Genomic DNA, 57811 nt, shown 5'->3' with positions numbered 1-57811 from the left:
CTTGAACGACTTGTAGTTCATGGATTGGTAGGTGCTCAACGCGGCAGTGATGATGTCGACCTCGCTCCGGTCGCTCCCCGCATTCCGCCCATCCTGGAGGAAATAGCCATTGAACTTGCCAATTTCATCGTTGGCTCGGTAGATGGCATTTCGCACCATTCTCTCGTTGCACTCGATTGTTCCCGGCGGCCGGTTTTCATTGTACCGGCGAGCGATGCGCCACCACAAGTGATCGCCGAATTGGTTCGTGCCAACCACCGGATCTTCGGAGATTTCCAAGTACGCCGTGAACAATTTATCCATCTCCGCCGGAGTGTACGGTGTGCGGACACCGCGAGTAGGAGGAGTTAGAGTTTGGGAGGGGGCGGTCGGCCTAGGCTCCGGTGTCCACCCGTATCGCCCTTCGGGGGCACCTTGGTCGTCGATTGGGTATGGCCGGTAGCCACCCGGAACGCCCGAACTTTGGGTTTGAGGAGGGGCTGAATATTCCGTTTCCGGACTAGGAAACAGTTGTGAACCGAACCATTCAGGGTTCCAACCGTTGGAGGACGGGGGGTCATCGCCTTGGCCGGACATTGTTATGTTGTAGGAGTGGAAGAAAGATTGAGAATGGATATGAGAGAATGAAGATGAGAATGAGAATAAAAATGGAAATTAGAGAGTGTAGATGAGAATTGTGCAGTGTGGGGTGAATTTTTGGGTGTGAAAATGAGGTATTTATAGATGAAAATGTGTATTTTTGGGGGGAAAAAATAAAAAAATTTTAAAAAATGATGGAAAACGGTAAAAACGGATATATTTTGTTGGGAAGTGGAATTTTTTTATTTTTAATCGGTTTTTTTAAATTAAAAACTGCTTTTTAATTTAAAAAAATTCAAAGGCAACGACTATACCGTTGCCCAATCGCGTGCCGCCACGTCAGCTGCTCGCTGGCTCGGACGTGCTCGATGCATCGAGCAGCGGCGCGAGCGCAGCGGCTGTGGAGCTCGTCCTTGCCAGCGGCACGGACGGACGGACCGCAACGTTGCAGATGCTCTTAAGGGATGCTTTAATTAATGTTCTCTTCCATTTTAAAAGTAAATTTAAGATGATTTATTAGTAGTACTCCCGAAAAATAGGACACTTTTATTTTCTGCACGTGTTTTTAAAAAATGATATTAAATAGTTAAAGTGGAGAGAAAGTAAAGTACGAGAGAGAATAAAGAAAAATAGGGCACTTTTATTTTTTGCACTCGTTTTTAAAAAAATGATAATAAATAGTTAAAGTGGAGGGAGTATTATTTAGTACTCCCTCCGTCACCCAAATATTGTCCCACTTTGACCCGCCACGGGTTTTAAGAAATGCAATGTAAGTTGGTTGAAAAAGTTAGTGCAATGTGAGTCCTATTTTTATATATTAGTTTTATAATAAAATATGAGTAGAAATGAGTTAGTGGAATATGAAATCCACTAACAAAAATGGTAAAAAGTGAAATATGACAAATTTTGTGAAACAGACGGAAACGGAAAAATGAGACAAAATTTCAGGGACGGAATGAGTAATTGTCATTTAAAATAAGGAGCTTTATAAAATTTTGGTCAATTTCATTAAGATCGATGTTGTTTCGAATATCACCCAAATACATTGTTTTGTGTACAAATATGACAATTAAGAAACACATGAAATTTTAGAATTTGCATAATATTTTATTCTCAAACAATATTGGAAAACTTTGTGAATGTAAGTGAATTATCCAAATTACTTATTTGCATCTTTACTCATAAGAGTACAAAACACTTAAAAGCCATATAAAACATAAATAATGGTTATCTTTTGTTGATATCTCGAGAAAAATTCACAACTACTAGTGATTAGAGTTGAGAAATATGTTACTCAAATATAGGATCCAACAAATGAAGACCAACACCATAAACAAAGCATAGCATGCAAAAGCCAGCTCTATCCGAAGGGAACTAGCGGATTCGGAGAGCGCGGCGAGGCCCTCAGCTCCTTGCAAACATTGTCCAACATGCTCAGGAAGTCCCTCACTATCACAAATATCCTCAACGGATTCGACTCATCCTTGCTCACTATCACATCCCCATGAAAATACTCTGTAATCTCCCTCACACGCACCAGCACCCTCTCCTCATCCCCCTGCACCTCCCTCAGCTTCCTCTCCCCGTCTCCGATGAACGCCCTCAGGAAGAGCCGGCTCGACCTCAGCTCCTTGCATGCTTCCTGCCACCACCAATACCAATCCATTTTTTAAAATGATCATGCTTCACTTTATATTGATTAGAAAGTAGTATGGTATAACCTCGAGTATGGAGAATGATTTCTTGAGATGGAGAAGTTCGTCTTCGAAGGTTTCCCTGTAGTGCATTGATTCGATCCTTGCAAACGCTGATGGTATCTGGATCATTGCCTTAACCGGCTTCTGCGCATGCCCCAATTCGAGTGTGTCGCCTTTGTAGTTGGCGAGCTTCGCCTCTTCTTCCTTTGTCGGCACCATCTTTAACAGTGCTTCCAAATCTTGAAGGGACAGACCTTCCCCTGTTGCAGATAAATAATGATCATATAAAAGGGAGAAATGAAGGACTTTTGGTGAACATAACATGCCTTGGATTAATGCGGCGCAAACTTGCTCTGTGGTGACGTTCAGGGCCTTGGAAAGTATGGTGATGTTGTGCAGTCTCTTAGGCTCGAGCACGTGCTTGCTTGGAGATGGAGTTTTGGCCTTGTCTTCCTCGCTCTTCATAGACACCAGTGAGCTACTTAGTAACGGCGGAGGTGGTGGTGGTGGTGGAATGTTTGAGGCAGCTGTAGGATGTGTTTCCTTAATTTCTTCGCCTACGCTAGTAGCTGAAACATTGGAGAGCCTCGTTTGCGAATCACAAAAAGAATGGAAGGATGCATTATCATCATCATCATCTGAATTTGCTTCAACATGTTCAATTTTATCATCAAATTTGTGAATTATTCTTTCGCCGAAAGAAGAGCTGGAGCAGCCGTCACGCTCATGCTTCACACACTCTGAAATCTCATGCACTGTAATAATCTCTCTACACGATGCAAACCTCTCACTCTCTCCCTCCGAATCAGGGGCGGACGCAGAAAAAATTGACGGTAAGGGCTGAACTTCACTATATATTTTTTTTCAGTCAAATATAATTATATAATATAAAAATTGCAAAAATTGTAAAAATGCATATATATTTAATACGAAGTAGTCCAAAATATATCTAATAAAAAAACATGTGACAGCTGTGGTTTTACATCTAAAGTGGTAGCAACTGAATTCTATGTGTTTTCATCCCAACGCTTTTTTTTAAAGAAGCGTTCCATCTTCTACGGTCAAGCCAAAAAATAATGATTGAAGTACAATATCCATAACTCCATAAGATACTATCAACACTCACTAACATAAACTGTATTATATACGACAATCACGAATATTAGCTTGCAACTAACCATTGTTATAATTTTTTTAGCTTGCAACTATTTTATCAAAATCTTATAAAAACAAGAGATAGAATATAAAATTAATAATTAATAACTTTAATACACTCCCTACTCACAATTTGTGTAAAATTTAAATATTAATTTCTCCAAAAATTTCAAAGACTCAAACTCTCCTTTGCAAAATTGCACCGTTTCTGTATTGCTGCGGCCGCTCTCTGTAAACTTCAAAAACTCTTCTGTTTCTCTCTCTTTAATTTTTTTAAATTCTAAAGACGTCTGTACTTTAAATTTTATACCCATTTTACTTGAATTTTAACAAAAAAAATGTGCCAACTTGAAAAGGTGATAGCACTTTTAAAGAATATGAGTACATTCTCTTTTTAAAAAGTTACTCTATAAACTAGTCAATGAATATAAATGGGGTCCATCTGACTTTTACCTTTATACTATTAATTATTTAATTTATTTGTGTATATACTTCCATCTTCCTTACTCTTCAAACACTATTTTTACGCTTTTCTTCTACAGATGCTTATTTTTTTCTTCTTTAATTTCAGCCCCTCATAGTTATTCATTCCAAGATAATTTGTTCTTTAGTGGCATTATTTGGTAAGGGCTTAAAACAATTTTTTAAATTTTTAAAAAATTTGAAAGTAGAAAATATAAAAAAAAAATTGGGTAATGGCTTCAGCCCTACCCAGTTTCTACGTGTGTCCGCCCCTGCTCCGAATCCCTGACTTTCTCATGAAATGTATTCTCGGCGGAGCACATTTTTGCGGTGGAGGAGTCAAGTTTGAGACAGTATTTATCTGGTTGGAATGCAGATTCCAACGATTTGAGGTAGAAAAGATCAGGGCCGGGATCTGTGGTTATCTTTTTCATTGAGCTCATAAACTTGGGCAAACCACTCCTCTGTTTCTTCCGCCGTCTCTTGAATTTCCGGCAGCCGAAAAACATCGCCACCGCGCACAATGCCGAGGAAACTCCGACTGATGCAAGCAAAGCAGTCATAGCTCTCTTGCCTCTCCCTCGCTCCTCCTTCTGCGCCTTGTGAGCCCGAGGGTGCGGGTGCGGGTGGCTGTGGTGCGTGCGCCGCTGTGCCACCGGAGAAGGAGCCGGAGAGCCGCGGTGGGTAATGCGGGGCCCTGGAGCCGGCGCTGGCGATGCAGGGAAATTTGCGGGATCTCCATTTGTGGGATTGAGTGGAAGAAAGAGTCTGAATTTCTGGAAGAGAAAGAGCCTTTTGGAGTGTTGATTAGGAAAACATTTGTGGACGGCATGATTGGTGTAATCGAATGAGATGAGAGTGTGGAAAGAGATGAGTAAGATAACAATGATGACGAAAATCAGGTGGAGAAGAAGAGGATGATGGCAAGTATGCCCCATTATTGAAGAAAGGTATAAAATCTACTATCTGAAATGAAATGGTGAAGAAATAGGAGATTAGTTTATGAATGTAGCAGTGGAGAAGATGAAGATGAATTGCACTAGTCTTGAATGCTACTCCAAGGAACCCCTGAGCTTTGGGACTGCTCCTTAATTTCATCCACTTCTACTAGTATTAATTCTTGTGTTTAACTTAAATAAGTGTGCTGTTATTCACCTCCTTTTTCTCCCTCTCGTCATGCTGATAATTCTATATTTCATCCAATTAACCAAAACTAACTGAAGGGGCATTCTTTGAGTGTGTTCATGTATAATCTGTGTTTATGCAATAAGCGACGGGTGATGCACTTAACGGGAGGAGATCATCGTTTGCAAATAGATTGCAAACAGAGAGTGAATTGAAGTGAAGGGGTTTCACCAAAATTAGTGGTCGTTGAACCTTAACTGTGAAATAATATAGTGTTGTTGTGGTGGGGGTATTGATTAGCTTAGAGTGAGTTCACAAGGGTTTGATAGTGCAATTTCTCCAACCTCATCAAAGATTACTTAAATGTGAAAGAGACACAAATTTGTCCATCACTCTCTCATAATGCTAATGCGAAAGAGACACCTACTTTATGAAATTAGAGGAAAGTGAAGCATTTAATTAGCTGATTTTGGGTTGATTGCTTTGAAGCGTGTAAACAAAAAGGCCTCCTCCTTCCTTCCGAAATAGTGACATGTCATAAACGAAATGGGTTGGCTTAGCCGCCACAAGCCACTCTCCGGCGGATGCTCATTGAGTCGATAGTTGGTTGAGCTGTCAAAACTGTTCCAATCAATTTGCTTGGATGGTTTCGTGGACTATATTTATATGGATTGGCGACAAGTCAACCAGATCGTATTGAGCTACAAAAGACATGCTTAGCAGCAACTGAGCACGTTGGTCTTTGCAATGCATTATTTTCATATTCTAATAGTACAATTTTAAAGAGAGTAAATTTCATAATTAGTCTTTACAAAATGACATTTGCACCTCTGCATTATGTCCCTAAATCTATGAAAGGGTGTAACAGTACCTTTCTATCTTTCATTATTAATTTATGATAATACAATTGCTGGACTTGCGTCAAATCTTATCCTCAAGAACCCTAACTCATTGCTTACTAAAATGAAATTGATCAGCCAACACTCGGGTACAACCAGAGCCTCCCCTTTAAGCATCTCGATCAATGCAATACATGTCACAAGTTCATCACAAGCTAACCATATGAAAGAGGTGAAGGGCTCTTGCAACTCAAACTCCATTCTTTAAGGATTTCCACATCACATCCAAATCAACATTGCCTCCTGAAACAACTATCCCCACATTCTTGCAGCCATCCCAACTGGGATTATTCCTGAAACTCTCCGATAGCACCGCAGCAAGGCCGATTGCTCCACTTGGCTCCACGGCCACCTTAAGAACCTCGTAACAGAGTCGCATTGCTTCTATGATCTCTCTATCCTCAACAACAATGATGCCATCCACCAAATCCCGAACAACAGGCCTGTGATTGAACGAGAGGGGTAGGAAATCATTCAACACCAAGGATTTGCAAACATTATTTCGGGATACAGCCATTTACCACGTGAAACTTCCAAGAGATGCTCGGAGGCCATCAGCTATGGTCTTCGTCTCAGGTAGAGTGATTACAGTGCCTGCCTTTTTGGATTGAGCAGCATCGTCTGCTCCCTTTGGTTCAGCTGCCAGGACTCGAACCGAGGGATTAATTGACTTGGCAGCTAATGCCACGCCTGAGATCAATCCGCCTCCTACACTCAAAAGAGTATGACATATAAGCATGTAAATAATGACAGGAAATAAATGGACTCAAGAAAGAGTAAACATACCACTTATCGGAACTATTATGGTGTCGATTTGAGGAATCTGTTCCGATAGCTCCAGATATATGGTCCCCTGTCCACTGCAAGCTGATTCTTTTAGTACAGAGGCTCTTGTTTTGTGTATTCAGCGTTAAGTCATTCTTATGCTATGCAGATGTTTTATCTTTATGCTTGCATTTTTCAACATTATCATGAACAAATGCTTATATTTATCCGTTCTGTTTATGGAGAGTATGATAGCGATAATTGATTATGTGAAACGAAACCAGAAAAATGGAAAAAATAGATGGCACTTTGACATTTATATCCCAACCAATATAAGGTTTTTGACCTTTTGTTCACGGAAGGATTCAAATTTTCATCCTAATGCACAAAAGTGTATTTTGTCCAGTTATATGAGTTTCTGAGCAACAAACAATATATATCTAGCAGCTCTAAATGATGAAGAATGTCGAGTTCATAATAGATCCAGTGTTTCAAGAAATCACCTTATGATACGGCCATCATTATACGGATGAATCAGAACAGCACCAGTATCCTTCAATACCTTCGCAGCGACCTCCTCCCTAGACTGCATCGTTGCCTCGCTCCAGATAACCTGACCACCATAACGAATGACATTCTCAACTTTGCATTTTGGGGCATTTTTGGGAATGACTATATGTGCTGGTATTCCTCGTAGTTTTGCAGCCAAAGAAAGTGCTGCAGCATGATTCCCACTAATTGTTCGTCGGTAGAATGAGGCATCAATTAGGAGCAGTAATCCAAAAAGCTAAGAACAATATATCAGTGTGTTCATAACAAACCTGCTATGCGTTATGACACCCCTAGCTGCCTCGTCATCTGTAAGAGAAAATACAGCATTGCAGGCACCTCTGAATTTGAAAGCTCCACTGATGTCACAAGAAAACAAGCTATCTCTCAATCGCATTTACAAATTAAAAACTATATAAAACATACCAACTGTCTTAATTGCAAATACGAATTCAACAAAAGGTGTTTATCTCACCCTTTCTGAAAACATTCACATTTGAAGTAAAGCTTCCTTCCAGAGAGAGCATCAAGAGTCTCTGAGGACAAGACCGGAGTTTTGTGGGCGTGAGAGCTGATGCGATCTTGAGCTGCTTTTATCGATGAGAGATCAGCAGCATACATACTACTGGATGCTTGCGCTTTTCCTTCCATTTCTCACCCTGGAATGCAGTAAACTCATCAAATTTCCAATTAATTAATAAGCTCAGAAATGTTAATAAGCATAAAAGGTACGAGTAGTTCCTTCTTAATTGGGGTGGATGTACACAAGCTTTTGCTAATTCATTCCTCCGTACAAATTCTCACATCTAATCCAATCAACATCTTACCCTAATACAGTATATCACTGCTTATTATCCTTCATTTGTTAATGTTCAGTTTATCACCTCACATAAACTCTTCAACATTTTGCTCGGGATATCACAAGTTGCTTTAAACAAAAACCAGTTTCACTACACAAGAATGATTACAGAATATAGAAATTTAGTTTTTATGAAATGAGCATAATGTAATACAGTTGAATCCGATAAGAAACTCTCTTTTGTCAGGCTCTGAGGAAACTTCTCATCAACAGGAGAACCATAAGAAAAAGCAAGAAATTGCAATTAACACGAAATATAAGCAAGAAACCCCACAAAAGAGAAGTCGAGATTCTTCGGAAAGGGTTCTTCTGTGAACATTAGTAGTATATGGGTTTCCTATATCAGCATAGCAACACCACTGAATGAAAAAGAGAAAAATGAGCGTATTACCTAGAAAATGGGAAGTGGATACATTACCTAGTCAATTTCACGAGTGCAGACTCAATCATTCAAGTGCAGCACCTGACGAAAGGTTCAATTCTACCCAAGTTTGAACAGTAACCAAACCGCTAGCGAATTCTACCTCCACATTCCATCCCTGAAATCCATTTACACCATTAATTATTTATGGATCTCGTACCACTTCAATTTTTACTATTCAAGAGTGTTACTGCTTTTTTGTTTTCAAGCATTTAAATTTAAATTAAACATGATATTAATATCCTAAAACTGATACTATTTTATTGAAAATCAAAAATTAGATAATTAAAATTCTAAAATTACAATTTATTATAGTAAGCGATAAAATAGATAATCCTACATTAACAATTTATTGTAAGTGATAAAACCAGCTGTCATCGCTAAAGAGTTATGCCACAAATTGATGCAGGAGATCGGCTAGTGGTCGCAACAATTTCTCTCTCTAATGAGATGAGACTTATTCTCCAATAACAATACTTTCATTAATTTTTCTTTATATGTTTCTCTTATTTTACTTATTGTGTATTAAAATCTGTATCCAACAAAAAATGTATGATTTTATAGGACGGATGGAGTATTAATTTTCTATTTTAAAAATCATTAAATTTCAAACGACTATAATTGAAGCCCACTCGCAAGGGGGCGAGTGGGCTTCGGCCCAACCAAAACTCGCCATGTTGGGGGAAGGGGCGCGTGGTGAGAGGGTATGCATTCTTTCCCTTTTTGCGTGAGTCCATCTGGGGGAAGCTTGCAACACGTCCCCTCCATCTCATCTCGCTTGGACAGGACATGACTTATAAATCGCATTGCAGATTTTCTAAATAATTTCAGTTTTGGTTCCAATTTAAAATCATTTTTTTTATTTAGCAAATATTTAAAATGACCTAGATCATTTTAAATTCGAATTTGTTATATTGAATCGCTAAAAATGAAGTAAATTTTTTTTGAGGTATTCTCTTGTAATAGAGTATTTTTCTGATATGGAGATATTTTGACTTTAACTCTGACTGTGTATTGTATCAAGCTAAATTGGATATTCTAATATGTTTCTAACTAATATTCTGAGGTGCATTTTGGTAAAGGGCTTCGCACTTTAGAGACCGCACCACAAGACATTCTCGTAGTTGGCTTTTTCGTGATAGATTAGATATTTCGTATATTCGTTAAGGTATTTCGGGTGATACCTAGTTTTATTACCCAAAATTTTTTAAAGTAGAATAAAGCGGGCAAATCTAAAAATAAAGTTTGCCTACTAAAAACGTAGAAAACCTTAGTTTATCATTCAATAGCCCAACAATAAACTCTTAATATGAAGTCTCAACACATGAACGCTCTTTGGACAATAAGTATCCATGAATACCGTAGCACGAGTCTTACTTAACAATGATTCCTAATTTAATCATACAACTAAAAAAAGTAAACAATCAAAAACTCCAAATTAAGGATTTAAGAGTATCGTCCGCCACTGTAGCTCCGCGGACGATGGCTAAAAAAAAGTAAATAATCAAAAACTCCAAACTAAGGATTTAAGAGTATCGTCCGCCTGATGCATAGGGCGGGCTATCGTCCGCCACTGTAGCTCCGCGGACGATGGCACATCCATCGTCCGGGGACGATGTGCCTCCGACCACGCATCGTCCGCGGTATCGTCCGCCCCATTGCGGGTCACGCGGACGATACTGCGGATGATGCAACGCATTTTGGTTATTTTTTTAATTTCTTATTTTTATCTATATATACTTCACATTTCTCATTCCATTTTCCACACATTTCTCTCACATCTCTCATCAATTCTCTTTTCCCCACACACCAATCTTTTTCTCACTCTAAAAATGAGACCCGGCGACGACTGGACTACCTTGGAGGGCATTACTCGTGCCTTGACTCGAGCCTTATTCGATTGCGTTCATGAGGCTGCGGCGGAATGCTTGGCCGAAATGGAGCGCGAGCGTGAAGCGGCGGAGCAGGTCCAAGCGGAGCAGATCCAGAGGTCGATTCGACGTTGGACCTTTGTCCGCCGCGAGCACGACTTAGCTCACCAACGTCTATTCGCAAACTTTTTTGCTGAGGAACCACGGTGGGGCCCGACGGTTTTTCACTGCGGGTTTAGAATGCGGCGAGATCTTTTTCTCAGTATTGTCCAAACGTTGGAGGCGCGTGATCCTTACTTCCAGTATCGGGAAGATGTCATCGGCAGACCCGGACTTACGCCATTGCAGAAGTGCACGGTTGCTCTCCGGCAGTTGGCCTACGGCACCACGACGGACATGTTCGACGAGTACCTTCACGTCGGGGAGACAACTGGCCGCGAGTGCCAGAAGAAATTTTATAGGGGAATTGTGGAGACTTATAGCAACACATATTTGCGAAGGCCGACTGCTGAGGATTGCCAGGCCCTAATGAAGATGCACGAGACGGTGCACGACTTTCCTGGAATGCTAGGGAGCATTGATTGTATGCACTGGGAGTGGAAGAATTGTTCGACGGCGTGGAGAGACCAATTTACTAGTGGATACAAGGGCAGCCACCCGACGGTGATCCTCGAAGCCATCGCTGACCATCGGCTCTGGATCTGGCATGCTTACTTCGGTGTGGCGGGGTCGAACAACGACATCAACGTCCTCAACTCTTCCCATCTCTTCACCGAGCAATGCAATGGCAACTGCCCGGCCATCGTGTTCACTGGAAACGGACGCCAACATCATATGGGGTACTACTTGGCCGATGGCATATACCTTAGGTGGCCTGTTTTTGTGAAGACTATTAGCTGCCCAATGGGTGACAAGAGAGTTTTATTTGCGTAAACGTGCTCCACCAATCCGACCTCTTTACCGAAGTTTTGGATGGTAAAGCGTCGGCCATCAACTTCATCGCCAACAACCGGCTTTATAAAATGGGGTTCTATCTCACCGACGTCATCTACCCGAAGTGGCCTACCTTCGTGAAGACGTGCAGCAGGCCTGCGAACCTAAAACAGGCTCTTTTTGCGCAGAAGCAGGAGGCTGCTCGCAAGGATGTGGAGGGCGTTCGGGGTTCTCCAAGCGCGCTTCAACATCATCAAAGCCCCGACTCGTACGTGGTTCATGGAGAACATGGTCGACATCATGTATACGTGCATAATCTTGCACAACATGATTGTCTAAGACGAAGGACCCGAGGCGGGAAATTGGTTCGACCCGGAATCCTCCGGAAGCTCAACCGCAAGTAGTCCGCCTCGAAGTGGAGCACATCCGTCTATACAAGAACGGTTATCTATTCGTGCAAGGACACGCGACTCTAGCGCCCACATCCAACTCCAAGAGGATCTAATTGAGCACATTTGGGCAAACTTTGGCGGATGAAATTATTAAATTGTGTACTTTTATTTTTTAGGAAATTATTAAATTATGTTTTTTTTACGAATTTTATGTTGTAAGTTTATTTTATTTAATGAAGTGTGTTTGTTTTTATTGAATTGGGTTGGAAATAAAAATAAAAAATGAAATTGAATGAATAGTAATTTAAGGAACGGTTAAGGGACATATAAGAAACGGGGGGTTGCAGGTTCCGTTCCTTAGTTAAGAAATGGAGTTAAAAAGTACAGTGGGCCCTGCAAATAGTAGTTTAAGGAACGGTATAGCAACAGCGTTGTGGATGACCTTAGTTTTATGCTGTTGAATTCGGATAATCTTCCCTCTCTTTTTCTTTTTGCTATTTTTAGTGATTTTTCTCTTTGATACCCATTTACAGAAACAGCAAGCTGATAAAATAATTCGGAAGAAAAACACAACTTAGCACATAAGCCTTTTTTTTGCAACTATTATTAGTGTTTGCTACTTTATGAAAAAGCCTTTGTTTAATAATCATATTGTACTTATTATACTACAAATTGGACTGTATGTAAAAACCATGTATGATTAACCAGAAGAAAATAAAATTAGATAATACACTGAGCGTGAAATAGATCTGTTACTAGCTAGTTTATGAGTATTTATTTAAAGTGCAACATCATATACTCTACCTGTTTCATAGAAATAGATCATATTTCATTTTTTCATTCGTCTCATATAAATAATTCATGGTTTTGTATGGAAACTCTTTTACATAAAAAATACTACTAATAATATGAGTCCATCATACACTAACATTATTTCAACAATTTTTTCAACTTCTATTTTATTTTACTAATATTTTATTTTACTAATTATGTATTAAAATTCAGTATTGTCTATAAATGACTTGTTTTAATGAGACGAAGAGAATAATTAGATAATTTTGAAGAGATGTATAGAACATATACTAGTAGATTTGTTTAATATTTTTTAATTAATTAAGATTTCGCAGCGAATGAAAATAATGATACTATAAGGTGAGAATTCAATTAAACAATTTAATATGATCACAGGTGGAGCTCACGAAATTGATGGTCGACTCGACTGGCCGACTGACCCCATCAACGGTCACTTTCAGTTTTCCTGATTTTTAAAAGGAAACGCTGTCTTCCTTTATACTTTATTCATAAACATCTTTTGCTTGCGGAGTATTTACTACTAGTACTACTATTCCCTCCTATTCCTTAAAATAGTTTGGTTCGACTTAAATTTTAAGAAATGTAATGAAAATTAGATTGAAAAGTTGGTAGGAGGGGAATATTATTTTTAAAGTATTAATTTTATAATAAAATGTGAATGTGAATAAGCTAGTGGAACGTGAAGTCTATTAAAAAAATGGTAAAAAGTGAAATGTAACAAATTTTATGGGACAGACGAAAATGAAAAACATGTGACAAAATTTGAGGGAATGATGGAGTAATTTTTATACTATAAGGCCAGTATTTAATAATAATACTAGGAGTATTTGTTCTGTGAAATTTGATTTGTACCGTATATTATAATGTATCAATAAAACAAAGAAAAAAGAGAAAATTTATTTCGCAACAAATATATCGTAGACACCTCTTTTTATTATAATGTACCTACCTCTTTTTTTCAAAATTCCATAATGTTTTAGAATGGAAAGAGGGGATGCAAAACAATGGGAATATTTACAAAATTCCAATTTTCTATTGGTAGCATAATGCAAGTTAAACTGTTAAAGGCGCTTATCTAGTTTTAATCCGTATATGTTAGTTCTAGTGAATGACCAATATTATGTATTTATTGCTTGGAAAGATTTGTCTTGAATCCGGTGTTTTATTTTTAGAAAATTAATTCAAACTCTCACAGTAAAATAAAGTGATGAGTGTTATTTTTAAATTTAAATTTAACGTAAATGATACTAAAAACAATAAATTTATATTAAAAATGAATTTGTGTTAGTTGGGGATCTCTATTATACAGAAACATGAATTCTCCTCAATTATGTTAGCCAACTTTTCTTTTAAATTGCCACATAAAAAATTTAGCTCTCTATATTTTTCCCTTCTTTCGCTCTCCCCCAGAATCCAACCCCAACGAGTTAATTAGAGAGAGAAACCCTTTTGCGACACAACAATTCCGCAAAATTCAGTGCTCAGAATCGACCGCTTTCAATTCGAAATGGCAGTCGCCTTCAAATTGCTACTAGCACTCTGCTTAATCGCATCAATTCTAATCCTGCAAGCGTCGGCAGGTGGGGACCACGACCCCTCTGCAGCGGGATGGATGATGCCGGCGGTGAGATCCGGCTGCAGGGGGACCATCGCTGAGTGTCTGGCCGACGGAGACGACGAGTTCGGTCTCGATTCGGAATCCAACAGGCGCATCTTAGCCACGAGGCGCTACATCAGCTATGGTGCTCTACAGAGGAACAACGTCCCCTGCTCGCGGCGCGGCGCATCGTACTACAATTGCCGCCCCGGCGCACAGGCCAATCCCTACCGTCGCGGCTGCAGCGCCATCACTCGCTGCCGGAGCTGAACATCAGGAAAAGCCATTTCTCCGGTGATGCTAATTATCAATTATGCCAAATTATGTATTTTTTAATATAAATTTACTACTACTTGTTTGATTTTTGGAGAGGGATTGATGGTCTGTTTTCTGTACAACTTTTTACTTCTTCTTTTATTGTGAATAATAATTCACATATACTGATTTTGTGTGTTCAATCACTAATTCTATCGCTCTAGTTTTTACTACCGTTTGAATTTGAACCGTATAATTATTTTCTGATTCACAATTCTATTTATGGAGTAAAAAAAGTACTAGCAGGACAGATCTAAATGGAAGGGGCAAAATATATTAAATTTGAGAAATTTTAAAATTTTTGCAAAATTATTAAATAAAATAGTATTATATATTAATATATTTGAGGAGGAATATTTGGCCGGCCTAGTAATAAGTTACATCCGTCCTGAGTACTAGAGTAGTACTCCCTCCGTCCCGCACTACTCGCACTTATTTCCTTTTTGAGCGTCTCAAGTTACTTGCACTCTTTCCATTTTTAGTAAAAAATTTCACCTACAGCCGTCATTTTTTACTTTCCTATACACTCATTCCTTAATCTCCGAGCCGAAAAGAAAATGAGCGAGTAGCCCGGGACGGAGGGAGTACATTTTATGGTATATTGATGTTATAAAAAATGAGATTAAACACTATTGCATACTCCTAATGAATATGAAATCATGGTGAAATGGAGAAGAAATTTAGGCACTTGATTTATGGAGAGACAGCGAGGTTCCACCTGAAATCCAGCTGGATAGTTGGGTACTAAAATACAAACTACTGACTACTTGTCATCACGTCTAGATGCGCCCCCAACTAACAATTTTCTTATTACCTTTAATTTTTTTACTAACTTTCATTATTTGATTTGTCTCCACCAAAATAATTTACTAAAATAGAAAACACCTTTAGCTTTATTTTATTCTTCATCTCTTATTTTACTTTATCTATTTAATACACAAAATAAAATTGCATAAAATTTTGTATCATTCACATAATGCGCCATCTTTCTTAGAACGGTGAGATTATTATCTTATGAATGAAACTTTAAATAAAGATTTTTTTGATTCAGAATTACTACTATTTTGCAACAACCCATAAATCGATTCTGTAACATCCAATTGAAAGTCCAATTTTCTACCCCTATATTGTTATCATCCCATGAATTGAATTATACTCCTTTCGTTCATAAAAAATAATCTCATTTATGGATGACACGAGTTTTAATGAGAAATTGATAAAACAAAAGAGATGAAAGAAAAAAGTAGGTAAACTAAGAGAGATATGCAGAAAACGTAGGTGTAATATGAGAAATAAACTTTCTATTTTTAAAAATGATACTACTATTTTTCTGTGGACATCCCAAAATAGCAAAATGTGAATATTTTTATAAACGGTGGGAGTATTACTTTCTTATATTGCTAAATGAAGCGTCTTCTAAAATTTTCAATCATCATCAAGATTTTTATTGGGACTAAAGTAAAGTATTTGTCCAATAAATTACTTTCAGTTTGTAGATTTTGTGCAAGTGATCTTCGAATATTTGTTTGTCGTATGTCTTTTGCAAATGGAGAGTTGTAAAGCTTCAACAACATTAATAATAGTAATAGCAATACTAGTAAATAATTAAAGGCAGGCATAAAGATGGAGTGAGTGAGGACAAGAAAGTGTTTAAAATTTGCTTTGCATGTTTGGTTTTTTACCCCTCTATGCCTCTGTAGCGTCTCTTTCATCATTACCATGGGCTATGAAATGGAGTATTCAAACACTACAGGGGCCATCCACAATGGGGCACCCTAAGGCGCACCCTAAAGCCCGCCTTATGCACCGCCATATCAGCATTTTATCCTCCTGCCCTTCCACCTGCACTGAGGCGCCCTAAGCATTTTACTATTGTTTTGTTATTTAATTTATATGTTTTCAAATATATAAATGCAAACTTATTAAAAAACACAACGATTAACTAAAAGAAAGACAAAAAATTCATTGATTAAAAAAAAGTTACACGAGTTAGAAAAAAAAATGACTATCCTACAAAAGCCTCAACTTCCGGCTCAACTCATCGCTCAACCTCTGAAGGCGCTCGGCTTGGGCCGGATCCGTACACTTCATAAGGGCGTTGTGCGTATCCAACAACGTCCACGCCATCGAGGCCGTTGCCAAATTCGTGTAGGCAAGTGTCGCCTGGATCGTCGCCGGGGTTGGGGTCGGGATCGGCGATGGGGGGGCAGCGGCCGAGGAGAATGTCGCCTTCGCCTTCCCCTTGTTCTTCGCAGCCTTGACGCCTATGGGACGCCGCCGGGAGGACATCGGTGTGTCGGAACTCTCTTCCTCCGTGCACGTCTGGTTGAGGTCCATCGGACGAGTGCCGCTTTCGCTGGTCGTGTAACCACCAGTGTCGGTGGTCTTCATCCTCTTCGCCGCACCGGTGTGCAGAATCCCGTCTTGGAACTTCTGCTTGTCCCTCAAGAGCGCCCAGATGTTGAAATGCTTGAAGTCGCCGTACATGGACTGGTATGACAATAACGCTCTATCGCGCACGTCGCTCAAGCTCTCGCCGCTTCCCTGATCCCTCGAGCACTTCTCGTACTCCGCCGCGAACAGGTTGACTTGCTTCTTCACCTGATCCCAGTGCTTGCGGAGCTACTCCCGTTGGCGCTTGTACACGCTCGGCGGCTTCGCCTCATTTTAGCGCTCGATGATACGCTCCCAGTACGCGAGTTGCTTCTGGTTGTTCGTGAATATCGGGTCCTCCGATATATCCACCCAACACCTCGCCAAGACGAGGGTTTCATCTGACTGATAGTTCGTACGGCCCAGGGCGTACTCTTCATTCGTTGCCGGAGGTGGCTCCTTGTGCGCGCGGTGCTTGGCCGTACGTGGCGGCAGCGGGGGCGGCGCGACGGGAAGCGGCGGGAGAGCGAGTTGGAGACGGCTCCATGTCGGAGAGACCGTACGAATCCGTACTGAAGTTCGCATCGTACTGCGCGTTGGCGTCGAACGACCGATATTCGCCAGGTTGTGTACCCGGCCACCGTGCGACATCTCCAAACATCGGGCTACTAGGACTTGAGTATCCACCAAAATCCATTTTATAGCGTAATTTGAGAGTTGAAATGTGAATCGAAAAGTTACAAATGAAAAGTGAAGCCAGGGGTATATATATAACAAAATTTTTGAATTTTAAAATTAAAATAAAAAACTAAAACGCGTTGCATCGTCCGCGTCACCCACAGTGGGCGGACGATGACGCGGATGATGCCCTATCGTCCGCGCTTCGTCTGCGGACTAAGCGTCGGGCGCGGACGACGCATCGTTCGTCGTCTGCGGTGCCACAGTGGCGGACGATAGCGCGCCCGATGCATCGGACGCGCTATCGTCCGCCCCATGGTGGGTGGCCTTTCATCTACATCGTTCAAAGTTTGATTAGTGAATAAAATGACTTTTTAGGTTACAAAAAATCGGGCGCGCTATCGTCCGCCCCATTGTGGATGGCCTTACATCTACATCGTTCAAAGTTTGATTAGTGAATAAATTGACTTTTTAGGTTTACAAAAATTACAACAAAATTCATGAAAAATAAATCAAGTTAAGTGCATCTACAAATTATGGTGTATTTTGGGAGACTCGATTTTGAGATCATTATTCAATATCTTAATGAGATGGTTCACTGCACCAGCTGCGACTACCCCTGGTCCTGGAGGTGGCTTAGGTGGAGATAAAATATTTTACTATATTTACTATCAACACATCCAATTCAAATCAATTACTACTACTATAATTTTTATTGCTTTAGAAGTTCATATGAATTTAACTACCCAATTTAAAACCCCATTTCTTGTAGATATCCAAACTGAATGCGAAACGCAATCGGTAATAAATGGAAACAGAAATTGAAGTTGAATTAGTAATTTTCAGGTGACCCAAAGGGGCAGTCATTGATTTGATTGATTGTGGGGTTTGGTTGACTTTAGGTAACATTGATATTGCACATTAGAATAAATTCAACTCCCCACTCATTAATTATGATGGTGTCTCATCGCAATATCTAATGTTTCTTAGAAGACACTCGATTAAGATTTGTAAATCGCATTTGAACCAACAAGAATTCTTTATATATATATATGGGAGTATTGTGTTCACACGAAAACTACCATGCTGAATTTGTAGTAAACGAGCTGTAACAATTGTTGACCGATCTAACATTTACATGAGGGGCATCATCAAACAAGTTTAAATTCTTTCCATTGATATACACTAATTAATTATATTTACAATTAAGAATTTGGGAACTTAATTGTATAGTACTTCTATTTTGATAATCATCGACCTCACACTTCTAGGGGTGTGCATTCGGGTTTCGGTTCGCTTTTTTGCCAAAACCGAAAAACCGAATTTAGTTCAAAATCCAAACCGAACCGAACCCGAAAAACCGAAACCGAAAAACTGAAAACCGAACTTGAAAACCCAAAAAACCCGAACAAAACCGAAAAACCCAAAAAAATAAATATAATAACATATATGTGTAATTTATTTTATTTTATATATACTAATAGAATATTTATATATAATATAAAATTAATAATACATATAATATGTACTATATAGTAGAATATATTAAAAGGATATATATATATATTATATATAATATAATATATTAAATTAATAGAATATATATAATTCGGTTTTTCGGTTTTTTTCTTCGCCCGAACTGAACCGAATCGAAAAATCGAAATTTTTGTATTTTCAAAACCGAACCGAACCGAACCGAAAAAATCAAACCGAATTTTAAAATTTCGGTTTGATTCAGTTCGGATATTCGATTTTCCGTTTTTTTTCTCACCCCTACACACTTCCAACCAGATATTTTAGAAATTGATAAGGTTTGAGACTTTGATACGGCATTTATGATTTTCACATGGGGTGCGTGCGGGGGCATATACGTCATTTATTGATGGTTTGAGGACTACCGAGGGCATAAATCTTCAAGCATAAACATTTGTTTCTCTCTCCATCTATAGAGACAAATCAAAGGATATAATTCAGAATAAATGATACTATCATTTTAAAATTAAAGTTATGATATTATATTAATGTAACTATAGATTTATATTGATATTTAACATTATCAAAGTCATGAAATTTTATTCAATCAATTTCTCGTTACTTTGCGTAATTCTGTTTACATTTTCCAGTACTCCAGTTTGCTGATCACTTTACTTTTTTCTCCTTTTTAATTACTTTCTTGGTCCTATCTAGAGTGAAGTGGTCCTTTTAGGCATAGTCTCATCTCATTAGAGAGAAAAGAAGTTTATAATATGATACATATGCAAAACATTTCTTTCAAAGTGTCACACCGTCACAACGTGCCTGGGACTTATCGACCTTAAATTAAAATATCTACGAATCTATTTTATTTAAAAACAATTTATTTATTGTTTAACCCTTTTAGGAATATACCTTGAAATTGCCGGCCATCAAGAGGAGAAGACAGCTTTCAGGAGCTGGACAAGCGACGAACCTTTACTTCTCATCCGTTCATAGCTCTTCGCATTCTTCAATAAGAATGGATCCTAGAGAAGTCAATGACCTGGTCGAGAGGCGCCTCTAGGAAGCCTGCAGGGAGATGTCACAAGCCAAAGCCCAACACAATGAGATGGCGGCACAGGCACCCAAGCCCAAGCCCAAGCCCAATTGATTGAGCAAGTAGCAATTTTGCATAGAGCTGGGTAAATATACTGAAAAAAGATATATCGTACTGAAAAATATCGAATTTTTGATATACCGAAATTTTCGGTACGATACAATACCGTATCATAAATTTTCGACACGATAATGATATGAATTTTGTTATACCGCGGTATACCGTTTTATATCGAATATTTGATATATATCGATATTATCGGTATATATCGAAAATCAATACATATTGAATTATCGATACATACCATTTATACTGATTATAATAATTATATAATTTACTTTTTAAAGATTAAAAATTTTAAAATCATAAATAAATATCCATTTAATTTATTTATATATTCAAAAAATATTTATTTGAAACCCTAAAATCATAAATGGATATCCATTTACCGTTCAGAACGGTATACCGAAGTTGACAAACACGGATTTTGCATCTTTTTAAGGGCTAGATTTGACTAGTTTTAAATGTCAATCATGCAAATTATGTTCTTAAATTGCATATATTATACATTTGGTATTTTGAATGTGTTTGTTGATAAATGATAGAAAAAGATTGAAAAAGATGCAAAAATGATAAGGTGCAGCAGCCTCTGTTCGAGTCCATTCTGCCAGCGATTTTGATGTCCAATCAGTGCTTACTACATGCCATTCTCTTCGTCTTCGAAAGAGCTTCGCGTGGATATCTTGCATGTCTCAATCGGAGTTCTGTGGAGAAAGTTATGACAATTCTACGAACATTGCGCAGTGCAGTCAAAGCTGGCGGAAATTAGGCGAAAATTCAAGAAATGGAGAAATTATTCCCCAAATCCCTCCTTTTAATCGCAGATTCGAAAATATTATATTTTCAATTAATTGGAGGATACTTTTTACCATTCTAAATCTTTTTCTAGCTTATAAATACTCATAACCTAAATTATAATCTTCATCTCAGAGCCTCCAATCCTACTCCCTCTCTATACTTTCTTCCATTCCATATTCCATACATAATTCATCCATCTTCCATTGGAGGGGAGCTCTGCAGATCTTTCTTCCATTCCATATTCCATACATAATTCATCCATCTTCCATTGGAGGGGAGCTCTGCAGATACAGACAAGAGAAGACTGAAGATTGAAGTCCAGACAAGAGAAGACTGAAGATTGAAGATTCAACCTTGGGTTTTATCAATTTCTTTCATGTCTAGTACTTTTATTATTGGGTTTACTACTTGTCTATGAGTAGTTAAACATCATTTGTAGATTTTTTGGTGAAGACTATTATGAATATGTTTTGATTTATTGAATTGAATCTTTTCCTAGCTCTTGTGATTGCTTTGCTTGTTCTTGTGCTTTTATTGTTCTTTTGCCTGGCCAACTTTAGAACTATGTCCGTCTAACTAGATTAATCGAGAGATAGCTAGTTTTACATGGTAAAAGGAACGAGTACAACACATAGGTTTATCTGCATTCGAGAGAGGGGACCCTTTGTGAGGACTTGAGTCTTAGGAACTTAAGGAGTTAGAATCTAATTTATTGGAAGGAGACTTTGATAGTTAGAGTCTAATCTACTGGATAGGTGCACTCGAGAGAGGGTTTGTCCTAGAATCGCGACTTTCCTAATAATTCTAGAGACACATGAAGGTAAAGGTTCTGTGAGATTAATCATCACTAGGTCGTAGTAGTTGGATCCTAAAACTCTACTTTCTTTAGTCTGCTTTGTTTTATTTTGTTTTTATATTTGTTTATATTTGTGTCTAGTTTATAAAACCAAAACCCAAAACTCCGTGTCTCTAGATAGTATATGACGCTTAGTATATGATAGCCAGTTGCAATCTTATTCCATGTGTTCGATATCCCGGTACTGACCTTCAGCTATACTAGTTCTACCCTGTAAACTTGCAGGTATTTTTAGTGCTAATAAATAGTGCATCAGAAGTTCAGTACGATATACCGAAATTTTGATATAGTAACGGTATAGATATTATCCATACCAAAATTTTGGTATACCAAAATCTGGTATACCGAAACTTTCGATACGGTAACGATATGAAATTCTTTCATATCGATATTTTTGATACGATAACTATACAAAATTTTCGATACGATATATCGTATCGACCCATTCCTAATTTTGATTTTGCAAGCAGATTCGAATTCGATGGCTGAGAAACGACGTCTGCTTGAGCATGTACTCGAAATCCTATTACTGAACAGAAGTCAATAACACGAAACCAATAAACTCAATATCAACGACAAAATTATTTCTTAATGACAGACTGCAAAATATAATCACACGTAAAAATATACGTAGGAATGAAAATAGAGAAATCTTGTGGGTAACAAGTGATTCCCTAATTGGAGTGAACTAGGTATAATTAAATATAATACTCCCTCCGTCCCGCACTACTCGCACTTATTTCCTTTTTGGGCGTCCCAAGTTACTTGCACTCTTTCCATTTTTAGTAAAAATTTTCACCTACAGCCGTAATTTTTGACTTTCCTATACACTCATTCCTTAATCTCCGTGCCGAAAAGGAAAGGAGCGAGTAGCCCGGGACGGAGGGAGTAATTCATAAGATTTAGGTAGGAGCCTACATGACATTGAGGTGGATGAATTTTAATTGTGCGTTAAAATGTTTAACGTATTTCGGCCACAGGAAAGAGTGAAGACCAACGAGAGACTTAGCCCTCTCAACTCCTTAACCGTCATAGCACGCGTTCTAATATTCTAGAAGTTACGTTTCCTTAGCCCCAAAGCAGTCAACGCTTTCTCTCTATATATAACTATTATTAACACTCGTGCTATGCACGAGATATAAAAGTTTAAAATTATAAATACAAAATAAATGAATATATAAAACTATAAATCATGTATAGCTATATCTTTCACCCATGTATTACATTAGTACGCACAAAAATAAAATGCATATACAAAATGCACAAATACACACAGAGTGACAAATGACAAAAAAAACACTACACAAACATCTAAATTTAAATAGACGTTTTGTTTTGTGAGAGATATATAACAAAGACACATTCAATAAAAACACGTGTAAGATAGGGAGAATCCTCTGCTGTGTTATACTATAACATAGCGGGGGTTGCTATGGTTAAACGTAACCACTATCATATGAAAAGCAGTAGGATAGTAGAATTTTAAACACGTAGTACTCTAATTCTATTTCTCTCATTGTTTTTTTCCCTATTTCTTTCTTTAATTAAATATCCGATGGGTCAATGCAACTTTTTTACATGGAATAGTCTTACTACCAATAAACTTGTAAAACTTAATAGAAATAAAAAAAATGAAAACAAATTAGAGAATGTATTGCTTCTTATTGAATGGTTGTAGAGTTTGATCTTTAAAAGAATTTAGAATCATAACATAAAGTATCTAAATTGACCAAATGCACATAGTAATAGTTTTTAAATTTTAAACTGAAAATATTGAATGACTTGGTTGATAGTATGAGATAGTAGTAGTTTTTTTCAAACTTTTTGAAAAAAGTTTCCAATATTGCAACGATGAGAATCGTGAGCAACATTGATAAGTTTAAGATTTTTTTTATCAAACTTTAATACTCCATCCATCCCATAAAAATATATTTACTTTCCATTTTCGTTCGTCACATAAAAATATCGTCATTTTTATTTATGGAAAGTTATCCCAATTTATTACCCATACACACCAAGTTATTTATAACTTATACCACCATTAAAACGTTACTTCAACTACTCTTCCCCTCCTCTCATACTTTACAAATTTTATCTTAATTTCCATAGCATATTATATGCCTATATTTTTATTGAACAAAGAGAGTAATGTACATAAATATAATATTTTAAGAAGCATAAAAGAGAATTAGGAATCAAAGTTATAAAGAACAAAATCTTATCTCATAAAAGAAATCAAAATCAAATAAATTGTAGCTTTTCATACTACCTTTAGTGTCCACAATCTTATCTAATGACGCAAATTATTTTGTCACGATCTCATCCTATGAATATCATCACCCAAACACTATCATTTTACTTAATTGAAATTTTAACATTTATTGCATATATGTACTATGCAAGTTTAGAGAATTTGTTTTTCTTTCATCCAAAATAAAACTATAATAAAATTTTATATAGTTATACTATCTTAATAATAACTTATAAAAAAAACTAAATGTCTCAATAAAAAATACTCAAATTGCAACAAATATTATAATAGTAAGTACCAAATGGATCTTTAACACTATAGGTTTTAATGACTTAGCATAACTTATGAAGTATGGTCAAAGACTAAATACATAGTAATTATTTATAATAGATAAAATAAAATTAACTCAATTAGAATTATGTATACTAAATTTAACTGTAGATATTTTTCCATAAACATTAAAAATAAATAATAAATTTTACTATTTTATATTGCATATGATAGTTTTAATATACTAAAGGGTTATAAAAAATATTTAATAAATTAATGTTAAATTTATTTATTTAATCAGTCATGTACTCGTTACTCTTGAAATTGCAACACACAATTGTCAATGACAAAAAAAATGTCTTTTAAGAAATAGGCCAACATGAGCAAACAAATACAAAAATAAATGTTTTTTCACAATCAATATATTCGTTTTTGCCAAATTTAAATTAAATACATGAAAATATACCTAAACATGAAAAAATAAACTAAGAAAAATTAAAAAATACTTGAAAATTTTATCGTCCCTCTTGAGTTGAAGTAACACCAAATTTACGATCTAATATAAAGAAAATAACGTATAGTATGCGTTCGTATTGATAAAAATGTTAAGTGTGATGCAATATTGTTCTTGGTTTGATATTGATATTAATTTAGTTTTGCTTTTTTATCATTATTATTTGGTATTTTATTAATTATTATTTGGTTTAGCCAAATTTTATTTCAATATGTGATAATATAGACTCTATTCATATAGCGAGAGACAATCTATCATCTATCAATAGATAAAAGACAAGTTTTGAAAAAAATTATATAGGGAAGATATTTGGCGGGCTGCTGTCGGCGTTGGAGAAGTCCGGCGGTGGGTTCAGGCGTGAGGGAGAAGGGAGTATACGTAAATGCGATGAGAAATAAGGATTGATAATTTTCTAGGGCTTCTTCTTTAATTAGGATTTCTCTTTTCTCTTTTTTATTACGCCCAACAATAACAATATTAACAATAATAATAATAATAATAATAATAATAATAATAATAATAATAATAATAATAATAATAATAATAATAATAATAGACCAGAACTATTTTTTTCACAAATTTCCATTTAATGATAAATTGGCACATTAATAATTTATATCTATCTATGTATTTATTTATACATATATAGAATGAGAGTTTTCATAAAAATACATGAATGGCATTATATTAATTTACATTTATATAAAAAAATTTGTTTCAATTTAAAGTCATTTTCGGCAGTTCACATACAGATATAGTTCATTTGATATGAATTGAATTATAAATATAATTCAAAACCTTGTGATTTTTAATTTTCTTATAGGCTCCATTAGGTTTATAGATGGTTCAATTTTATGATTTTTAATTTGTCCTATAAAAGGTATATAGATTTAGATGAATAGCACCTCACAACTTAAAACATTTATGATTTATCTCTCTCATGTGTATAACCTGTGTAATTCACAATATGTCATATTTTTAGTGGACGGATGGAGTAATTACTTATTTCATTAAGATTAAAATATTCAAAACATAGATATGAAGAGAATAAAGCTCATGATAGAATAAAGTTATTTATCTATAATATTAGACAAATTTAAATATTATTGATTTATGTAAAAATTAAAATATTTACTTAAATTTCATTTCAAAACCCAATGAAATGAATCTATTTAATTTTATATATGATTTTCAAACTATCCCATATTCAAAATTCATCACAATCAGTAATATAAAATGCATATAATTCTTTTAAATCTTTTAACAATTAAAAGAAACACGATTTGGGTCTCATATTCATACATAAAATTTTAGAGTAGTACTACAAAAATTTAAGAAAATACTCTTTAATTAATCTTGTAATTGAATTTTTGCATTGCCCAATAGAAATACTCCCTCTGTCCCAAGCTACTCGCACTTATTTACTTTTTGGGCGTCCCAAGTTAGTTGCACTCTTTCCATTTTTAGTAAAAAATTTCACCTACAGCCGTCATTTTTGACTTTCCTATACACTCATTCCTTAATCTCTGTGCCGAAAAGGAAAAGGGCGAGTAGCCCGGGACGGAGGGAGTATAAATCACCTGCCCAAAATATAAATATTCAACGAGAGACTTAGCCCTCTCAACGCCTTAACCGTCATAGTACGCGTTCTAATATTCTAGAAGTTTACGTTTCCTTAGCCCCAAAGCAGTCAGCGCTTTCGCTCTCTATATATAATTCTCCCTTACGCCCACTCCAAATCTTCACATCTTCTTCCTTCAAATTGATTTTTATCACTCACGCTTCTCTTAACTATTTCACTCAACCAAGCGATCATGGCCCAACAAGATTCCAACATCCTTCAACAACCCCTTCTCGTAAGCTAGTATTCAATTTTGTTTCCCCTCTGATTTTCGATTCGTTTTTAGATTGATTCGGTTGTTTTATTTTGAAGGAGACCGAGGAGGAGCAGAGGCTGCAGTACTTGGAGTTCGTGCAGGCCGCCTCTTTCCACGCGCTCTTGTACGCCGCCAAACTCTACGCTTACGCTAAGGAGAATTCTGGCCCCTTGAAGACCGGCGTCGACACCGTCGAGGGCACTGTTAAGACCGTTGTCGGCCCTGTTTATCACAAATACCAAGGCGTCCCTGTTGATGTTCTCAGATTCGTCGATCGTAAGGTATATTCTTCATCTTCATCTCTTTGATCGATTGTTGTTGCGTTATAGGGTTTGTTTCTTCTAATTTGATGGCGAATTGTATTTGAATTTGTTTGTTGGAGTGCAATTTAGGTCAAAGAAAAACAAAGTGCATGAATTGGGGATTATTAATTTGTTTACATTTCAGTCACTGGATTGAGCGTTGTGTTTATATATCTCAGTGCCAAATTAATCAACTCGGCGTTAATAGTTTAGTTCTTTTTCACTAATTTGGTTGTCAAAATCGTGCTAAATGAGTCTATGGCTTGGTTGGTTTTCAATCAATTGCATGTATTGTAAATTCTTGGCATTCAAAGGCTAACACTTGCTGGAATTGAATATATAGATGGATGAGTCGATTAGCAGAGTGCAGAGCCGTGTGCCCCCGGCCCTGAAGCAGGTGTCGACTCAGGCGTATGAGGCGGCCCAGAAGGCCCCTGATGTGGCTCGGTCAGTTGTTTCAGAGGTGAAGAACAGTGGAATGGTGGGAATTGCATCAGGATTGGCACAAACAGTGTATGCCAAGTATGAACCTGCTGCCAAGGATCTCTACACCAAATATGAGCCCATGGCCGAGCAGTATGCTTCCACCACATGGCGCTCGTTGAACCAGCTGCCACTATTCCCTCAGTTTGCGCAGGCTGTTGCTCCCACGGCCGGCTACTATACCAAGAAATACAACGAGGCCGTGCAGCAAGCGGCTGGTAAAGGGTGGCAGGTTGCATCGCATCTGCCGTTGGTGCCCACAGAGAAGATTGCCAAGGTTCTTAGCTCACATGAATCGACTGTCACTGTCGAGTGATCAATCTCTGTGTTATGGGTTGATATGAATTTCTTATAGTTTTTTCATTGGTTTCTGTTTGTATGAAGCAAATTACTATGTTGTTTTATAAGCTTGGGATTAATACAGCTTTCGATTATGAATATAATTTCCGTGATTTTACTAAACAGCTACTTTTTGCAATGAATTTGTGAGACCTCATTTTCCTCTCTTTTGTCATTGCCAATATAGTTTGTTAGATGTTTGGTCTTCAGCTAGCAATTGTTTTGTTAGTTGGGGAAACTATGTGATCAGCCGAAAGAGGCGTAGGAAGTTCCCATTCACTCCACGACACCCATAATTCACATATTCATATCATCATCTTATAGCTTTGGAATCAATAAGCAAAGCAAGATAAAGCTTTCAAGAAGAGTACATTTCTACCATTTTCAATTTTTTGAACTCCAACGCTATATTTTGTCCTTTTACATTTCACTATTATTCCATAGACTTAAACTACAGATATGATATGAATTAGTATTTTTAAAGTTAAACATATATAATTGAAATTTATAACAGGAATAAAATTTTATATCTTGAGGAATTGCAGGGGGAGTTTTTTTTTATAATCCAGGACTTTTATTTGGTGCACCGGGGTTTCTATTCCTAGGTTCTATACCGATCAAAATATCAAATCAATCCAAATTCATTAATATTTAATTATCATGTTACAGCAATATGAATTCATTATATGTACTCCCTCCGTCCGCCATTAGGAGTCTCATTCCTTGGCGGCACGAGTTTTAAGATATATTAAGAAAAGTGAGTGGAAAAAAGTTAGTGAAATAGATGTCCCACTTTTATATATTAGTTTTAAATGAAATGTGAGTGGAATTAGTTAGTTGAAGATGAGACCATATTACCATTTGTGGTAAAAGTGAACCGGGACTCCTATTTGCGAACGGACTAAAATGAAAAAAATGAGACTCCTATTCGCAGAGGGAGGGAGTAAATATTATGTATCAGGAGCTGGAACAATGAGCTAACCGTGGGTGGAAATTTTGGGCAAATTTAGTTAATTGCCACCTCATAATTAATCTAAAACATAATTTTTTATAGGGATATTGGTCTCTAAAACCATGAACTTTGCCTAAAATTTGGTATTTTCCATGAACATTGAAATTATTCTATAATATCACAAACTTTGCATTTTATTTGGTATTTCCCAAACTCATTCAAATGAGATATTTTCATCAAAATCTTATTTTACGTTGGCAATCGTGATACGTTTTATGATATTTTAAACCACTTTTTAAGTTCATACATGTAGGGTAAAAAGTCACGTTGAAAACCACGTTGATTTAATTGTGTTAAGTATGATAAAAAAAAACCTCGTAAGTTAATCAAATATAGTAACATGGGAAATACCAAACAAAGTGCAAAGTTTGTGATATTATATATTACTACTAATTTTAAAGTTCATGGGAAGTATCAAATTTTAGTCAAAGTTTTTGGTTTTATGGACCAATTTCCCTTTTTTATAAGCCATTTACATCAAATTCAACTTCATTTTTGTTTTACTCCAATTATTTACACCCGAATTCTAATTTTACATCATCTTTTAGTATATGTCTTACAAATTTTTTGCAACGACACCATATTTGGTATTGTTCCATAAAAAAACACAAAAATGGATTTGTTTGGTGTGTAGTTAGAGAAATTTTCTACGTCAAATACTCATTTTTTAGTGTATAATTGGATATGATACAATTGCAGTCGATTGTGCCACAAGATTTTGCAGCCAAATGCTTAGGTAGGGAGATAGCCAAAGACCCAAATGGTGGGAACTCGAAAAGGCACACCTCCTATAACAATGAGGCACATGCAATCATGGCCGTTATTCACTGTCCTATAAATAACACTAGAGATGGATATACAGAATAAATTATAGAGGGAACATCATTTTTGGTCCACGAACTTTGTCAAAGTATCATTTTAGGTCCGTGAACTTTGAAAATATCATTTTAGGTCTGTGAACTTTGAGTTAGTATCATTTGAGGTACTTTTTACCATTTCCAAGTTTTTTTGGACGAAAATACCCTCAATGCCTTAAAGTGTATATATTTTTAATAAATTTATCATATACTCATAATTTTTTATAAATATCTTTACAGTATATTTTTGACAAATTTTCTAAATATAATTTGACCTTAAATATTATCACTTAATTTTGTGACATGCAAGTAAAATTGCTTCTTCAATTTTTTATATTAATTTTTTAAAAAATTGAATAAAGAACTTTTCTTTAATAATAAAAAATTGAATAAAGATCTTTTCTTGCATGTCACAAAATTAAATGATAATATTGAAGGTCAAATTATATTTAGAAAATTTGTCAAAAATATATTGTAAAGATATTTATAAAAAGATCTTTATTCAATTTTTTATTATTAAAGAAAATTCTTTATTCATTTAAAAAAATTAATATAAAAATTTGAAGAAGCAATTTTACTTGCATGTCACAAAATTAAGTGATAATATTTGAGGTCAAATTATATTTAGAAAATTTGTCAAAAATATATTGTAAAGGTATTTATAAAAAAATATGAATATATGATAAATTTATTAAAAATATATACACTTTAAGGTATTGAGGGTATTTTCGTCCAAAAAAACTTGAAAATAGTAAAAAGTACCTCAAATGATACTAACTCAAAGTTCACGGACCTAAAATGACATTTTCAAAGTTCACGAACCTAAAATGATACTTTGACAAAGTTCGTGGACCAAAAATGATATTCCCTCTAAATTATAAATGGACATAACTAGGACTGGGTAAAAATACTGAAATACCGCACTTATCGTATCGAAAAAATACCGAAAATACCGGATTTTCAGTATACGTCAATTTTCGTTAAGGTATCATACCTTACCGATTTATTTCGGTACGGTAACGATATTAATTTTCATATACCGAGGTATACCGGGGTATACCGAAAATACGGTATATACCGAAAATATGGTACATACCATAATTTTCGGTATATACCGATATCAATATATGCCAAATTATATCAAGTAAATTCATACTTTTACCAAACAAATAAATATTTACATGTAGAAATCAAAGCTTGCCTTATTATAGTTGTCAGGTAATCATGTAAATATAAAATCAAATAAACTCAATTAGGAAAACTTGATATCGTTGAATCAATTGGTTTTAAACAAATATAAGATTTTAGTTAAATTAGTTGCAAACAAATATCGTTGAACGTTATGTGATTGCATGGAGTTTAATTGTTGCACTTTTTTTATTGAATATGTTTGAGTTTGATTAAACTTCATGTACGTATTTTTGAAATTTTATTTTCATTTGTGTTTGTATTTAGAATTATTTACAAAATAGTGATATTTTGGTATGTTGTATTGTAGTCCGATATACCGTAAAACTCTGGTATATCGCAAAAGTACGGTATACCGAGTTTAGATATGACATACTGAAAATAAGGTATGGTGTCGATATTGAAATTGTCATAACGAAAATAAGGTATACCGAAGTTCGGTATACCGAAAATTTTGGTAAGGTAAATGTATGATTTTTCTCATATCGAATTTTCGGTAAGGTATACGGTATGATGGTTTCGGTAAGATATACCGTACCTACCCACCCCTAGACATAACTAGTAAAATAGTAATAAAAAAAATCACCACTATAATTATTCTTACGCCTCAAATAACTAGTAATAAAAAAAATCAACCTTAGCCTTGTTTAACTAAATAATATTCAATTTATTTAAATTTGACTAATGTGTATAGAAAAAATTAAATAAATTTAAATAAAAGAAATAAAACTAAAACTAATAGGATATATAAATATACTAAATTTTAATATGTACATAAAAGTATTATATCAATCAATTGTGAATATCTTTTTTATTATTGTGATATACTAGTATTGAAAAAGAAAAGAGATGCAATTCATCAAAATATTAGAAAAGATTTTGCATTAAAAAATTTGAGGTGTAAGAATAATTATAGTGGTGATTTTTTAAGAATCAAACTAATGATATATTTTTAGGATAATAATAAATGTACATATTGTACGTACATAATTGAACTTTTTCTAATATTTTATATTAAAAATTATTTTATAAATATTAACTGATTTAAAATAAATTTCATACTAATCATTTTGCAACACTTCGAAAAAAATTGAAATTTTAATTTAAATGTTTGTATTAAGAAAAAAATAGATTTTTACTAAATATTGTATAATTAATTAGAATAGCTTGAAACCATGTCACGATTTAACATAAAATTTTTATATCACTTCTTTCTAATTGCTATATATAATACAATAAATAACAAAACTAATTTTAAATTAAATTCACTTAAATTTGAAATTTTAAAGATATTATATACATATACTACAATATATGTATATGTATCGTTTTCATATTTTTAATAGAGTATAAAATATAGGAGATGCAAATTAGTACTGGAGAGATATTGTGTATATATATTTGTGTGGCCGAGAACCGAAGAATTATTAGTATTTTTACTCGGTCCAAAGCATTTATTACGTGGCATAAAATTATTCCAATAAATTCCGAACACAAATGTGATTTCAATTTAAAGTTTAAATAGTTTTAAAAATTATATCCCTCAAAATTAATTCTGTGAGCTCTGTCTATTGATAAGGTGTAAAACACCTTGATTATATTGTCCTAATTCTTCAATTTTGAACTGGAAAAGAATACATAAAGCATTTCATTTTATTTTATTTTTATAATTAGTTATCGAAAATATTACAAGTATTCATTTGAATTTAATAGGAGTAGAAGATAACCAGAAGTAAATGATTAATTAAGCTGCGAAACGAGTAAGCATCATCTTTGCATCCTAATTAGTAGTAATTACCTAACCATTGATTATTTGCATACATAATTACATTGGTGATTTGATTTCGACGGAGAAATTCCAAAAATTCCAAAACCCTTTTGGGATCTCAGAAAAATGTCAGACGAGGAAGAAACGCAGCCCACTGATGACCAGAAAATCGAAATAGCCAAATGGTTTCTCCTCAATGCTCCCGCCGGCGAAATCCAATACATCGCCAAAGGTAATCTCAGATCAATGCTCATGCATGTCTATATACCAATTACTGTCCTACTTTTTGGCCAATTCCAAATTTAATTCTACTGCGCAGATATGAAGGCCGTTTTGCAGGATGAGACGCTGTACACCACGGCCGCCGCAGTGGCATTTCCTCTTTACAACAAATCCCACATGATCTGCCTCGATTTTCCTGATAGAAGCGGTGAGGTAACGCCCATTGTGCGATCAATTTGCCCTAATTATGTTGTCTCTGTAATTGTTAAATTATTTCGTCTGAGCCTATTTCTTTTACTTCTCTCATTATGCTCAGTTGGCATATATTTTTCGGGTTTAATATGAATTAAGAGCAGACTGTGTAAATAGGTAGAAAATTGTCTTCAGTGAATCCATAAAGAGTTTTGGAAGATTTAAGGCATTTGCTAAATTTCCCTCCACATAGTACTTTTAAGAATGAAGAATGATCATTTTCCATCTCACTGCTACAAGATTTGTGATTCACCTGTATAATTTGCATAGAACTAGAATGGACATGTGTTTTAATAGCTATTATTGCATGTTAAGAAGTTTTACATCTGTGCTGGAGAATGCTAAATTTGTAATCTTAAAGTTACTTTAGCATTGTGGTTCGTGGTGTTAAAACAGTTAAATGTTTCGAAACAGGGGGAGTTTGCACAGATAAGGTTCTCTAGCTTTTAAACAGCATTTTCAGGAAACTTGAGTCCTAATATAAATAAAAGGACATCATGTCAGATACACTTGAAACTAGGATTGAAATCTTTGTGCGTGCTCATTTTCCCTTGTCTGAGTAGGCTCTACGGTCGATATAGAATTTCCTATTCTGTTTTCACATGTTTGTACTTTCTTTATCTTTGATGTTATCAGGTTATGGTTACACCATTTAGTGAGATTGGCGAGAACGAGTATCTTGATCCTAGGACTGCTCAAGTTGCATTTGTTGACCATGTGAATCAGGTAGGTATCTTCAGTTGATTGCATGAGTATTAAGGTCATGCATTTGGTGGACTTAATCATATGTGTACATGATTAGGTTTTTCTGTCACTTTACTACTTTAGTATGGACTTTATTTTGTGACAAATGTTATACTAATTTATAGTACTACTATTTATTTTAAGGTTGCAGTACATGTAACATAGTAAAGAGTTAAAATTGGCTAAATACTTCCATCAAATTGAGTGGTACCAAAAACTGCTCAGTCCAGTAGCTAGATTGGCTTACAGCTGAAAAGTGGAGCCTAAAACTGTTCAATGAAAAATCTTATGCTCAACTCTATAAGTTTTCTCAAGTAGATGACCTGTTTTTTCTCAAATGGATGATTTGTTTTGCTGTTGTGGAGATGCATGCAATATGCGAAATTGCTAATACCTGTGAATCAAACTAAAAGCTCCTATTGAATGTATTTCACTGATATTGATACACTTGAAAGAGGAGATGATATGGTTTACAATGCTGAATGCTGGAGCTTGGATGTGGTGGGGCAGTAGTTAGAAGATATTGGGAAGAGTTGGCAGCGGTGGTTATTTGGATAGTGGAGGAGTGTTAATGCAGTAATAATGACGATGATGATGTACAATTTGGCAGAGAATGAACTCCTACTTCGATGTCATTTTTATCCATTGTTCTGCTACATAATACATCTAGGTCATATAGGTTTTATGGATTATGTGCGTATCTTCTTTTTATGTGAATGATGCTAAGAAAGCATTGAGAACCAAACTTGACCCCCTACTAGTGTGTTCTAATTCGCATATTTAATAGTCACTTATAATTCTTTCTGCCTGAGCCTTTGTTTTGGGGAACTAGGGTTAGAAGGACCATTGTTTCTATAACTGAACTTAACTCAGCAAAGCATAAAGCATGCTACGACCTTTTTGTTACTATTGTCTTTGGTGTATATGAGTTCCATCAGAACTTTTTCTGTTTTCATGTTACAGTATTCTGTGTTAATCAGGTCTGCAGACGTGCTCGGCCTGCAAATGATGAAGAACTTCCAACACCATATATTGAGGAATATCGGTATGCTCCGTGTTTTCCTGTTTTTAAATTTATTCTGGTACAGAAATGAAAAGGCTGTTGTGTTGCTCTCATTAAACTAGCATCTGGCAAAATAATCTTTTATGGCATCATTCCCAAGAGCCTGGTTTTACTGATGTTCTTTCTGCAGGTATGCCTTGGATATTGAAGTTACTAAGTATGTAAGTGAAGCATACCCGAAAGGAATCTGTTCAGTTTATTGTGTTAATGGGAAAGATGTGGAAGAACCAGGCATGGATTTTGAGCTTGTTGTGGTAATTTCTGCTGCTAGACTCAGACCTCAGAATTTCTGGTAAGTTCTGTTATTAGTACTGCAATGTACTCACATATGATACATTCCTATCTGCCTTGGTGAATCATCATGATGAGTGGAGATAGTCTGCGACTCTGCGTAATTCCATATACTATATAGTATATACATCTACTAGTCGAAGGAAGATATTTGGAGATATATATTCTGAATCATGTTCTGGCAATTAATTTTAAGCTCTAATCTTATCTGGGCAACCGTGACAACTTTTGAAAATGAAAAAAGCTTGATCTACCCACTGGAACTAATTCACAAAGCTTGATCTAAATTTGCAGGGGGGGAGGGAATCTTGAAAATATAAAACACGGAAAAAAATTCTAAATAGGGATTATGACTATATTGGTACATGGGTGATGGGGAGAAAAAGCTTATTAATTGAATCGAAATTTGGCATGTGTGCTTGTTTGTTTGTTTGTTTGATATTGTATTTATAGTATAGAATGACCGGAGATTCCGTGGAAAGGTCATCCTACAGAGATACAATCTTTATAATTCTTGCTTGTCTTTCTTCTTACACTTCCATTAATTTGTCTAGCAATGGAAGTTGGCGGTCAATATGGAATGTGGAATTCAAGGATGAGGCACAATTTGTGGAAGTTAGAGGTACACTTCAGGTAGTCTTCAGTTTATGATATGCGATTCTGTATGAATTTACTATATTCTATATTCCAATTGATGTCATACTTTTGCATCAAAAGGGAAAATAAAGAATTACAGAGAAACATGAATTTTGTATTTTATGTAGGTTGGCGCCCACTACTTTGAGGAGGGGAATGTCCAGTTAGATGCAAAGCATGAGTGCAAAGATTCCACTATGTTAATGGTAAAGCTTGAATTAGAATATGTAGTGTATTCTTTGTTCATGGGTGGTTGGTTCATGTTACTGGCAGCTTAGATTGAACATGGTGACGTACAGTTTGGTCCATTTTTGGAATGTTAGTTATCTTAGCTGTGACAATGGTCTATAGACAAGCCTGGTTCATTTAACAATTAAGTAATTGACATATATTTACTCTGTGGCAGATATGGTCTAGCTGTACATATCTTTTAGTTTAAGAATTTATGCACTTGTACTCATTAAATCAATAATTTGGATTTTATAAATTCTTTCTTCTTTTGTTGTTTCATTCTGTCCACCTTTTTAGTTCAAGAATACCCAAATTTATTGATATTATCTGTGGTTTTTAACAAAACATTGATGAGATTTTTCTGTGACACATTATTGATAGAGATGCACGTTTTAGTCAGGGTATAATCTGTGGTTGTCTGTTTGCAGTCTCTTTATGACTCCAAATCAGGAGAACATTTTTGAGAATGTCGATACTAAATTTGTTAGCCGCAGATTAGGAGGAAAAGCCATGATGTTAAAGAGATATCATTCGGTTAAGTTAGCAGAATATAACAGAATGTTGATGGTATGTGTTGATTTCTCAGTCACCTGAAGACTCTGCACATTCCGTGACCGCCATTATACGCCACCACGAGACGGAGTATCTAAATTCCCTTCAGGTTCTCATTCTTTCTCCTTGAGTCTAGTATCTTTGTTTTCCAACTTTTTTTTTACTAAATCTACTGTATTCGCAGACATCCTATTCAAAATTGTCTGATGCCACCTTCAAGGTACTTTCTTGGATATCTTCGTAATAGTTAGCCTTCCTATTATTGATAAATATAAATTGAAGTTTTATAATTTGTCCTTCCATGTTTTTTTGTTTTTGTAAGCATGCTTCCTGAAGTTAACTTATAGCTTGTGATAAACTCATGCTCTGCCCTCATAATTTCCATTTTTAACATGTTTTAATTGTTGTGTATCTGCTTATTAGGTGTTCTAGGTGCACATTTATTCTCCTTGCATATTGGCAGTCAAATAATGCATCTGAAACAGTCGATTTAGTATCATACTATTTGAATCCCTAGTCAAACCATTATTATTTCTGAGAGAGATCTGTGGGTTCTGATAAAGTCGAGATACTCTTTTGCTTTTCTGCATTGTAGGACCTTCGGAGGAAGCTTCCTGTTACGCGGACCTTATTCCCATGGCATAACGCCACACAGTTCAGCCTCAGAAGAGATCTCCAAAAGAGCTTGGGACTGGAAAAGAAGTAAATGATTCTTCTTCAAGGTTGATTGTTGTATACTGTAGTATTTCCACATTCACCCCCTACATACAACGATGATTTTGTTTTTTTGTTTCTGTGTTGTATCATGTGCTTCCCCACACTTGGTCTCTCATTTTTGTCTGGGGATTTATATGCCAATTGGCTTGAAATATTCTGAAAACATATGATGTGTGTATACCTTAGGGATGTAAAGTATTCATATATTAAAGAAACTCATTTGTTTCCCGTTGACCTTAGCTGCATTTTGGTGGAATGATTGACATGCAACCAACCATATTTTGGATGTTGCACTAACCTAGTTTTAGTAGTTAGCATAGCCTAGATGTCGGGATGGGAAAAAAAATGTTACATTCCATATCAGTTTAGTATAGATTTATAAGAGTACTATGTTATATTGGTTGGTGGTAATGAATCAATTAGTTACGAGTTATAATATACTTTTGCTATATATACATCATTTGATTGTAGTAGTTTTGTAGCAAATTTGAATTATATTTGCTGCAGGTAACTTCAAAAACAATTTGCCATGGCTTCGGAAAGAGAAACAGAAATATGCAAAATTAGATAGTGCTGGCCAAAGCTAATATTGAACTTTGATTATCAACTAAAACAACACAACTCAAAAATTCTTATAAGAACATCAAAACTTTTATAGTAATAAAAACTGATGTAGCCTAATATTAACTATAACCACAACTTAACAATAAGAGTAACTATAACCATAACTTGAATCTGTGTTTCATCAGCACTTGACCTCCTTCAAGCCATGAGCCAGATACAGAAAAGTTGGATCAGTTGCTCCTTCCTTGTAGTATGCAAACACCATTGTCCCGTCATCGTGCATGCTCTCCCCAACAAAGCTGTAATATCATCCCAAACATCGCGTCATCAAACAAAAGATTAATTACGTTTATATGTACTTGTTCACTAAAGAAAGAACAATATTAAAACGAAGTCACACGCATTGCAGAACTGAGCATCTGAAACTTTGAATGGAATCAGTTTTATAAATACGATTTCTGGCAAAAAGAAAAATTGAATCTACTTACTATTGGAAGTCCTTGAGCTTTGAGACAAGGTATTTTGTAGCTCCTTCGATGCCTTTCTTGAACTGATCTTGCTTCTCAGGTTGAAGCTTGGGAGTCAAATTCTTGATATATTTCTTGACATACGCTATGAACTGTTTCTTGTCGAAAGGAGGCTGCTCCTGAAGCCTGAAAGTGTCTACTATATCGACAACCTTGACAGCTTGATCATCAACACCTTCTTCGTCATCAGCCCCTTCAGCAGAGGGATTAGCCCCAATATCGACACTAACTGCCCCTTGAACAACCCACTGCAGATAGGAAACCAACTTCAATTAGATTTGTCACACCAGAAAACTAATATAATCAATACACATGCACAAAACACATGTATAGTTTTTATGTAGATGATCATACCTTGCCTTCTACTTCCCACAGCATTCCATTTTCAATTTCCTTGTATGGGAATGAGTCAGAGAGAAGCTCATCACCTACAATATAAATTATAAAGTTAAGCAGATTTAGGTAAAAGGCAAATTAATCAGATCAAGAATCAACTACATTGCATAGGAAGCCTTCAAAACAGATTAGTTTCTCAACATCACATGAAACTTCTTGAACCTTATGGTAAAACAGATCTTTCAAACAAATTCAAACTTAAAACACAAATCTTTCAAGTCCGAGTTTCCACAATAGAAAATCAGCCACACAAAATAACCAAAAATGGAGTTTCATACACAACATGAAAAAAGGTTCAATCTTGAGACAGAAACGAAGCCCTTCATAAAACTGACATCCTAAAGAAATCAAATTATAGAGCATGCTAAAATCTGTTTAGGAGATGACAAGAAAAATACCAGAGAGAAGATCCTGATAAACCAACATGATTAGTGCCTTGTAGAAAGATTAGAAATTTGTTTAAGGGTGATTGGGAAACGAGAGAGTTGATGAAGTAATAACGACTGAGGCCGCCATATTTTATAGCAGACCGGTTTGCATGATATTTCCTACTGTCAATCGAATTGTTACCTTTTATTTGGATTTTCCTTTTTTCTTATCTTACATACTCCTACTGTTTATAATTATTTCCTTCATTCAGGTTTTATTGTTCATTGAATCCGCTGCATCTCTCGTGATTTTGGTTTTGGCGACTTACCATGCGAATTCGATCATTTCTATTAATTTTAATTCCATATTTAAATTGAATAATAGTATATTTTGTTAGTTTCTTGGTTGTTTACTTTATTAGTTGCATAATTAAATCAGGAAACTTTGTCCAAGTAGGACTCTGTGCTACATTATTCATGGCTACTATTTGAATGAATTACGATATTCTATTTTCGTCGATCCAAGAGTTTGGGATTTTATACTTCCTCCATAACAAAACAAATAACTAAAAATATGCACCTAAGCAACTTCAAAGATAAATTCGAAATATATAGTCGTAGCATAAAAGTCTCTGAGTGACTGAGTCTCTCTTTTACCCTTGCATTATGTATGCAATACACATTAAATTTTTGATATTGGTAATTTCATTTATCATTATCCATGACCGCCATCACTCATTTTTAATTTCTTACTAGTAATATTTTATATAATTTGGACGTACCTATGAATATTTATTTATATATCTTAATTAACTCGAGAAATAAATAATTCAAAAAGTAATAAATAAATAAAAATGATAATTCAACAAAAAATTAGAAGAAAATAAACTAGACAAGTAGGGAGGATAAAATAGCTACTTTTCTTTTCCATTTCTATGTTTTTTACTACTACTACTACTAATTTACAGACACTCTCACACAAAATTTCGTTTGACAAAATGTGAATTACTCATTTCGTCCCACAAGATATGCACTCTTTCTTGTTTAGTCCGTCCCACAAGAATATGCACTTTATAATTTTGGAAACTCTATCTATCCCAAAAGAATATGCACCTTATGTTTGACAGAGATTTTAATGCACATTGTAATCCAACCTACGTCAAACCTGTTCCGGGTACAAAATAGGCCCTTAGTGTTTTAAGTAGACAGATAAAAAAAGAAAAAAAGTAGAGAGAATAAAGTAAGAGATAATAAGAGTGAGAAAATATGTTAATTATTATACTATTATATAGGCATGACTCAATTATGAAAGAACTTTTCAAAATAAAAACTGACTCGGTTATGAAAAAACATAGAAAATATTATAATAGATTTGAACCCTAAACATTTGGCTTCGGACATTACTATTTTACTACTAGATCAACTTACATACATACATCTAACAGCCGGTGATACTTTGATTAAGTAAATCAGTAGACTGTATCCTAATCACATTTCTTAGTTTATGAAATGATTTTGTATGACAAGACTTAAGAGCATCGTTAACGGTCGGGGCTGGGGCGCAAAAAGCGAGTCTCGGCCCGAGCTCAGCATTGGACGGGAGGAAGTTCCAGCCCAGGCCGGTCCCGTGGCCGCAGTTGCGGCCTGGGGACGCTCCGGGGTCCGGCCTGGCCGACGCTAGACGTGCACGGGCCGCAACGTTGGTGTCCCGGCCCGGCGCCGCATGTCCTCAATTTTTTTTTGTTTTCGGTTTTTTGTCTATAAATACGGAACATTTGTGCACCATTCTTACGCACATTACCCATTTCAATCCTCTTGTATTCCCATATTTTCGGCTTCTATGGATTGGTTTAACAGCGATGAACGTCAGATGAACGAGTTCGTCACCGCCAACAATTGGTACGTGCCGGCATCACCCCCATCGCAACCGACACCTAGTCCGGGAGTGGGTAGCAACATCGACATAACATCGCCAGTTAGGAGTGATGAGTACGAGATCAGTGATATGGAGCCCGCTGAAGGGTGGGGTAAGGGCAAGGTTGCGGATGATGAGGGGCCGAAGAAGTATAGTCCGCAAGAGATATTGTGGCTGACCAAGAACTACGTCGACGTCGCCGAGGATCCTATCATCGGTAACCAGCAGAGCGGCAAGGTGTTATGAGAGCGGATTGCTGAGAAGTACAACACTGGGCGTCCTAAAGGGACGTTCGAGAGTAGCTACGTGAAGCTGCGCAAGCATTGAGGTCGGGTCCAGAAGGAGATGAGCAAGTGGAATGACAAGTGGACTAACGACATTCGAATATGGCCGAGCGGGCACAACAAGATGGACCTCGTGGAGAAGGCCAAGGAGGAGTTTTTCGCTGACGGGAAGAAGCACTTCAAGTACTTCAACTTTTGGAAGATTGTCGAGAAGAGCCCGAAGTACACCGGTAGTGCCGAACCGACGACAAGTGGGGCGCCGAAGAGAACCAAAGTTTCCGCCGCCGGAAACTACTCTTCGAGCGAAGGAGGTCCGGCGATCGACCTCAACGTGACGGACGACGACGTCTTCTTCTCATCCCCTAGCGTTCAAAGCCGTCCGATGGGAACAAAGACGTCAAAGAGGAAAGCGAAGGGGAAGGCAACTGCGAGCTACTCCGCTATGCCGCCACTGCCGCCCAATCAGTCTCTGGATAAGATCTCCGACTCTATGTCGGAGTTGAGTATTACCTGGCGGATGAGCCAGCTGACGGAGTTGACATCGAGGGATACCTCGACAATGTTGGAGTTCGATCTCGAGTTGCACCGTGAGATGATCGCCTACCTTCGCGCACAAATGAAGAAATAGTAGTTGTGGCCCGGGTTTCTATGACTTGTATTTTTATTTTCTAGGATTTTTAATTTGCTTTGTCTAGGATTTGTAATTTTAATTTCTACTCAACAATGTATTTTTCCGGTTTCAATTGTTCAACGTATTGCATTTACGAGCAAAATAGGTTGAAGTTGTGAATAATGTCATTTATTAGTTGCGGCCCGGGTTTGGGCCTGCAGGGTTAAAGCAGTTGGGGCATTAGACTCAAATTTAAGGGAATGATGACGTGGATGAGACTTGGGGCCTGAAATTGGGCCGGGGTTAATGATGCTCTAAGTGCAATAAAAAAATAAAAATAAAGTTATAATACAAGTATAAAATGACGAAATGACAGCAAATCTTAAGGCTCCTCCTCATTGGAATGTGTCCGGATACATATGTATCGCGCAAATAAATAGCATTCTGTCTCCTTCAAATATTTGAATTGGTAAACATAATTAATTGGTTGCTTGTTTCATAGCAGTATTATTTAAAATTGTCATATAATTTTGCAGGCGAATTTAGCCAATATTTGAAAGCAATGCAGTGATTGCACGATTCAAATTGAAGTCAAACAAATTTATTTCAAAGTCCACCACCTATTCTATATCGTATTCCTTGCGTTCAATGTATACCTGATAAATAATTTTTTTTTAAAAAAAACTCTCTTATTACCGAAGAAAATAATCTTTTATTTCAACGGTGAGAGATTAAAAATTGATAGAAATGAAAAGGAAAGAAGGTTGACACTCTTTGTTGTCTCTCTCTCCTCTTTCCCAACTCCTCCATTTCCTTCAATCGTTTTAACTTACTTTACCAGAGCTTCAATTCAATCTGGGCTACCCATACTTTGTTTGATTCTATAATTATTCAGGGTTTCTGGTAGTCGGTTTAGATTATGGGATTGGGAGATGCAGATCTTCTCGACGACGGTGATAGAGGAGGATGCAAAGCGGCTGCGGTATCGTGCTCTATTTGCTTGGATGTTGTCACCGACAATGGAGATAGATCTTGGGCTAAGCTTCAATGTGGCCATCAATTTCACTTAGGTGAGTTAATTTTACAATTAAGTCTCATGATCTAGCTGATTGTATTTCAATGTTTTGCAATTGATCAATTTCAGATCAGCATATCTGGTTGATCTTTTTGCCCCAATTAGGCACTGCTAATGATTGAATTTGATGATCTGGGAGCAAGTTTTTGGCTAGGAAAGTTGAATTACTACAGTTCTCTGGAGAATTGACTTTTGGATGCTTAAATTGTAAATTTCTGAGTTGGTCCTTCATTGGTTGCTCGTAATTTTGTTTAGATGTGGTGCACAATACACATGCAGTGCAATTTAGTTCTTCTTGGAGACTTGGTCCATTGTGGGGTTTTGAATGTACTAAAATTGTTGCAACCTTAACTAGTTAAGTATCATGTAATTCTCCTGTAGGACCAGAAAACAAGCTGTTCATATGTATGTGCTAGTAAATTTTGGAATCAGATTAGCAGTGGATACATATTTGCAATGCATTCTTTAGAGGCAATAGGAAAAAATAAGTTATGGTGATTGTTTCTACTATCCTATTCTCAGAGAAACTCTTGTTAATTGAAGCGTTGATATCTGGTGACCTGACTTCTATTTTGTTGACCGGTGAAGCCCTAACTAATTGAAAGGGGCTGAAGGTATACCTTGTTAGCTGTCTGAACAACGCGTTTCCAATAAATTAATAATGATCTAACACCCAAAGCGTGTAGGGCCTGTAGCCTAAATTTGTCATAGGTTTATAGTAATGGATGGCGTATGCACATGCATGCCTTTTTTTGGCTTTTGCTATATTTATATCTTCTAAACTGTTGTTTCACCAACTTTTGATGTAGCTTGATGGTAATCGTTTGTCATCTGTCTTTGCTTCTGTTTCAAAGCTTGAGTTAGCTTTAGCCATTATATTAAATAAATCTGATCCTGTACATATTTCGTTATGGAGATATTTTTGTTATGCCTGAGACGTTCTTATGCTGCTCTGCTTTTAAATTATTACTCATCCCAAACTTTGTTTATCAGTGAGATGAATCAAATGACTGAGGAACCACATTACGTTTCTTACTCCATATGTTGTTGCATGAAAAAAACAGATTGCATTGGTTCAGCATTCAACAGTAAGGGAGCTATGCAGTGCCCCAACTGTCGGAAAATTGAGAAAGGACAATGGCTATATGCTAATGGCAGTCGTCCACTACCTGAGTTTAGCATGGATGACTGGGCCCATGATGAGGATCTTTATGATCTAAATTATTCTGAAATGGTAATTTTCTAGATTTATCATCTAACTTTTGTCTTCAGTGCTACTTGTATAATATATGTGTCTAAAGAGCATATTGAAGCATTCCATGTTATGTAATTTATTTTCACCTGTTCCTCTTTTAGATGTCATCTTATAAGCCATTCATTTCGAATAAGGGCAATCATATGTAACGTGCACTGTATTCTCTTCCAGCCTTGAGAAATATATGTGCAATTTGTGACGATATCAATGAGATTCATTTGCGTTAAAATTTCATCTGTATTGGAATTGTGGGGGGTTATAAATGCAACCATCGAAGATTATCATATTGTGGAAGAATGTTATGTTGCCTGATGTTCATTCACTTTGAAGCTACAAAGCTTATTTAGAAAACGGCTTCCTTCATAAAAATTATGTAAACTTGACCATTTGGGCTTCTTTTCTCTTGGTTTCATATTTTTGTCTTTGTATCAGCATAAATTCCACTTTGTACAAACTATATCTTTCCCTTGTTATTTATCTATCACAAAAATAATTGACAGCCGTGATTAGCTATTTATGTGGGGTCTGTCTTGGGTTGCTTGTCTTGAATAATGTGAGGAAACCATGGGAAGAGTAGTCAGGAACACTAGAGGACATACTTGGAGCAAAGTTTGTCTTATCCCTGGTTCTTTGGTGTGAACTACTTGATGGTCAGATAGAGGATACCTGTCTGCAGCATCATATGGCTGTTTCAGCAGCTTAGATTAGCATGAGCTTATCCACAATTCCTCTAGGTATGTGAAGCTTTTTATGGACTATGGTTGTACATATGAGCTATCAGATGAACTCAATCAAGTTTGACCTACCATTCTATTAGCTAGTAATATTCTCTCCCTCAAGATATTCTTCAGTTGACATCCCAAAAGCTTCTGTGAACTTTGGTCACTGTGTTAATGTGTTCTCACTATTTATGAAGTATGAACAGAATCCATATTCATTCTCCACTGACTTTTACTCTCCTTTTCATTCTGCCTTGTACTTATCAGTAATGTTTTTGGAACAATCGTTTTCTAAAGTTGACAGTTCAAGGAACAGTTTCAGTTGAGAAAACCATTTTTTCCCATAAAGTGGCTGTATTTCTATCCAGAATGTATGACTTATCTGATTTTTGGGGATCATAATTTCTGTATTAACCATGGAGGGCATTCATAGTTGACTTCAATATTATGACTTCATGCTTGTGAATAAGCTTACTTTCTATGTTGCTAAAGTTTTCTGAATACTTTAAAATAACTGTTTCAGTCATTTGGAGTTCATTGGTGTCCGTTCAGTGGGATAACAAGGCTCCCTTCATCTTTTGAGTAAGCCTCTATCTTACCTTTTGTAGTTTTTGACATAGTATTAAATGCAATTACTAGTTAACTTTATTTCTTTTCTGACTTAATAGATCGTGTAGGTGAAAAATATTTTAGCTAATATGATATTCTCATTATTGAGCTCATATGCCTTAATAACCAAAGAAAGCTAACACCTTGTTAACCATCCGTAATGTTTGGAACTCCCTAGGCACAAGTTTGGCACACGCATATATTTATTTGTTTTTTTGTATTTCTCTATACGTGACATTTTCAATAGTAAGCTCACAGAAACTCTCTGAAAGACATGAAGATAATCTTTGATTAATTCAGGATGATTTCTATTGTTTACAGCCAAATCTAATACTAACAACATATCACCTTGGCACCCTATGAGTGCATAGCTTTGGTTCACATGCCAGAAATGGTGCCTTGGGGAACCTTTTGATTATTGTCATCTGATGCATTTTGCTTCGGCCTAGGGGCCCAGCTGTTGGTGGCTGCGTATGGAGACTTTTGCAACAGTGACTTCTTGGTATATCACATAGCCGGCTCGCCCCAACTAGCTTTACCCAAAATTCACATTCACTACCTCCCCTCTGAGAAACAGCGACCAAATTATGTATGTCTTTTGTACAAGTCCTAGGTTTGCAAGCCCTGTTAACTGGTGGGTATCTACAAAGTATCAAAGGTACCTCTAGGGGCTGGGAGCTGTCAATTTTCGATTTCTGTTAGTATGGCTAGTTTAGCAGCCTAACCGTAGTGATCTTGACGTTTAGGTTGGTGGGTGGTTAAGTAACTGACTGTGGCAATTATTTTGTTTTGTAAAGCCTTGTTTAATCTGCTGCTGAGGAGAGTTGCTGGTTCGCTGAATAGTCTTTTCAGGCCTGTGCTCATCACAAATATTATGCTCTGGCCCATTCTTTAGTTTAAGTGCAATTTGCTTTAATTGTGTTACTCTGGAATCTTTAGCATTTCTAGGCAAACACAACTATGTTATCTAAGATTGTTCGGTGAGCTTCACCTGTAGCGAAATATTAGGAGTCTCTTTTGGTCTGTAAGACTCTAAAACTTTGACCTCTTGATAATGTTTAATTACCTTATTTATGGATCCTTATGGGCTTTCCAGATGTTGCTTCATAAGGTGCTGCATATCCAAACTTGAAATCTGGATGATTTTATTTTTTTTATCATCATTATTATCTACAATTTGGACAGACATTCTCTCAGGTGCTTGGCGCTGTATATAGTTTGACTAGCCTTAACAGATGTAAGAGAATGAGTATTTATTATGCCATATATTTGTTACTATATATTCGCTTTATTTGATCTCCTTACACTTTTTTTTCTATTATATGCTAATTTTTCTGAGTTAATGATACATTCCTATTGCAGTGAAGGGGAGTTTTCATCAAGCACATGTAAGACTACATTTCTCTACCTTCCTGCTAACACTTAGATCAAGTTTGTAATTGGTCTATTTGATATCTCATAGATCATGATCTTGTTGGACATACGCCTGTCTTTGAACATACGCCTGTTTCATCCGCAACTCATCCTTGCCCTTATATTGCTTATTTTGGGCCAATACATGCATCTTCTACAACATCAAGTACTAGTGTTTCAGATGGATCTAATTATAGTAACCATTGGACTGGCCCATCAGTTCCTAGTGAAGTTCCCAACTCATACACTTTTCCTTCGATGGATGTGCACTATCACAATTGGGACCATTCTTCTCAATTCGCTCCAAGCAACCGGATTGCTGGAGCAGACCAGACCCTGATTGCACCCATGTCACAGAGAACAGCGAGGAATAGCTCTGATATCCCAAGAGCTGGAATGCATCCCTCCTTCATGCTTGGTCACAGGTCAGTATGTTGTTTGCCTGAAATTTCTGATCAAATCTATTCAGCATCACACGATTACCAGAATGAGTAAATTTTGGCACTTATATGTTACAGTTCTGCCAGCAGAGCCCCCAGCACAGCAACTTCCTCCGTCCTTCCACCATACCCTGGAACTGTTGCTCGGACACGTGACCGTCCAGCTTTTCAAGCATACTTCCAGCAGTCTAGTAGTAACCCTTCGGCACGCAACCCTGTTTTACCCACTGGACGAAGATCCAGCAGTCATAGAGGTTTAGCTCAAGCTGCACCCCCAATTGCCTCGTCATCCGACCAGTCTGGTGGTTTCTACTTCATCTCATCAAACTCTTCAGGGAGAAACTTCCATGAAATGGAAAATCCCCACCGAGAACCATTCCATGGTTGGGAGCGAGAACACCAATATTCATTTCCTTCAAGCCAGGTCGATAGAGATTCAATCTGGGGGCCCTTCCACCCACCGGGTCCTGCATCCGAGGCCGGAATCAGACCCAGCAGTTTCCGGCTGAGACATGGATCAGAGAGGATGCCATCTCAAAATCGGTGATAGGCATGTTATTGTGTTCTGGTGAAAAAACTATGACCACCATGAATGAAACCAGACAATATATGTTTGTGCAACGATCTATAATGGTTGGTATCTGCCTTGCACGGCAGCCACGAAAACTACCGTGGCATTGAAAATATCGCTTTCAATCGCCACCACTTTGTGTGACGGACTTTGGCTTCCTCTTGTTTGTAGCCCCCGGGGCAATAAGATCACTGTTTAACGTACATAAAGAGGGTCGCCGGTAGCCTCCTCCAAGGCTGCCCACCTTATGTTTTTTTTTAAAATCTAAATTTGATACTTTTAAAGAATTCTTTGTTGGGTTGTTTTCATTTTTGTGCATCTTTTTTTGTCCTAGACGATGCACATAAAACCTTTGCGAAGCTAACACAACCTGGACTTGATAAATGAAAACAAGAAACGCTTTTTATGTGCAACTGCAACAGTTTTCAGTAGTTTTTTTCGCTTGAAATATCTGATCTTTCATTTACACCCAAAACCTCATCTCCCCTGTTTCATACCTAAAAAAATATGTGCTTGTGTGAGCCATCAAATTTGTGTAGACAACTTTAAATTTGTAGAAAGAGATGTAATTGGTCATATAAGAATTGGTTGGTATTTTGGATCAAGGAGATGGTGGGTGTTAGTGATAGCATGACATTAAAAATGTCGTAGCAAAGAGCAGAAGCCTAATAGGAAGTAAAAAATGTGCTTAAATTAGCAAAACACAGATGTAGCACATTTCAATCTCCTCGTTAAATTCAAATCGATAACATCGCTTATTTTCAATTATGTTTTTTATAAAATTTTAATAAACATTTATACTTTTAAATTATTTGCATATCAATTTAATGTAGGTTATTTATAATTGTAATTTGCAAGTATATGAGAAAATTTGAGGCACGCTGTGGTGGATAATAAAGTAGGGTGAGTTAACCGATTTGATGGAGCAGGCGTGTTGAATGGTAAAGAAAAATAATTACACACGATGCTAAAATACAAATAGATATCTTACTCTTTCTTCTGCACTTATTTTCCCATCCATTGCTATTTTTTTTTCCTGATCAAAGCTTTGATCTTTGTTGCCAAAATCCACTTTTTCTTCACAACTCATGCTTTATGTACTTGCTCCACAAAATTTTAGCAACCGCATTTAATCTGGGTAATTTTCTAATGACGTCCTCTCTTGTAATTAGAGAGACAGTTCTTCTCGCAAAATAGTTAAAGACAGATATTACCAAGTTTAGTACCACTATAATTTGTAGTATGATTTAAGTGTGGTGGAATACACAAATTTTGGGGTGGCTTTTATTTTGCACACCAGTTCAATTCTTTTCAAGAAAATACATAAATTATACACTTTTTTCGTCTACTAATAGAATATTTGATGAGTACAAGTTTTAAAAAAAGTAATTACTCACTAGATATTCATATTGTGAAAGTGTTTTTACTTTCTAGTGAATAAAGCCACTGTAGAAAAAAATGTACCTTTTATTAAAATGTTTGTAAAATTAAAATGTAGAGTAGATTATGAGTCTGTATGACTGTATGGACATCCAATATAGAACATGGATAAATTTTGTGAATAACGGATATAAGTATAATTATGGTCCAACTAATAGAAAAAGTATTTTTTTTAATAAAATAAGATATATTGTTGAAATATGAAGTGATTGTATCATGTCCTGTAAAAGATCTGCATATTTTTGGTCGAAACAAACAAAATATTGCATAATTTTCTTTGACTTAGGAAGTACTAGGAGTTAGGGGTGAGCATTCGGGTTTCGGTTCAGTTTTTTCCCAAACCGAACCGAATCCGAAAAACCAAATTTTGGCTAAAATTGAAATCGAACCGAACCGAAAAACCGAAAACTAAACTTAAAAAACTGAACTAAACCGAAAAAACTGAAATTATACGAAAAACCGAAGGCTGATTGATTTATCAATTGATGGCTGATTTTATTTAATTAGCATAGCTAATATCTTAATACAGTACAAACATAATTTAGGTAACTAGTCGATTGTGCAGAACTAAAACAATACATGTAAGTATATTTATATTCTTATATGACCTATGTGTCTATCGGTTTAATTATAAGGATCAAATTTATATTAAATGTTAAGGATTCTAATATAAAAGACGATCCCGTGATAGATCGGTTTCGATTAAAGAATCAGAATCGGGTGTATTGATAACCTTCATCTCCTACCTCTAATTATAATGTTATAATATATATATTATATACGAAAAGAATAAATATATGTATGTATAAATGAATTGATTATATATGTGTTGTCGTACATGCATTAAGTTGACTATAATTATGGCAATTAATTATAAATTAACTGTAATATTTATAAGCATTGCATGTTAATTAATGTATATGGAGGTGTATGTGTGTAATGTGAGGAATCAATTTCTAAACTGATTTTACCGAATGGGTGTGTCTATTGCCTTATTAGAGCAGTATGGTTTCCAAATGAAAAGACACATCCGTTGGTCCCTCCACGAAGAGGCATGTATACGCCTATATAAAGGGAGGTTGATGCATGAAAGAAGACACACCAACAAATGCTTACAGTATACAAGTTGGCATTATATATATGAAGTAGTGATCTAGGGCAAGAGCCTATTAACCACATAACTAGAGAACAAATCACAACCATAAGATCAAGAAAATCAAAGGCTAGTATTAATACATATAATTTTTAAATTTAAAGGAGAAATTAGTTCCCTCTATCACAAATTTACTTCACAATAACAAGGTGGGGTATAATTGTCATTGCACAGAAAAATTAGATTATGTAAATTTTTACTTCATTTGAAAGTTAACTTCACGGACATGAAGCGAGTGGATCTGATCAAGGAGATCGCGGCAGAGTTCGAGCTGATCGCGAACCGGTTGTCGGAGACGGAGGTGGCGACAGTGGTGTCGGTGGTAGAGCTGGAGCCGCAGCATCTGGCGGAGATCGCGAAGCGAGTGCAGAAGCTGACCAGGGCGAAGAATGTGAAGCTGAAGACGGTGATCGACAAGTCGCTGCTCGCCGGAATCATCATCCGGTATGGGAATTCCGGCTCGAAATTGAGTTTAATTACTCTTAGGTTGATGAATGTTGTATGGGAATTCAAGAATTATTGAAGAATTCGGAGCTCTGTTCATCAAAGCCAGAATTTTCCCGAGCAAAGGCGGCGATCGGTTTCAGCTATAAATATGGCGAGATTGAGCTATGGAAATTCTTGTAATAATAGTAATTGAAATTCATCCTCTTCTAATTCGGCTAAATTTTCATTCTTAATTATTTATTTTATCAGAGAGAAATTTGTAAATGCTGATGCTAGAAGGTGTTTGATCAATTGACCAGCTGGATTTTAAGCAGATGATAAGCTATTGCTCCTTTGAAGTTATTTATGTAGAGAAATTTGGTGATCCTTGTTGCTTTTTTCTTCGTCTCTTGTTTAATGTTGTTTATTGTAGTAACATAATGCTAAGAGTGATGTGTTTTGTGAACAAGAGTGAAGTAAAATCAGAATAAAAGTGTTGTGTTTTGTAAACAAGAGTGAAGTAAAATCAGAGTAAGAGTGATGTGTTTTGTGAATAAGAGTGAAGTAAAATCAGAGTAAGAGTGATGCGTTTTGTGAACAAGAGTGAAGTAAAATCAGAGTAAGAGTGATGCGTTTTGTGAACAAGAGTGAAGTAAAATCAGAGTAAGAGTGATGCGTTTTGTGAACAAGAGTGAAGTAAAATCAGAGTAAGAGTGATGTGTTTTGTGAACAAGAGTGAAGCAAAACCGGAATAAGAGTGATGTGTTTTGTGAACAAGAGTGAAGTAAAATCAGAATAAGAGTGATGTGTTTTGTCAACAAGAGTGAAGTAAAATCACAGTAAGAGTGATGTGTTTGTGAACAAGAGTGAAGTAAAATCAGAATAAGAGTGAAGTAAAATCATGCTAATAGTGATGTGTTTTATTAATAAGAGTGAAGTAAAATCAGAATAAGAGTGAAGTAAAATCATGCTAATAGTGATGTGTTTTGTTAACAAGAGTGAAGTAAAATCATGTTAATAGTAATGTGTTTTGTAAACAAGGGTGAAGTAAAATCATGTTAAGTGATGTGTTTTGTAAACAAGAGTGAAGTAAAATCATAATAAGAGTGATGTGTTTTGTAAACAAGAGTGAAGTAAAATCATAATAAGAGTGATGTGTTTTGTAAACAAGAGTTAAATAAAATGTCACTTACATGGCAGAGCCTGTTTATTGCAAATCACATGGTTAAAACTCATTTAATTTGTTACTCTTTCTAAGAGGCATCAATATATAAGCTGTCATGATTAACCTAAAAGATCAATCCATGGCCTAGATAATAGTGAGGTTGTTAACATCATTTCTAAATTTACAAATCACAAATTCGACTTATGTACTTTTCACAAGATTATTTCAAAATCATCTTTATCTATCTAATTATCAGTTGCATCCTCGTGTCTTTGGCCACCCTCATGCTGTGCATATCCCAATCACGGTTCGTCGTACCTCGGGAGCCGACAGTATTAGCTGCATCCACTTGCAATCTCCCATGTCCAACGAACAGTATCAGATCATGTACCGTCATCGCCGCGAACAGCCTGGCGGAGGACACCGTCAGTGGAAGAACCGGCGCATGTGCGGCGGCGGCGAAGAGGCCGGCCGTGGCGGTGGCGGTGGCGGGAGACAATTCAGATTCAGATTGTACAAATTGCGCAGAAGACAATTCATGTTGATACATTTGAGATATTGAATTCCAAAAATTCTCTTTGGCTATTATTTTTTATAAAAATCTGCAAGATTATTTAAGCCATAAGATTAATTCGGAGTATTAAGATGTGTGGCTGAGATTTGTTCTCTAGTTATACACTTAAAAATTAGTTATATCTTGATCACTAACCTCTATATATATATATATATATATATATATATATAGGGTATTCATCTATCAAAATACACCCTTAAGTCCAAAAATACAGACTAAATCTGGAGCGTTGGATCTGCCTATGGGCGGCCACGATTTAGGCTTGACAATCATAAATTTATGTCATAATAAGGTTTAATAGAGTCATAAAAGGGTAAAAATGGAAACAAAAAAATATGCCCAGACGTTCGGTTTTTCTTCGCGGAAATCATGGAAGCATCACTCCACACGCCATTAACCTGATTGTTCGGTTACCGCCTATTCACTTCGTCTCTCCCCCCACAATATATCTAACGCCACCCAAAAAACACTAATCACCAAAATCAAACATTACTTCTGTAATTTCTGAAGCGGCACAACATTTACGAGCTCCAACCACTCTTTGTTCAGTCGAAGAGGCGTCCGATAGTTCACCTACATCAGCCATCCACAATACGCGCTCCAGCCCAGACAATCTTTCCCGATCCACCAAGCACCGAACCGGAAAATCAAACAATCGACCACGGCAATGGTGAATACTCGAGCTTTTGGATCTACAACGACCGACGGAAAAGGTTAGATGTTTGTAGTATCCCATAGCCTATACCGCTTTCAAATACATCAAAACTAAAAAGGTTTTTTTTGTTCAACTAGTGTATGAAAGGAGGAACACTAAAAACAAGCCACCACGGATCCCCAAAGCTCAAACCGGTAAATTGTTTTCCCCTTCTAGTTTATTTAATGAGTTAATACCGTATCAATATTGGAAGCAACGTATGTAATTGTGATATTTTTCATAAACAAAAGCCCATTCTGCAACAAAACCAACAACAGAGTCATGCGAGTGTATGCATGACATAAATTCATATTATTATGCTTAAATTATTTTATTCTTGTGACGCTTCACTCTTAAAAAGTCAAAATAAAGAGATACAGAATAGAAAAATAATTGCTTGGCTACTAGGCTTTTTTAATGTGAATTTTTAAATGTAATGTTCAAAGCTATTGTGATTATGTTTCAGGGGTTGTATTACAAAACAAAACAACACCTCACTCCACCAAAGGGCAAGAGGCTGATGCAAAAACAACAAATCCTGGTAACTGTCTCTGATCCTCCAAACTGGAACTTAGTTGTGATGTTTGAGATGATATATGTAATTACATTTGGTTATGTTAAACACCTACGGCTTAAGTTGGAACAACTCATTATTAACTATCTCTGCTATTTAGATAGATGTGATTGTTTGTATGAAAAAAGGTGTGAGATGGGTGGCATCTGTGTGTGTATGTAAGCATCAGTGACTTTAATGTTTGTAAATAATATCAAAAAGTAGAACTAAGCTTAAATATGCCATCATATAAGAGTAGTCAAACCAATAACATTGAGACGGATAAAAAAAGACACGGCTGAACATATTTCAACGGCTCGAACAGGTACATAAATGAATATACCGTGCATATCTTGCTGTGTTTGACTATGTGGGTCATATTAATTTCAAATTGTTTGTTATTTGTCAAATTCTATAACCTTTTTTATCGATGAGCCAATTATGTGATAAATATGACCCAGGCTCTAGTTTGATTTATTTCATTAGCTGTTATTATGAGCTAGATCACAACAGACTTGGGCATCTCCGACAACCACAACCCAAAAAATGGTATGTATCTAGTGAGTGGAGCATGTTTATTATAAGCGTATTAATAGTTTCATGCTTATTATGACCTAACATGTTTATATGTTATTATGACATATATTATCGCATATTTTGACATGAAAGTGTTCATTTTAATATTATTATTATTATTATTTAATCATATGACATATTAAAAGCGTACCATGACCAAGATTGACACCATGTTATTATGACTTCGTTTGTCGCATAACATGACACAACACTGATTATTTAACTATTTACAGTATACGCGTAAGACGAATAATTTTCATATTACGTAGTCAATGACCTACATAGTCAATTAATATGACCTACATAGTCAATTAATATGACCCAAACCAGCTAAAATACATGCATGTAATTGTAAGAGAAATCTTCAACCGTGCTAATACTTGCAGCCATGAGCATGATTGAATATAACTGTAAAACAATTTTCATATTACGTAGCTGGTTTTTTCAATTATATAAAGAATACGATTCGACAACCATAATGAATTGCAGGGTGAAATCGCAAGAAGACGCGGTGTGAAACAATTTGAAATTACAAACGTAATGTAATTCAAAATTGTGATGTTACATCACAGAATGGAGTGAACAAGGTAATTCTATTGTACTAAAAATTTGGCTTTATTGGTTAATGCTACAAATATGTTTCTAAACTGACCCTGTCGTATAATATTAACCAAATGTTTCTGTATTTAAATAATAATATTACTGAATGTGTATGTATGTCAATGATGTACATATATATATATATATATAAAGAGCGTCGTGAAGTGTAATCATGAAGGGCGTTGTGGAGTGTGTGCGTCGTGTCTTATTTTCCGGTGCTTATTTGTTTAGAATCATTTTTGTTACTTTTGATTGTATATTTAAATTAGATTAAAGACTCATTTTGGTCCTTAACATATTGCGATTTTACGATTTTTGTTCAAAACATTATCTTTTGAATTATTCGGTCCCTCACAAATAAAAACGAGTCACATTTGGTCCGAATTTGACGGAACCGTAAAATATTAACGGTCAACTTGGATTTACCCGATTTTGACTAAATTAATCATTTTTAATTAATTCAAAAATGATAATAATTATTATAAATAAAAAACTTTTATATTATAAATAAAAATATAAACCACCCAGCATCTCCGCCGCCAAGCTCCGCCGTACCATCACCTCCATTTCGTGGCACCCTAATTTCTCCTCGGACATGCTGGCTTCCCACTCCCAGTGTTCTGCCGCTGCTGCTCACCGTCAAGTCGTCGTCTAGCCTCCTATCCCTCTCCCTCTCCCTCACCCTCGACCCCTCCATCGACCACCTTCCCCTCGCCCTCGCCGTCATCCAGGCACCCTCCGCTACGGCTGCCTCCCCCCGCCGCAGTTCCACCACCTCCTCTCAAATCGTGGCTGCGGAAACACCGGAAGGCGTCGTCGACGCTAATTTTGTCGGAGATAAAATCAATCGGATACACCCCCGATTGCAGCACCTGCAATTACCTATTTCTGACTCTTTAGAAAATCGGTCAATTTGGGGAAGCGGTGGAGGTGTTGAAAGGGATGGGGAGGGCAGGATGCGTCCCCGATTGCGACAGCTACGGGGGATTGATTGCTGAGTTGAGAGAGGCGAGGAAGGTGGACGCCGTGGCGGAGGTGGTGAGGGAGATGATGTAAGGAGGGGGTGAGGCTGAGGGATGAGACGATGACGACCGAAGGTGAGGCTGAAGGATGATGGAAGGTGGACGCTGTGGCGGAGGGATGATGGAAGGTGAGGTTGAGGGATGACGGAAGGTGGACCGAAGGTGATGGTACGACGGAGCTTGGCGGCAGAGATGCTGGGGGGTTTTATATTTTTATTTATAATATACAAGTTTTTTTATTTATAATAATTATTATCATTTTTGAATTAATTAAAAATGATTAATTGGGTCTAAATCAGGTAAATCCACGTTGACCGTTAATATTTAACGGTTCCGTCAAATTCGGACCAAATGTGACCCGTTTTTATTTGTGACGGACCGAATAATTTAAAAGATAATGTTTTGGACCAAAATCGTAAAATCGTAATATGTTAATGACCAAAATGAGCTTTTAGTCTTTAAATTATGTGGTAGTTTTTCAAGTTTCGTGTTGGGTGGCAAACTCACTTTACTTTATGAAATCATTCTCGATTTTAGATTTAGATTAATATTTAATCAACTAATAATTTATTAAGTTATACAGTAATAATTAATATAATAATATAATCATTATCATTATATTTTTGAATTAATAATTTATGAAGAAATAATATAAATATAAAATTATTAATTATTTGATTTTATTATTATTATTATTATTATTATTAAAATTTTATTTATTACTATTACTCGATTAGATAATTGAGTTATTATTTCATTCACCTGACTGAATTTGATCAATTAACACAAGTTTAAAATCCAAACAAGTTTTCTTGCTATTTCCAAACATAAGATAATAATCTATTAGGATCAAATCAGTCACTGGCGGAGCCAGCATAGAACAAGGGTTACCATTGTACCCCAAATAATTGTGTATGTAGTATATTATTGTGATTAATATTGCCAGAAGCATTAGTGGTGCAGTGGTTAGTGAGGTGTTTTTTCTAAGTGGGGACCCGGGTTCGATTCTTCTTTGTGCCAACAGTTTTCAGCTGTTTTTCATTTTGTAGTTTATCACCTATGTTTCCTATTTTGTGTATACTCTACTCAAATTTTCTATTTTGTATCCTCATGCCGATAGTTATTATATTTGATGATTTTAGGAAGTCTTTTGTATGTTCCTTTCTTTTTTACACTATTTTGTGGTGGTATATAATATAATATATTTTATCTTGTTTATATTTTAATATAGTACTCCTTCCGTTCCTTTATAATTGAGTCATTTTTCCATTTTGCGAAGTTTCCTCATAATTGAGTCATTTTCATATATAGTAACATTTTTCTCTCTCTTACTTTACTCTCTCTTACTTTATTTTCTCTACTTTATTCACTTTTTACTTTATTCTCTATTTATTTAACACACTCAACACCCATTCTTAAACTCCGTGCCGAAAAGTTTTGCCTCAATTATGAGGGAACGGAGGGAGTATTATTTTTAATATGTTTATTTATCATAAAATTCGTACCCTTAATCTAAAAAGTCCG

At 36.0% G+C, this 57811-nt stretch overlaps 8 protein-coding genes across 14 annotated transcripts; 4 read left to right on the top strand and 4 right to left on the bottom strand.

Moving 5' to 3' along the window:
- Positions 1 to 1911: 1911 nt before the first annotated feature.
- LOC121778796 (formin-like protein 11) lies at positions 1912 to 3745 on the bottom strand. The gene is made up of 5 exons (XM_042176197.1): positions 3742 to 3745; positions 2603 to 3016; positions 2301 to 2536; positions 2193 to 2221; positions 1912 to 2024 (listed from the first exon to the last, which is right to left on the bottom strand). Exons 1-5 carry the CDS (start codon positions 3743 to 3745, stop codon positions 1940 to 1942), a joined length of 768 nt encoding a protein of 255 aa, XP_042032131.1. The 3' UTR covers positions 1912 to 1939.
- Positions 3746 to 4138: 393 nt separating this feature from the next.
- LOC121778784 (formin-like protein 2) lies at positions 4139 to 5111 on the bottom strand. Its single transcript, XM_042176186.1, has one exon. It carries the CDS (start codon positions 4829 to 4831, stop codon positions 4139 to 4141), a length of 693 nt encoding a protein of 230 aa, XP_042032120.1. The 5' UTR covers positions 4832 to 5111.
- A 648-nt stretch (positions 5112 to 5759) lies between these two features.
- On the bottom strand, positions 5760 to 8713 carry LOC121792327 (serine racemase-like). 4 transcript variants are annotated; one of them, XM_042190228.1, is made up of 7 exons: positions 8482 to 8713; positions 7707 to 7890; positions 7504 to 7590; positions 7186 to 7416; positions 6704 to 6777; positions 6439 to 6625; positions 5760 to 6360 (listed from the first exon to the last, which is right to left on the bottom strand). In XM_042190228.1, the coding sequence occupies exons 2-7, from the start codon at positions 7880 to 7882 to the stop codon at positions 6108 to 6110; spliced, it is 1008 nt and encodes a 335-aa protein (XP_042046162.1). In that variant the 5' UTR covers positions 7883 to 7890; positions 8482 to 8713; the 3' UTR covers positions 5760 to 6107. The 4 variants fall into 4 exon arrangements, with proteins under 4 accessions (XP_042046162.1, XP_042046160.1, XP_042046163.1 ...); XM_042190226.1 differs by having other exon boundaries at positions 8509 to 8711; XM_042190229.1 differs by lacking the exon at positions 8482 to 8713 and adding an exon at positions 8365 to 8434.
- Positions 8714 to 13842: 5129 nt separating this feature from the next.
- Positions 13843 to 14578, top strand: LOC121792328 (rapid alkalinization factor-like). The gene has a single exon (XM_042190231.1). It carries the CDS (start codon positions 14028 to 14030, stop codon positions 14385 to 14387), a length of 360 nt encoding a protein of 119 aa, XP_042046165.1. The 5' UTR covers positions 13843 to 14027; the 3' UTR covers positions 14388 to 14578.
- An 11909-nt stretch (positions 14579 to 26487) lies between these two features.
- LOC121764955 (REF/SRPP-like protein At3g05500) lies at positions 26488 to 27928 on the top strand. 3 transcript variants are annotated; one of them, XM_042161002.1, is made up of 3 exons: positions 26488 to 26660; positions 26756 to 26962; positions 27327 to 27928. In XM_042161002.1, exons 1-3 carry the CDS (start codon positions 26619 to 26621, stop codon positions 27780 to 27782), a joined length of 705 nt encoding a protein of 234 aa, XP_042016936.1. In that variant the 5' UTR covers positions 26488 to 26618; the 3' UTR covers positions 27783 to 27928. The 3 variants fall into 3 exon arrangements, with proteins under 3 accessions (XP_042016936.1, XP_042016931.1, XP_042016923.1); XM_042160997.1 differs by having other exon boundaries at positions 26741 to 26962; XM_042160989.1 differs by having other exon boundaries at positions 26498 to 26660; positions 26738 to 26962.
- Positions 27929 to 32459: 4531 nt separating this feature from the next.
- LOC121764944 (F-actin-capping protein subunit alpha-like) lies at positions 32460 to 37577 on the top strand. The gene is made up of 10 exons (XM_042160980.1): positions 32460 to 32862; positions 32950 to 33065; positions 33741 to 33830; positions 34829 to 34893; positions 35042 to 35203; positions 35757 to 35835; positions 35967 to 36044; positions 36656 to 36730; positions 36806 to 36841; positions 37217 to 37577. Exons 1-10 carry the CDS (start codon positions 32757 to 32759, stop codon positions 37325 to 37327), a joined length of 918 nt encoding a protein of 305 aa, XP_042016914.1. The 5' UTR covers positions 32460 to 32756; the 3' UTR covers positions 37328 to 37577.
- A 506-nt stretch (positions 37578 to 38083) lies between these two features.
- On the bottom strand, positions 38084 to 39299 carry LOC121771294 (translationally-controlled tumor protein homolog). The gene is made up of 4 exons (XM_042168079.1): positions 39224 to 39299; positions 38784 to 38857; positions 38391 to 38677; positions 38084 to 38201 (listed from the first exon to the last, which is right to left on the bottom strand). Exons 1-4 carry the CDS (start codon positions 39249 to 39251, stop codon positions 38084 to 38086), a joined length of 507 nt encoding a protein of 168 aa, XP_042024013.1. The 5' UTR covers positions 39252 to 39299.
- A 3441-nt stretch (positions 39300 to 42740) lies between these two features.
- On the top strand, positions 42741 to 48371 carry LOC121792326 (E3 ubiquitin-protein ligase RFI2-like). Of its 2 annotated transcripts, none has more exons than XM_042190225.1 (6): positions 42741 to 43072; positions 44142 to 44311; positions 45575 to 45633; positions 47023 to 47048; positions 47123 to 47498; positions 47604 to 48371. In XM_042190225.1, exons 1-6 carry the CDS (start codon positions 42922 to 42924, stop codon positions 48058 to 48060), a joined length of 1239 nt encoding a protein of 412 aa, XP_042046159.1. In that variant the 5' UTR covers positions 42741 to 42921; the 3' UTR covers positions 48061 to 48371. The 2 variants fall into 2 exon arrangements, with proteins under 2 accessions (XP_042046159.1, XP_042046158.1); XM_042190224.1 differs by having other exon boundaries at positions 42742 to 43072; positions 47592 to 48371.
- Positions 48372 to 57811: the final 9440 nt, after the last annotated feature.

Source organism: Salvia splendens, chromosome 2 (assembly GCF_004379255.2).
Source record: "Salvia splendens isolate huo1 chromosome 2, SspV2, whole genome shotgun sequence".
NCBI lineage: Eukaryota > Viridiplantae > Streptophyta > Magnoliopsida > Lamiales > Lamiaceae > Salvia > Salvia splendens.
This window is presented reverse-complemented; position numbering and strand designations above follow the sequence as displayed.

What these genes read in the sequence shown, in the direction of transcription:
- LOC121778796 (XM_042176197.1), bottom strand. An exon ending in TTGCGCCGCATTAATCCAAG is followed by an intron (nt 2,537 to 2,602) that starts GCATGTTATGTT and finishes TATCTGCAACAG; the next exon opens with GGGAAGGTCTGTCCCTTCAA. An exon ending in AAGGAGCTGAGGTCGAGCCG is followed by an intron (nt 2,025 to 2,192) that starts GCTCTTCCTGAG and finishes TGTGATAGTGAG; the next exon opens with GGACTTCCTGAGCATGTTGG.
- LOC121778784 (XM_042176186.1), bottom strand. Translation starts at nt 4,831, where the DNA reads ATGGGGCATACTTGCCATCATCCTCTTCTTCTCCACCTGATTTTCGTC.
- LOC121792327 (XM_042190228.1), bottom strand. Translation starts at nt 7,882, where the DNA reads ATGGAAGGAAAAGCGCAAGCATCCAGTAGTATGTATGCTGCTGATCTC. An exon ending in CATAATAGTTCCGATAAGTG is followed by an intron (nt 6,626 to 6,703) that starts GTATGTTTACTC and finishes TTTTGAGTGTAG; the next exon opens with GAGGCGGATTGATCTCAGGC. An exon ending in TCTCTTGGAAGTTTCACGTG is followed by an intron (nt 6,361 to 6,438) that starts GTAAATGGCTGT and finishes GTTCAATCACAG; the next exon opens with GCCTGTTGTTCGGGATTTGG.
- LOC121792328 (XM_042190231.1), top strand. Translation starts at nt 14,028, where the DNA reads ATGGCAGTCGCCTTCAAATTGCTACTAGCACTCTGCTTAATCGCATCA.
- LOC121764955 (XM_042160989.1), top strand. Translation starts at nt 26,619, where the DNA reads ATGGCCCAACAAGATTCCAACATCCTTCAACAACCCCTTCTC. An exon ending in TCCTTCAACAACCCCTTCTC is followed by an intron (nt 26,661 to 26,737) that starts GTAAGCTAGTAT and finishes TTTATTTTGAAG; the next exon opens with GAGACCGAGGAGGAGCAGAG. An exon ending in TCAGATTCGTCGATCGTAAG is followed by an intron (nt 26,963 to 27,326) that starts GTATATTCTTCA and finishes TTGAATATATAG; the next exon opens with ATGGATGAGTCGATTAGCAG.
- LOC121764944 (XM_042160980.1), top strand. Translation starts at nt 32,757, where the DNA reads ATGTCAGACGAGGAAGAAACGCAGCCCACTGATGACCAGAAAATCGAA. An exon ending in AATCCAATACATCGCCAAAG is followed by an intron (nt 32,863 to 32,949) that starts GTAATCTCAGAT and finishes TCTACTGCGCAG; the next exon opens with ATATGAAGGCCGTTTTGCAG. An exon ending in TTCCTGATAGAAGCGGTGAG is followed by an intron (nt 33,066 to 33,740) that starts GTAACGCCCATT and finishes TGATGTTATCAG; the next exon opens with GTTATGGTTACACCATTTAG.
- LOC121771294 (XM_042168079.1), bottom strand. Translation starts at nt 39,251, where the DNA reads ATGTTGGTTTATCAGGATCTTCTCTCTG. An exon ending in TGTGGGAAGTAGAAGGCAAG is followed by an intron (nt 38,678 to 38,783) that starts GTATGATCATCT and finishes TCCTATCTGCAG; the next exon opens with TGGGTTGTTCAAGGGGCAGT. An exon ending in AAGCTCAAGGACTTCCAATA is followed by an intron (nt 38,202 to 38,390) that starts GTAAGTAGATTC and finishes ATGATATTACAG; the next exon opens with CTTTGTTGGGGAGAGCATGC.
- LOC121792326 (XM_042190224.1), top strand. Translation starts at nt 42,922, where the DNA reads ATGGGATTGGGAGATGCAGATCTTCTCGACGACGGTGATAGAGGAGGA. An exon ending in TGGCCATCAATTTCACTTAG is followed by an intron (nt 43,073 to 44,141) that starts GTGAGTTAATTT and finishes TGAAAAAAACAG; the next exon opens with ATTGCATTGGTTCAGCATTC. An exon ending in ATCTAAATTATTCTGAAATG is followed by an intron (nt 44,312 to 45,574) that starts GTAATTTTCTAG and finishes TAACTGTTTCAG; the next exon opens with TCATTTGGAGTTCATTGGTG.